The 72,089-nt window shown below is 31.0% G+C and overlaps 1 protein-coding gene across 1 annotated transcript; it reads left to right on the plus strand.

Moving 5' to 3' along the window:
* The first annotated feature begins 11,074 nt into the window (after window positions 1-11,074).
* LOC113519351 (collagen alpha-1(I) chain-like) lies at window positions 11,075-56,593 on the plus strand. Its single transcript, XM_052898995.1, is given in 23 exon segments — window positions 11,075-11,372; window positions 23,946-23,994; window positions 25,153-25,187; window positions 27,478-27,612; window positions 28,832-29,026; window positions 29,598-29,756; window positions 31,146-31,263; window positions 32,677-32,760; window positions 34,556-34,620; window positions 35,158-35,364; window positions 36,398-36,541; window positions 36,836-36,925; window positions 38,518-38,554; window positions 38,557-38,673; window positions 39,622-39,693; window positions 41,104-41,216; window positions 42,254-42,346; window positions 43,392-43,514; window positions 44,659-44,789; window positions 45,647-45,826; window positions 47,745-47,888; window positions 48,953-49,033; window positions 49,978-56,593. Coding segments are annotated over 23 exon segments (2,634 nt in total). The 5' UTR covers window positions 11,075-11,183; the 3' UTR covers window positions 50,051-56,593.
* The last annotated feature ends 15,496 nt before the right edge of the window (window positions 56,594-72,089 follow it).

Raw genomic sequence — 72,089 nt, forward strand, 5'->3', positions numbered from 1 at the left:
CTAACCTAACGGTAAGTGACCATCGCCCATGAGTCCCCACTACACCAGAGGAATTGCAGGTGCGCTGCTGACACTTTAAAAAGGAATATGTTCTTATCTTGAAGGTTACAATGTCGTATTGCTTCGGAAATACTGTAGCTGCTTTCAGCTATCATCTTTATGACTCCGAAGCGTGATTGTGTGTGGAAATTGCCTCGACAAACGCACAGCGGAGGATTATAAAAAATTTATTTCCAGCTTACAAATTTTGTATTAATTTATATTTTTTACCTTTTTATAATTATTGGTATATAGCGATGTTTATTATTTTTCAACGTACAAACCATCAATTTGTTTCTCATTCCAAACAGTAAAATTTATAGATAAAATGTACGGGATTTTGAAATAAATGACAAAATAATATGGAATTTAATATCAATTGGCTCTATCCGTAGGTAGACTATAATCTTTCTGGTTAACACGTTATTATTGCGGCTCTAATGTCGCTTATCGCTCAAATCGATATTAATAAGTTTAGTTTGCGTGATATCTGAGGGTCGTTCTGTACGGCCACTTCCTACACTCGTGACCCGTAGTACGATTACACATGTCATTAAGGCCGCTTTCCGTCCCTACATTGGTGACAGTTCCGAATGTACTAAATTAGACTTTATGGTAATCAAATAATCACACATAGTTACGATTGGAGGTACAATCACACTAATATAATGAAATTGTGACTGGACTATATACACATATATGTGTGTATAGTCCAGCACATGGAAGATATTTAAGAAGAATTTAATCATCATCATATCATGTTATGTCATCATGTATATGGCCGTTTGGTCCCGGCATAGAATAGGCTACCTTTTCCTTTCCCGTGGGTGTCGTAAGAGCCGACTAAGGCAGGACGAGGAATGGGCAACAGTGGCCCTATTAAAACATCTCTAAAGTCTAATTGCGGTTGCCAATCCACCTGGCCAAATTAGGCATTGGTGGTGTTTTAAGAGGGACGCTTTTGCTCATTCCTCGACAATTAAGTTCCCTTAGTTACCTCTTACGATACCCACGGGAAAAGAAGGGATGGCCCATACTAAGCTAGTTAGAGTAGAAAATTAATATAAATGTCTTAATAATATATGTCTAAATAATAAATTAATCTTATATATATAAAAATAAATTAATTAAATAATAAATTAATTAGTCTTAATAATAATAATAAATCTTTGTTTTCAGATATATATAGTTTACAGTTACATTATTAATTACAAAAACTATTATTATTATTTTTAAAATACACATTAATTACAAAATACTAATTTCAATTATTTCATTATAAAATTGTCTGTCTGTCCATCCATCTGTATCTGTATGTTGTTCCAGTATCATGCAAAAATTACTGCACCAAATTGGACATAGTTCTCACAGTTTTATTCCTATCTTAAAATATGGTACATGTTTTATCTTGCATCGTCTAATTAGTTTTGAAATCCACACGATTTCAGAAGTAGGAAAACTACGAAGTAGAGGGCATAGAACTTGTCGGAGAATAAAAAACTGCACTGAAAATAGAGCGCATTCCACTAAATTGCGCACTCAATTCTATTAGGCCAATGACGTTACTAATTAACCATACTAAAATAAAACATAGCGTCTTTTTTTATAATACTCTAATTTTTAACTTTTGCCTCTTTGTTTCTAATGCTAAATGGTTAAAAAATGAAATGCTTGCTTCTGTTTGTTCCTGAAGTAGTCTATCAATGACAAATAAGTGTCTTTTGGGTAAGTACACTACATCCTAGATCTTGCCATCACTTTCCATCAGGTGAAGTAAGATTAAACACAAACCCATCTTGTAAAAAACATTATTTGACTTTATTCATAGTTTATATAAAACTTTATCAAGCTTCATTATTTTACTATTTTTATATTTTTTATGCAACTTAGAGTGACAAACAAGCTCTGGACCCACCTGATGGAAAGTGATACCCGTCGCCTATAGACATGAACAGTACCATGGACATAACATATTTTATATCGAGGTAAATTTTAAGCACAATTTTTATATAGAAATATGTATACAACGATTCCCTATTGATTCATGAATTAATATGAGACCAAAAAGATGTTAAACTCCATGTGTTGCAACACGAATTATTATAATCAGTTCTGAATTAACAAAGTTATTACAGAATACAAGAAAAAAAGCGAGTTGAGGTCCTCATTGAAGTAACTTAAAAATTCGTATCGCAAACAATATGTTATTTCAGTGGAAACGATGAATTAATCATTAAATGGAAATACAGTGACGCACGAAGTTCTGTGTTACTGGTGTAGTTAAAATAAGTAGAGGATATAACTTCTATAATATAGATAAAGTATCTTTTTTATTATTATTTAAGCCGTTAACTGCCCATTGATGAAAATAAGCTTTCTCTATAAAGGAAGTTTTGCCAGTAGTTGGCATGCTTGGCAGGCAGATTGGCAACCACGTTTAGGCTTTTAGAGATGTTTTAAGAGGGACGCTTCTGCCTAGCTCTCGCTCTCCCTTAATCGCTTCTTACGACATCCACGCGAGAGAAAGGTGTGGCCTATTCTATGCCGGAACCATACGGCGAAAGTATTTATTAGTTACATTATATTAAGTCAGTATAAAATATTTACATCTATATTCTTTTTATACCACTGAGGTGGCAAACAAGCAAACGGGCCACCTGATAGTAAGCGGTTACCATAGCTTACGAATATCTGCAATACAAGGGCTTTTCCATGCGCGTTGCCGACCCTGAAGAAACCTCATTAGCCATTATACATTTTGAAAAACCCCATGTTGTAGTCTCTATAATATTTTTTTATGTCCATTAACATATCTTTTACACGTATAAATTACTAAAAACGATACAAACAAAATTGTCACATAAATTGAATCTCGAAGTATTGAGAGCTCAAATTCTTTACCTGCCATTCGACACAAGATATTATTACCCATATCCATTCCGCAGTGGACATTTCCTACCATTTACACGTACTATTCAGCACACCTACATAACGCGACGTTAGATTTACTGTCCCCTGCATTGATAACGACGGTACATAGAATGTTACGGCAATTCTTGTTTCACTGCCCAGTATCGTCCCTAAGCTATTCGCCTGGTACCTTTTTAGTGTAACCATGCATACGTAACGTGAAAAGAAATTGATGAGAACAATTTCCTTACCGTTGTTACTTTTATGTGGCTCTAGATAACGCGTTTTACGTTTCTTATTCTATAGCTGTGGCTGTATAGCTATTGTGTAGCTTAAAGTTGCAATGTTGTTATGTATGATATAATATAATGGATAATAGCACTTTTGTAAGCTGAATTTGTAGTTTACTATAGATATTATTGTAAGAAAACTCAGTATCTAAATTGCTCAAAACAATAAAACAAGCACCAGTATTTCTTTCACTTTTTAAATAATAATTTAATTTGAAGAAGATTATTAATTTCTTCTGTGTCCCATTTACAATATTTTTGATTCGCCATTTCTTCGATTCTTCTATTCGTCGCTTAAAAAGTATCCTATGTCGTTTAAAATCTACTAAAGTGCATATATATAAAATTACATAATGACTTATTAAGCCATAAGAAACAAACACACTTAAATATTTTTATATTTACCATTAATACTGCAAGTAATTTATTTTACTGATTTGTTTCCATTATATAGTAAATATTTATAAATTCATAATCTTATACTATTTAATAGTTTATTTTAATAATAGTTTATTTTAAAACAAATTCATTATTTAAATGATTGAACATTTTGAAAAAATAACAGCTGAGTTTCTTACCCGTTCTTCTTGACTGAAATTGCGTTTCGAATGGGCGATAAAGCAAAATAATAAAAAAAATAACTATTCAAAAATGCTTAATATCCAAGTTTACTTAAATAAAAATATTACTTTCCTTGTTTGTTTCTAACTTAGTAATATAATTAGTATTTAATGACACAAGTATCCGATTAAAAATATATGTGCTCCTGATAAATGTGCATGTTGGTTTACAACATTTATATAATTTTTAATGAGATTAAATATTTTATTCGTGGCAATATTCACCCACTAGATGAACTATAAAGAATGAAGATATCAAATTTACCCACTTTATGACTAAAACATTACTTTTCAGCAATCGCGAATGGCAATCTCCGACTTCACGGTGTGGGAGGAACATCAAAAAATCCTTCACGAACGTAAAAGCACCTACAAAATATACTTGTACCTATTTCATTATTTATAACAGGCCGTTTCATTCGTAAATTGCTAAATAAAAATTTAAATTCCGCTCTCTTTCTAATTTCAAAACTTTACCTCTGTTCATTGTACGCAGTTGTAATTTGTACTTCAATATGAAACAGGTATATATTGAGAGTAAATAACTTACTCGTAACTCTGTCGTTTAATTTATAACTACAAATGTAACTGAATTTTATTATAATTTAAATTTATTTAAGGGATATATAGCAACAGAATTACAACTAAATTGTAACTAATTAAAAATAGTTATATACGAATAGGTACTATTTAAATGTAATCGCATCGCGCGCATTACTTCCAAAGTTAAGAATGTGGATAAAGAACTTGATATGTAGTTAAAAATTAATTTAATAATTTTAAATCTTACATGCCTTCCTATAAAAATGGCGTAAATATATACAATAATGATAGTATATGTATGTATATATATAACTGTTTTTATCAATATGGTTTTATTGTTAAAAATATATATCACATAATGTACTTATTACACTTTTGAAGAATATAAATCTGTGAACTACGGTCCTCAAAAGAATAAATCGATTAATATATTTTCGTCAGCATACACATGAGAAAGAACAAGACGCTGAATATCGCTTTCTCCTTCCATTTTATATACGTTGTAACGTATATATACATTATCATTGTATTCGTTTGTCACCTGTCAAGATAAAATCCGTAATAAATGTGCATTATTAGATTTAAATATATTTTATATTGTACTGTTTGCATAATATAAAATACGTATACAAAATTTTCAATAAGAAAAATTAAATTTCACACTTCAATGGATATCCATTGAAACGTATTCTATTCATGTTATTGCTTACTCACCTGAATCATATATTGAAGCAACCCTTGGACGCAATTTCGTCACGAAAAATGTAACAATGACACGTCGCGGATTAATTTTAACTTTTAATATTTTATTCGTTCCATCAATATAATAGTCTGATACGGATATTGTTCCAAAAATACTTGTATTGTTTCGTAAATTGTTACAAAAATTACCTGACCGGTTTCCCTATTCAAGCCCTTTTTAGATGTTCATTTATGTGTACTTTTTTTGTAAACATTTTATTAAATAATTTATGAAAAAATAATGAGTGTTTTTTATAATAATATCAATATGTTTTAATGTAAAAACCGCCGGTTTAATATACGTGTAATTATATCGAAAAAGCTCTACTAGTTTCAAAATCAATTCGTGATTTTTAGTCATGAACGACTGTGACGCGAGTGCGAGTCTTACAGTCAGACTCATCTATTATTAGTTTAAATATGAGTTCAAAATTTCATAAAATACTTACTACGTAATAATCGCCATAATATTCTGATATTGATTATAAGGACTTTTACAATCTTAAACATTTACAATGTTAATTCATGCTAATCTCTAAAACCATAACCGATTTTGATAATTAAAAAAAATTATACCACAATGACAGAGGTGGCAATCAAGCATACGGCCCACCTGATGGTAAGTGGTTATCGTAGCCTATGAACGCCTGCAATATCAGGGGTACTACGCGTGCGTTGCCGACCCTAAAAAAACCTCTTTTCTTCCCTTTTGAAGAAATGTGTATTATTTAATCTAATTTAAGAGATAGGATAGTTTTTATCCCGTTAAGTGGTGATTGCAGAACTTGCAGAACTTGCAAGTGTATAAGTTACTACATGAGCGAAATAGGGCGAGTCGATATTATTATTACACGACAACTATGATGCTTCCTCCTCTTATTGTACGCACACTGCCCGCTGGTAATTAATGCTCCTTTCCACTCAGGATTTGCTGGAAGAGAACTCTTACAGTGTTATGCTCGCCTGTTGTACATGTTTATTTAATATGAATTACAGCTGTGTTTCGGTTTGAAGGGTATCATGAGCGAAACGGTGGATATGGCTCGTCATGAATTTACAGAAAAAAATGTTTATTTAATATGAATTACATATATTAAAGTATAAATAAATTAAATTTGCATCCAAATATCATAACAACCTTCACATCGGATCAAGAATATTATTAATAAGTAAAACACGATAACTTTTATTATCTTTAAATTTAATATCAAGCTCATCAAACATTTTTTTTAATATATGATAATTGTATAGTAACTCTGCCTGCACTTACGGTATATGCTGGCGGGGCACCAGTGAGGGATGATAAGTGAAAACTAAAAGGCAAGTTAGTTAGCCCATCATGATGAATACACCGGAAATTCAGCACGATGGTTTCCAGGGGGGATGTGGAGGTCGACCATTGACAGGGTATACCATATTGCTAGCATTGGGACTGGTAGTTCGCTTTCCCTCCCCCTAATACTTACTGTAGTTTATTAGGAAGTAGAGTTCTAGTTTAGTTTTGATTAGGCATGGCTTATATCGATAATGTCCAGATATGTACCCATGTGTATCATTTCTATATCACCCATACCAGATGAATATCGATTTTTACGTCGATCGATTTCTTCATTTCAACATTACATCAATATAGTAATGTAAAGGTTATCTAATAATAACCGATATATAGATACCAGAACAACAATATATATTGCAATATACTACCCACCAGTCTCGATCACTACTAGTGTCCATATTGAATGCCTGTTTACTGTATCTAGGCTATCGTTCCTGCTGTGTAACAATAGAATGACATCCGGGCGTCCTTCCAGTTCATACCTTTGTATTGATACAGACAGCCTGTACATTGAATATTGTATTAGATACGTCATTTGCATAAAACAATTTAGAATGGCGATGTATTTTATGCGATTAATTTAAGACGTGACGCGAGCGACGCTAATTCGTATTAAACTGTAGACGTACCATTTCAGTATGTATTAAATATTATTACGCTGTCACTTCTTTTGACACACTTAATTTAGGGAATTATAACTAAAACTGTTGGCAAAAACCGAAACGGTGAATCGAGATTATTATTTTGAACTTAAAACCAGTGTAAAGTCTTTTCGAAAATATCCAATTTTTTCCTATCATTTTTATTTAAAGTTGTGTAATCTATGATATTACATCATAATATGAAGGAATAATAATATTTTATAGTGAAATACTATGAAGTACCAAAAACAGCAATGTAATACCACTGTAATAACACTATATTAACATCAGCAATGTTAAGTCAACGCCATAAGCGTACGAAAACTACCTATGAAGAAGCGCGCTAATGAGCGCACGTTGTAGGTATCACGCGTCGTGTGAATCAACAAATTTCAAATACATTGCGCGGCGTCAAAACTAAGAATCGTTAATTATATAGCTATGGGGCATTTCCGGTGGGAAAATAATCTGTCATCTGATTTAGACCATTCATTTGAGTTAGCTGTTTTCGTTTTAGCCAACCTGTCTCTTCCACCATATATATAGAAAATTAACACATAATTCGTTCGTCATTTATTCCATATTCGATTCTTCAAACTAAAACATGACGGTGGAAGTAGATTGTTACTAATAATACGAGATTATTTCAACTTGCCAGCAATATACTATTTCAAATTGACCTCCACGTAGTTCCTCCTGGAAACGGTATTACCTATATAAAATCCACTTTAGATTAGATAACATTAATAGGGCGTATAATCATATAGCGTGAGTAAAGCCGGAAATTTACTAGTGGTTAAATAAATCGATATTATTAAACGAAAGGCTTAATAAGCGTTTACCCTGACAGGTTAATGTTAGTTTGGAAGGAGACCAATTTTAAAGCTGATTAATAACTTGGAACATACAAGTACTAATAGAAAATTAAACAACCAATCTCTTAATAGCACTGTTTTTAGAAATAACTATTATTATGTATTATTATATTTATTACGCATTAATGTAATTATTAAGTATAATAAATTTATTATATTAAATGAATAATATTAATAATCCGATATAATTAATATTTTTCAGTAGCAATACTATCCAATCTGATAAATGTTTTACATCTATTTTACTTTTAAAAAATCAATTTGCAAATATATATGTTTATATTTTCCCAGTACAGAAGAAAGCTAAAGAAACCTTTAATTTTTTTATAAAAATACAGTAAAAATATAACAATGCCCATATTGTATAAATATATTTTTACTGGAAATCCTTTAACATTATAATTAATTAGGAACTGTTTCTATATTCTTGCCAAAATGTCCTGAAATCAATCCATTATCTACAATTACTCATATTAAAATTTATGTTCATGATATTACAATAACAAAAACATATATTCAAAATTTAGTAATCGTTAGTAATTTACATAGATTTTAGGTTTTCCTTCTAGTAAGTTACAAATAAGGAATATTTTTTAAAAGTCTTCGTATTATTTTGATTAAAAATCTGTTAATAATATTAATATTTAGAGTTAGTTATTATTTTCAATTATTGCTTTAGAGAAGTCTTGACAAATAGACGGACAGCGGTAAAAGTTTATATTATGCTGATGAAACCCTGAAAAGGAAAATCCATTCCGTAACATAATATTATTATTATTTTTATCCAACATACAACGTAGTAAACTATGATGACATTACCTACTGAGTAACGTACGATACACACAAACAACAAAAGAAGGAAGCTAATTTCCGCAATAGGAAAAAATTCCATCCATTATTGGATTAGCTTTGGTCTGCAGCTTCTACGTTTATTTAGTGTATATTTTCTTGATATATATGACATTGCTAGTTTTGTCTGACAATCAGAAGTAGATTATGTTATTCCCCAAAAAAAAACCCTTTCTATAAAGTTCTAATTTTTTTTTCAATATTATGTATAATATCCATATTTTACAATAACTAGTTCAAAGTTTGTAAAAATCTTTAAAGAACAAAACGACGTATCCAGCTATCAAGTTAGAATGGGAGTTCAAAACTTTTTATCATCTTTCGACCTATGTTTCTTTGAGAAAAATATTTACTCACACATGTAGAATATTTCCGTAAAATATGCTAATAATTCTGTATGTGGTATTTTACTAATAAGACATTTGAAATTTACCTATTTATATCATAAAATCCATCTCTAAATCATATATGAAAATTTATTGACAAGCAAAGAAATTCTAACTAGACCGTGATTATGCATATACTTATCATGAAAATAACTATTAAAGAGTTGTGAAAAAAAAAATATGCTGTAAAAGGGTTTTACAGCTATTTAATGAGATACAAAGAGCACATCCTAAAGAGCGACTGGTAGAGAATGCTTATAGTATTAAGTCTGCTTATTGTACCACATTTTATGGGTCAATAAACTTTAAATATATAATTAAATGTCTCATTTCCATGGAAAAATACAAATAATCGTTCACAAAAGACATGCTCGCATAGCTAGTATTGAGTGGGGCAGAAATAAGTCTTCGATGTACAAAGAATATCAATAACCGTAATTTCTGACGAAATATCGAGAAATTATTTTTTAACGGATGCTTACGAACCAGCTCTGTATTGTCAGAACGTTTTACTATATCAATAGGCGTATCTGTGGACAATAGATATCAATAATATGTACAACTTTATTTGACATTTTCTTTTAATACGAATATAGATTATATGAGTCCAGAGAAACCGAAAGATATTTTGGTTCTACCTTTTAATAAATTTAAAATTGTTATTAAGAAACACTTATTCAATAATAACCTATTACATCTTAAACAATTATTTAAATGACAAATATACATAGTTGATAATGATGGACTTTTTAATAGTTATGTATTTTATATACAGTACAATTAAATAAATACACATAATATTAACAGAGATTTAAAAAAGTAACTGTTGATGTTTTGCGGATTCTTTTCAGAAGATGACTACATCTCGAACCCCGCAATAGATTAATAAAATGTTCGAAGATTTAAAAATGTCTGTCTATTTGAATAAAGATGTTTTGAGTTTAAGTTTAATATATTTACTTGTAATTGTGAGGGTTTTCAAAGAAACGTTATAAAAACATTAAGGTAATTTCACAACATTCATTTCCACTCGACATCTAATTGACGTAGGTCGAATTTGACGTTATCTAAAATTAGGGAGAATTTTAAGTTACTCTTGGTATTTTGTTATTTTGTTTTATAAATAGGTGCATATTAATTTATATTGTCTTAAAAAGAAATTATTACGTTATTTTAAAATTGATTAAATTATAAAATTACATAACAAAAGATCCTGAGTCACGAACACCCACTGATTGCCTGTAACATGTTTGAAGTCGACATTATCGAGTTGGTAAGGATTGAGAGAATTTTATTAATAAGGTAGAAATTTATGTGAAGAGGTACTAATATATAACAATATATCTTTATTTCACGTCAAAATATGTTATGCTTTTTTAAACAGTGAAAGTTGTCACATCAGCATTATTGTAGTATACATAAAATCTATTTCAAGGAAAGGTTTAAATCTTACTTTTTGACTAATAATACACAATAATAATACTAAATACTATATTATTATTTCTTATTATATATTTATTTACATACATTTTGTGTCAGTTTATTTTATTTGTATTCTATTTACTTTGTATTTACGTTTTTTTTTCTTGTACCTTTCCTGCGCAGATTACCCGCTAATCATTTTCTCTATTACTGCTGGCTGGCTGCGGCTGGAAGACATTTTTTTCTGAGATAAGCCGACCCTTATTAACAAATTGTTAAATTAATCGCGGTATCTTTTATTCACAAGTGATATAAAACATATATGTATAAAAATATTTATGTAAATATTAATATAATACTATTTTTGACTTATAGTAGCAACACCTAAAATTGTCGCCTTTTGAACAAATTTATCCATAATGTATGTGATAAAATACAAGAAAAATCCAAGTTTATGGACATAAAATAAATCAGTGAGACTTAAGTGTTCTAATAATGACGCAAAGGTGATCAGTGCAAAGTGACCGCAAGATGGCGATGGTGATATCACAAACGACTAAAGCAGCGATTGGAGGGTTCTTGGCGCTTATGATTCTTGGTGCTGTTTTGGTAGTGGGCGCAGCCTTCGGGTGGTTCGACCCGAGAAGAGAAGATGAGGATACACCAGCCAAAATCAGTGCCAGGCTGCAGGGAAGGACCTCTTTTGTCACACACCGAGCTGTAAGTATGACTTGATTATTTTTTTAATATTTTGTTTTGCAGAACTAGTAAATTTTTAATATGCAACTTAGAATGGCAAATAAGCTGACGGCTCATTCGAAGAAAAGTTACTACTTTTCCGTCTTCCTTACTTTCTTTTTACGGTTATCACCATCGTCCATAGACACGAGTACCACCATGGATATCATATCGCGATTATTCATAGTACCTATCCCTTCGTTACCATCAACATATATGCAGGGCACATTTGTAATTTTATTGTCGTATCTCATACTTAAAACAGCCATTGCCATGCAAACACAGCTGAATAAAGGTATCCAAGAAGCCTACAATTTGTGTTCCTTCTAAAATATTGTATGTGATTTTTTTTTATTTACAAATGTTTGCTTTGTGTCTGAACATTGTTTTGTTTATTCATAATAGATAAATTCAAAAACTACTAAACGGATTTTATAAATATTGCACCTATAGAATTGTCAGCGAGTTACACTGGCTATAATTAATATTCTTTTAAATAAATATTCCCACGTAAATTACAATAATATAATCAAAGGTATCATAATTTGTCTATCAAGGTCATAATTAATTTGTTATAAAAGTTATTATACTATTATACTCATAAGTCATATATAAAATAATGTACTATATGTTTATAGTAAATATCGTTGGCCACAAAAAATTTACAAAACTATATACATGTTCAGCTGTTATGTCACAATAATCATTGTACCAAAAAACACGAGTGGGATCTAAAAATGATGGCATTCATTATTGTATTAATGTTAGTAATCTTTATCCAACTATAAAAGTTTTAAAACAAAATTTAATTATATAGATATACATACTTCTTTAAATTATTTGAATTGGGCATTTTTTCAAAATTTATGACGGATCAAAAAGCACTATAATTTAAGATTATATTTCATAAAAAAAGATCGACTTGAATTGTAGCAAAACTAATTCAATGAATAACTATTTATATTAATAAATTAAATAAATAATTGATTTTGATAAAATTCCTATAGGATCAACCTGTATATAATATTTTATATAAAAAATAATTTTCCAAGTTGCTTTATAACTGGAGGAAATATAAGGTAATAAACATAATAAATCTATTTTGAGTAGTAGAAAAATGCCATGGTGAGAACGAAAAGCGCTTAGTATTATTGTTATCTTTAATTTGTCCAAGAACTAATTTAAAATACAAATCTTTCTATTTATCTACCCTCGTGAAGCCAGGGCGGGTAGCTAGTAGTTAAATAAATTATCTTCCTTAATCTTAACTAAGGTACTTTTGACTGTTTGTTGAAGAAGTTAAAAATATATCCACCTACACCTTATTTCAAAGTGGACTAAATTCAAAGTGGGAATAAATTTAACAAAACTACTTTTTGTTTATAAATAGTTTGTAGATTATTTAGTATTTCTTTAAGAGCAAGCATAGCTTAATGTAAATAAAATTTCTATTACAAAAACCGAAATTTTAACTTTATATAATAAATATACTTATAATCAATAACCAAAATAGAAAATGAATAAATGATAACTTTGCTTTGCTTGCTTGCTTTAAAAAAATAATCACTAAAGTAAATAAACTAATAAAGAATGTAGAATAAAGATTTTATAATACAATACAGGAGAAGTCTCCGGATTTGGCGTGTATGGATGAGACGAGTTATGAAAATTTGAGAAACAAGAGATATATTTATAGGTCTTTAGCACTCGGTTCTCTTCGCCTACCCCACAAGAGAATTAGCATGAAGATAGAGAGATAGATAAACAATACAATGATAACATCGTTCTAAAATTAACCGAGACATTATGCACTTAATACACAAACGAAAAAATAACGCTCGAATTGAGAACCTGCTTGCTTTTGTTGCCAGTTGAAAAATAGATACCAGGTGAATGAATTCGCAGAAATTTCGAATTGGTGTAATTTTTCGTGCCATTTTTTCGTAACGTTAATTAAAATGCACGCAAAACGGTCGACGAGGGCTGTTGCAATTAATTGGCATACGATAAAACTGTGTATTTTAGACGTTAATTAAATAATATTCGGTACATTTTACGAGTCACAAGCATAGCATAAAAAAATATTCCCATATTTCAATCCAAAATCAGTGTTTCTAAATGGATAAGTCGTATTTAATGTTGTTTGATACATCTGAACTCAATACTGCTTATGTCAGTAGGACTTATGAGTGTTCTCTCGGGAAACTTAAAAATGATGTGTTGTTAAGACATTTGACATAGTTTTCTATTTGTTGAATTATAACTAACTTGAGTCATACCTAACTATATTACAATTTTATTATTAATATCAGATTTACTCGCTTATTAAATTCGAGGTTGGCCGACTAGTTTCAGACTCACTATTAACTCGCGGTTAACGAAAATAAATACGCGAGTAAAGTACCAGCTTTACTTATTATTTATACCAATAAATAATTACAATACTTAATTAAATGCTGAAATTACAAGTATCTTTTAATTATAAAAAAAAAGTACTTAAATAGCATACAACATTCCATGAATGATAATACACTTCGTAATTCGAAGGTATATTCAACTGTAAATATTTGCATTCATAACGGAATCATGTCTCTGCAAGTAAATTTTACATTACAATAAGTTTTTTTTTTTATTCTACAAGGGAAATAGGTATTTTAATCGTTACAATTTTAGTATAGTAAACTCAAATGATTACAAAAAGAATTATAGTAAAAATATTCTGACGAATTAAGAATCTCTTTCTTTTGAAAATAGCTTAAAAATGAAAAATAAACATTCTTCGACTTACCGCAAAAATATTAGACGTGTAATAGACAGATGTTCGATACGTGTCCAATGTATGTTTATGTTTAGACAAAATAAAGTATACGTTATTAAAAAAATAATGTTTAAGTGAATAATATTTTTTTTTTATAATAATCTATAAATTTTGGCATATACAATTAGAAATAAACATACTAAACAAAATTTAATTACTTACACTGAGTTTTGTTAAACATTGTTTAAATAAGTATTTTATTGTCATTACAATCCAGTATAACTCACAATAGTTAGTCTTCAATAGTAAGCGTTTTAATTTTTTTTTGTAGTATCATTACTTGCCATTTCAATATAAGAGTAACTAAGACAACGATTCAGTATTTGTACCATGTTTCTTATAATATAAATCATATATGAAATATTTTTATATTACCAATATCATAAATTGAATAAAGACTGAACGATGTATAGTAATATGAATAGATACGAAATATAATATTCCGTTAACAAGGCACTCATATCCTTGAAATAGTATTATCTTGTGTTTGATAGGATATTGAATATTGAGTGAAAGTTACATTGTAATTTTATTAAATAGGTTTGGCCTTTTGTATTATTAATTCAACGTCAATTTTTTTATTCTTTGATATCTGCCATAATATGTTTGATAACCCGATAAATGGCTGCTCTAACCTATAATATATACACACACACGCGTACACTCACACACGCCCGCACTCACGCACGCACGCACACGCACGCACACACACACACATATATACACACACACACGTCACGCTCTCACGATATATTATATGTATATATATATATATATATATATATATATATATATATATATATATATATATATATATATATATATATAACCTTTAATAAAAGAGCATATTCCTTTTTAAAAGGCCGGCAACACACCTTCAATGCCTTTGGTGTTCATGTTCACTTACCATTAGGTGAGCGCGATACATTGAATAGGCCTATTAAAAGTTTTTGTATTACATTAATAACAATAATATTGTCATATCTCTATTCATCAAATACTGACAAATCGTACAAATCCACGTGTTATCTATAATACAAATTCACTCACTCGACAATAAATTGACTGTTCATTTTAACTGATTGAATACGATAGGTTAAATTAATAAAAATATATATATAAAGAACAATTTCAGTTCATTTATCTATTTTTGTTTTGTTTTTTTTTTACTAAAATGCGACAATTCTGCCTGTTTTTTGTATAGCCCGGACTTACGGCGGTTTACCACATTTGACAGTGACCGATGATGGCCACGCAATACGAATGGAAAAAATATACCTGTTTTCCGATCCACTTTTTATATACAAGTAGACACATTTAGGGTTGATACTCCGTGTTGATACTGATGCACGTACTCTACTTGATCGTCTAAATTATTTAAAACAATATTATAAAGAAGAATTTTTGTTTGTTTGTAATGGATAAACTGTAGAATGAATGAATGAATGAGTATACTTTATTTGCATTATACAATATAAGAGAAAAATAACACAATTAATAAATATAACGATACAATTGTATAAGTTCAGTAAGGCGGTCTTATTGCTGAGAGCAATCTTTTCAAGACAACCTTAGGGTAATGGACTAATTGTTATACAAGTAGGTATTGTATAATTAAGAAAATTAATAGAATAAAACATTAAGGAAAATAATTAAATTAAATAGAAATACTTAAATAATTTTTAAAAATCTTTAAAATGAATAATTACTTAAGATTTTAATGTAATAACTACCCGGTTAATTTGCGTGTAATAAGATCTAAGAAACTCGACTAGTTTCGGGATCAATTCGTAATTCTTAGTCATAAGCGACTGTAACGCAAAACGCTTGCGTTTAACATGTAAGTTAAACCGGTAGTTATTAAATTAAAATATAATGTGTGCTTACGAAACTTTTATCCAAAAAATACTCAAAATATTTTTAAAATTCTTTCATCTACAGAAAGGTACATTATCAGTGAGTAACATATATTCCTTTAAAAAAATTGAAGATCCCTACAATAATTGTAATTTTCTTAAAAATTGTAATACACTACCTAGTGAAGCCAGATGGATTGCTAATTTAAAAATAAAAACAAATTTTTTACACTGATGTAAATAGAAAAATAAAAATATATCTTTGACAATACTACAAATGATTCGTGTTATTTATTATTCAAGACTAATTTATTAGTATGTATTGTAGCTAAATAGAAATAACAATGTTGACTAAAATAAGGTTATGACTCCCAAAGTATTTTAAAAAGAAACATTAGGATCTTTCAGAATTGGCGACTTTTTTATAAACATTTATTATACATGTACCGAATGAATGAATTGAACTTCAATATTTTTAAAAATTTAAAAATAATATTTGCTTTTAAAATTAGTTCAATGCCATTGAAAGTAGAAATAATTAACAGTGATTCTTTCCTTTTTGTTTGGGACTAGCCGCTATCTGAAGAAACAAGTCAAGAAGATAATATAATTTGGTGCGATGTTGATAAAACTGGATGTGAATATGTTGGCGAAATCCAAGTTGAATACCCCATAGACACTGTTAAAGCGAAGCACTATCTGTCGATAAATATTTAATACGAATGAAATGTTCCCTGTGAGATTTGAAGATGTACCTTTTGACAAAAAGTATTGTACGTATGTATGATGTATGCATTCGACTAATTTTATATGTCCAAAATTTTGTAAAAACTTTAGACGTTTGTTACTCAGTCACTTATAAAAGATTAAATCAATGTAGAACCAAATATTTTTAGAGAGTTATTTTTTTTTATACAACAGTACCATGGACATAAGAGAGTATACTGTTTCGCCTATGATACCCCCCATGTGTTGCCATTCCTGAGGACTCAGGTGTTATTCCTCTGTACTCAGTAAATTCACGCCATGTCCCACCCTTCAAACCGAAACACAGCCATGCAAACACAGCTGCTTCACGGTTAAAACACGAATGGGACAGAGGTACCCAAACAATCAACTTTTGTACAAAGTCTCCCTCTGGTAAACTATACGATTCCCGCAAAATACAAACATTTGCATTCATGAGTATCATCATCGTACTAGCGTTAACTAATGAACATTGGCTTCCTCTATAAAGGGTTGTTTGCCAGTAGTTACCACGCTTGGCAAATAGGCTGGCAACCGCAGTTATATTTTCGTAATGTACTAAGAAGGGTGCTGCTACCCATTTTTCAACCATAAAGTTCTCTTAGCCGCCTTTTACTATATTTATTTATTATTATCTACAAGTATTTATTTATTTTATACGTAAGATGAACATACACATTTCAGGTATTTTTTATTCTAATATATACAGGCGAAGTAGTGAGTAAGAGCTAGTTTCTCCATTAATGTAATTGGAGGGCCGGGGTGTGTATAAACCATTATTCGTTCCTAAGAAATACACATACCTTCCAACATTGATCATTTTCGCGAATCGTCTGACTTACTTTATGTTATTTACTTTTGGGAATTCTAAGAAAGCCATTAGGTAACCTGATAGAAAGTGGTAACCTTCGCCTTTAGATATAAACGGCATGGACATGAAAGATATATCGTCTAGAAGTGGCGACTTAGTCGATTTAACTGCCGACTTATAATCTTACATTTAGTGGAATTCCTTCTATTATTACAAATGTGAATAGGTATATTTTTTTTATTATAATTTTTTAGACAGTGAATGTAGGTAATTCATTTATTCATTCATTCGACCATTCATAGAAGCCTATTTTCAATAATTGTAACTAATAGCTAAAGTAATGCAATGAAGCCATTTAAAAATGTGTCTAGATTTTTTTTCTTAGTTTAGTAATATTTTTAAAAGTTTTCGAACGAAACATTTTAAAAAGAAATACATAAGTTGAACAGGAATTTAGGCAATATGCCAGCCTATCAAACGTAGCTCTGGCGCCTCTAGCTTGTGAAAAATATGAACTTTACGCTTCAAAGAAAATTATTATAATATTTTTGGGTAACTAAAACAGACTGTAAAAAAATCAGGTGTTTTAAATTTTATCAATAGCTTATTTTTATCGTGAATATTATAGAATATACTGTACTATCCATAACACCTGCTATATTCTGTCACTTGTAAGGTCTAGTGTGTAGAGAAGGTATATATGTATTATTTGCAATAGCTACATATATATTGGATCAATAACGATTATAACCAAATATCGGTTCTCAAATATATAATATAAAAATCAAAAACCCGATCAAAAATAAAATAGATATTTGACTGCTATGGGCGATATCGAAATACTTGGTAGGCCGTCATCAATAGTGACTTGAAGAAGACCCATGCAAACAACTCGACAACCCAGGACAGAAGTGCCTAGCGAAAGATAACGAGGAGAATCTACCTTTGAAATTATGTTCAAATGAAAAGGGAATAATATGGGTAGGCAGAGAGAGAGAGAGAGATGGGCGATATCAAAGAGGATGATAGCGCTGGTCATACGAGAATAGTAGACAAGGCGCGAAGGTGAGAGGCGCAGGAGGAACTATATAAACGCGCGCACATCAATTTGCTAAATAGGCTATTTATTTTAAAATTATTAGTACAGTACTTTCACACGCGCCAAAATACGTCTTACTAAAATGTGTTGAACACGTCCCGTGCGAAGCCGGAACGGGTGTTAATTTAAAAATAATAATGGGATATTTAATTATTATTATAAAAAAAAAACAAACAAATGTACATGTATTAATTACATAAACACTAGAAAGATTTATCGCGTAGCACATCTAATTATCAATAGCCCTTACCTTTTACACAAATCAAAGTAACGCCACATTAATGTATCGTCATAATCACGATATTGCGTGTTAGTTAAATGAAATTATTACGGATTAATTTATATATTCCACATAGGTCCCATATTAACAATTAAAATAACAAAATTAACTTCTGTTTGTATTGTAAACAAATGAAAGTAACTACTGAACTTTGTTTTTGTAGCTTTTTTCTATACCAAAATAAAGATACTGGGACAGCCCAGAACTAATGTATATTTGTTAAATCATTTTTATATTGGACAAACAATCTATCTTGATTCTGTGCTATCTCAAGGTGGAGTTAAGATGTCTCTGGAATAGTCACGCATACGTGACGCGAGCGAAAATGGACGAAGCAAGAGATGTCAGGGAGAAAGAGTCAAGTCTTCTGAACCGGTGTGTAGAATTAAGACGATTAAAATAAATAGATGAAGGTATTGAAGACTTTGGAACTCGGCTCTTACTTCAAAGGTTCAAGTTGTTGAAGATATATAAATATAATGTAATATAAAATATAACTAATTTCAAAGTCGTTCGTTCGTTCCTTACTCAACAATAGCGCGTATTCTCATAGATTATCCATATAACACTGAATTATCTATATTACACCACTGCGTACTTCACACAACTTTATACGGTGATGAAATTTTAATGTAGGATTTTAAAGTATTTGTACGTGAAAGCAACGACGTGTTCCGTTTTCAGCCACCGAAAGGAATCGCTTCTACTTAAGCCGAAAACACCCGAAAAAGGCGCGTGAAAGCGGATTGTTTCAATATCGTATCCATATGAATTATTTATATGTATCGCTGAGTCTGTAAGACTGGTTTGCTCGAAGTACCTTTGGCGTGACTTGACTGTCGTAAGGTAAGCGTGTTTTTACCTCTGGCGCTATGGATTAAGTGTGTAATTTTCATGTGCTACTGAATAATATTTTCTGGTTAATAATAATACAATATTTTATTACACATGGGTAAAAAGAGTTAGCATATTACTGTACTTAATAATTTACAAATTTATTGTCTATTAAATAATAAATAATAGTCACCTCATGGGGGCCTAGGTTCCACTCGTATTTAATTTATCAAACAACTGTATTTATAAATAGATAGATACTTTTTTTTTATTTTTTATTTATTCTTTATTGTACACAGAAAAAATTATAACATATAATATATATATATAAAATAAAGATGTACAACAGGCGAGCTTAACTCTGTAAGAGTTCTCTTCCAGCAAACCCTGAGTGGAAAGGAGCATTAATTATTAGCGGGCAGTATGCGTACAATAATAGACGGAAACATTATAGATGTTTCATGATACTCTTTATTGTTTCCTCCAAAAGATTACAATAGTAAACTTATTATAAATATAAATACTTACAAGAAATAATCACAATGAGAAAATAATGGGCGACCTTATCGCTAAGAGCGATCTCTTCCAGGCAACCTTTGGATGGAGAGGAGTAATTATATACAGTCGTGTTTTAATTTAAAGGATCATCATTATCATTATATCAGCCATCAACCATCCACTGCTGAACGCAGACCTCCTCCTTTGAGAGGATTTTTCCAGTAGTTGCCACACTTGCCAGGTGGGTTGGCAACCGTAGTTAGACTTTGGTGATGTTTTGATGTTTTTTATTTTTTTATACCACTTAGGTGGCAAACAAGCATACGGCCCACCTAATGGCGCGCGGTTACCGTAGCCTATGAACGCCTGCAATACCAGAGGTATTACGCACGTGTTGCCGACCTTGAAGAAACCTCTTTAACCCCCTTTTTGATAGGGATGCTGCTGTCCATCCTATTAACTTAAAATGTATAATAGTGAAATTACAGTATACCGAGGCTTAAAATGTAAGATGTTAGGAATTTTTACACATGCTTAATACCATACACATTGCGATATTCACGATGTTCATTTCTATAAGCGACGGTTACTACTTGCCATCATTTGAATTAGTACATCAAATGTCTTTACCAATTACATAAAAAATATACTAAACCTCCCAACAGGGATCTCATTTACGCAAATAATATATAACGCTAATTATTTAGATAAATTAGATCCCCACTTAATTTACGCGAATAAGCGTAAATAACGAATTTGTCTCGCAAGATTAAGTAACATGCCAGCTAGTATCGAGCGTACTAACAGTAACAAATTATAAAGCAACTGGAATCAAAACAATCTCTTCCTATTTCCATTCGGTGTGAAATATCGGAGCATGTACCTTGGCTTACACTCAATAAAGCTGGTAATCCATGGTATAAGGATTGAATGGATTGCTTTACCGAATTTTCTCGATTTGCTTCTAACGAAAGGGGTTTTATTTTGTTATTCACTATAAGATGCGGATATATCTATTAAGTACCTATTATAGAATAAATCGTAGCCCTTTTGAAATGGATAAGTGTATCCACTTATGATATTAATATTATGTTACAAATTAAATAGGTACCTTTCTTTCTTTCTTTCTTCTTTTATTCTTTATTGTATACAAAAAATAATGTTAAGCACAATTCATTTTAAACATAATGTATAAAGACGAGTTTATCTCTAATAAGAGATTTTTTTCCATCAAACCTATATGGTATTCTCTTGCAGCTTTCAAAGGAAGTTTGATTTTTTTATATCTACGTCCATAACGCATCGCCAACTCGAACTGATTTTAACAATATATATATATATATATTTTTTTTTTTTCACTATATAGTATTTACTCCTTAGTTTACTCTACGTACCTATAATATAATATATATATATATATATATATATATATATAATTTATATAAATATTGAAATTATATATATAAAGTTGATCCACTAGAAGAGAAGCATTTATATGGAGATACTTCATCTATATAATATAAGCTCTATATTCACTGACATTATATATATATATATATATATATATATATATATATATATATATATATATATATATATATATATCAGCCACGGATAACATTGTTTATGGTGTCCAGGGTGTGGTAAGGTATAAACTATTATTCAAATACAATGCTTTGGATCAAGATCTTTTCCTGCATTGGATCCGTAGAGCCAGAGATGAGCCTGAGGATTTTGTAGGTTTGGTGAAAATCTTTTCAAACCATAGAAGATACCTACGAGTAGTTATGGCATGCATAATACTGTAAATAAAAAATGAGCTTAGATATTTATTTCAGATGAGACAGTCGAAAGAACTCAGTCAACTGCTTCTCTTTGTCTTAAGACCTTCAATTTATTTAGCGTGACATATTGTATAAAAAAAATAGTTCTTAGGCATTGTGCATGAAATTTCATGCATATAAATATTTATTTTGCCGCGTGGTCCTGACATTGAATGGAACACCTTTTTCTTTCCTGTAGATGTCGTAAGAGGCGACTAAGGAAACTTAATGCTTACACTGCACAGGACAATTAACGGTTAACATGATTAAAAAATAAATTATTTACTGTTGATGAAGGTAAAATGAATTAATTTATTATTGTTAATTAATTTACCTCATCAACCCATTAAAGGGTTGTTGAAGTAATAATTCAATTTCAATTACTGGCCACGGATCTCTCCCTAATAAAAGCAATTCAAATGGCCAGTTGCACTCGCCCTACCAACGTTTCGCCTCTGGGAGATATGCCTCTAACTACGTTGTAAGAAATTATAGTTGGAAGCATATAATCTTTTATTTACAATACAAATAGAACTCGAAGCTAATTATAGTCGCAGCACCCGTACAAATATAAAAGGCGGCTAGCCTTCTGGGTACAATACTAGTCGGCGGTGACCTTAAAGGAAATTTTATACTATAGAAAGAAAATTAAATTAAATTCCATTATTTGTATTTGTCAGAAGCGCTAAAATAGTAAAAAAAAAATTATGTACAGGATAATTTTAAAATATTGAACAATTAAACAAAATTAACTTTTCGGCAATAAATGTGGCCCAAAACAAATTAACTGAAAAAAAAAAACATCAGATAACATAAAAAAAAAAAAACGATTTATCGTATCTTATCTGGATACATAAAACCAAATAACATGGCGATCACCAAAACTGACTGCGTTCGGACACGGAAGAATCTCATTAGCTGCGTGTCCACGTCTTCATCGATTATTGTAGCACCATTTTTAGGGTTCTGTAATAAATATAGTTATTTCTTTACTGGTGTCAGAATTTTCTAAAAAATTATAATTAAGATTCTACAAAAAAAAAAACGATTTCAACTGTGGAAAAACCTGTTATTTTCATTTAAACACTAAACTACCGAATTGATTTTGGTAATATTTCTACGAGATCAGTCTTTAGGTATATTCTTTCAGATATAAGAATTTTCAGGTTGTCTGTAAGAGATTGCTTTTAGTGATAAGGCCGCCTTTTGTATATGCACATTCTGTATAAATACTCCTTGTATACATCTCTATTGTGCGCAATAAAGAGTTTATTATTATTATTATTTTTCTAATGGGTTTACAATTGACAGAGTTAAAAGATAATAAAAAAAGTAAAAATAAAAAAAAAGTACGACCGACTTGAAAATCTTCTTCTATTTCATTACAGAATCATCGTCATACAGATTACTAATAATTGAATAAGATGCGTAATACTTGATGTCTAGTACCAGCCGCAGTGTGGCGTAAAAGTTACAGGTTTAATTCCTGCCCACTTCGAATTTATCAATCACTAAATAATTATTGAAATATAATTTTCATATTTAAATAATGCCTATTTATATGTATTTATTCTTGACGCTTTTATTGTACGCAATCATTTAAAGTACACGTGTCTTAAGGAACTCCTTATAGACATCACTCCACACCCCTTCCAAATCCACCCACATACACACATAAATATACATTTTAAATTGTTTACGTAATATAAGTGTTTTCTTTATTATACCTCATTATCCAATATTTGCATGTCTACATGAGACAAGATGTTTATAAGTATTTCTTTTACAGGTAAATCCCGACGAAAATCGACTGCCTCTCGTGTCGCACTCGTCCCCGTGTAAGTAGATTTTTTCATTATTTTTTCCTACGATACATCAATCTCACTTGACACGTTTTCGTAAGTCGCGTTCGCTCTCAGGCTGGATGGGTTCATTTTAGTGGAGTAATGTTACGTGATAAATAAGTGAGCCTCCAAGCAAAAAGGGTCCGAATGTCGGCTTTTGTGACTTACGACTTTTTACTTTAACATAATGGAGTAGGGTTGATATAAATTTATCATTTACACAACCCTTGACTCTATAATACAATTCGATTAAGTGGTTATTTGAGGAAATAAATTTCGCATGGTTGTAATATTTTTTCAAATAGTCCTGTAGTTATTCAGGTGTTCAAAATTTATTAGTAACCGAATGTTCTTACAGTAATCAAGTATAGATTCTTAATTTTACCAGAGGAAGACTTTGTACAAAAGTCGTTTGCTTGGGTACCTCTGTCCCATTCGTGTTTCAACCATGAAGCAGTTGTGTTTGTATGACTTTGTTTGGATTTACAGGGTGGAATATGGTGTGAATTTATAGGGTACAGAGGAATAACACCTGAGTCCTTAGAAATGACAACGCATGGGAGGTATCATGGGCGAAACAGTATACTCTGTTATGTCCATGGTACTGCTCATGTCTATAGGCGACGGTTACCACTTTCCATCAGGTGGTCTGTCAGTTTATTTGCCATTCTAAGTTGTATAAAATAAATTCTAAATAACCTTACAGTATTATGTCCAGTTTATTAATAACAAGTCTTGAGCATATAAGATATTAAAAAGTAATTTTGTTTCTTTAAATATATATCTAATTTTTCGAAATAAGAGTGCAGAAATAAATTAAAAAGAACTTAATTTAAATTTGTCTATAATTATTTTTTAATTATCTTTAAATTTAGTATTAATTTATTTTTATTAATTATCAATATTTTATCTTAAATTTAAATTAATCATAATTTTAACATATCTTAAATATGCTAAAATTGTGTCAAATATAGAAGACCAGATTCTACGTATATAATTATAAGTATTGTTATTAAAATATTCATTTAAATAATAAATTGTACAATTTCCGTTACTAAAAACAGAATAACGACATCCATTGTTTTCGTAATTGAAATAATTTGTACACGAATAAATCCAAGTGTTCTGTTCTAATAAATATTCAATTTTCAGTCTTCAACGGTGACAAGGGGGAGAACGGGGACGCTGTAAGTATTTTGTTAATTGCCTGTAACGTAATTAAATATATATAGAATGGAATTGAAATCGTTAGCATAATTTTAAGAGAGTATTCTTCCAGTGAAATTGAACATTTTTTCTCATAAAAATATGTGTCGAAAAACGACAAAAAATGTTGACTCCCCCATACTAATTTAACAGCTCGTAACGTGTCGTGTTAGTGTGGGTAGCCTATAATTTTGTTTGTTGTTTATCGACCGTGTTCCTTTGGGAAAAATGTTTATGTTCTATTGAAGCCATGTCCGTTTGACTGATAGAATAGTCCTTTTCTTAAAAGGATGTTAATTCTTTCTTTTCCGCTCTATAAATACGTATTTTATTATTTATTTTTTATTAAAAACACTACATATTACGATCATACAAATATATTTACATCAAAATATTATACAATTATTACTTACATATACAAATATAAACATATATACTTTTTTTTTAAATGAGATATAAAAAAGACAAATAATTGTGATGATGAGGTTATAAAAATAATTATTATTCCACGTTGAATTCTAATATGCTCGGCGAATATTAAGTATTACATTTACAATAACGGCGACAGTTGATAAATACTATCCCATTACCCATTATAATTGTTAACATTTTTTTTATAATTATTCCAAATGAATAGTTAGTAGAATAAACATTTACTACAATACCTTCATAAGAGGCGACTGAGGGACAGCGAGAGATGAGCAGCAGCGTCCCTCTTAAAATATCTTTGAAAGCCTAACTGCGGTTGCTAACCCGCCTGCCAAGCATGGCAACTGCTGGCAAAACTTCTCTTATTGGGAAGGCTTAGACCAGCAGTGGATAGTTAACGGTTGAAATAATAATTAAATAAATTGTTCTAAAAAAGTCAAAACTTTGAGAACAACACACAAACACTACAATTTTGTTCTATTATATTGAAGTTCTACATGCGCTAACAACAAAAACAAGGAAATAAAGTTACAATGAGTGGTTAGAACTCAAGACAAACAAAATTAATATTAAAAGGTAGAAGTACGAATAGGAAATTAGAAACGCCTTAATAATTCTAACCCCTACTGTTTATCGTTTATTAAATAAATTGATATAAATTGTATCCAGAATACAAGTATATGTAATAAAAGCAGTTATGGATATTGTATATAATATAAAGAACAGAATAAAAATTATATTTTAATTAAATACAATATCTGGATAAACCACATTATGTTTATATTTTATTCAATATCGACGAACTTATGAACATTATAATAGAAGGTAAGATAGAAAGAAGGAGGGGAAGAGAGGGACCGAGACACAGTTACATCAGGCAGATCAAGGAAGGAGTTGGTGTCGTGTCGATCAAGAGGTGAAGAGACTCGCTAAAAATCGTAGAGAGTGGCAAGAGCTCCACCGACAAGAGCGCAGCTCTTAAATAGGATAGATAGATAGACAATATCTGAACTTACAAATACCTCAATATCTTTACAAATACGTATCATATTTAGAATATTAGTGGAATTTCAAATTAGCATATACTAAAATACGATAAAAAAGTAAATAAGATGTTAGGTGCAAGGTTAAAGTGGTCAATTACTGACTCCAAATTTAAGACAGGTCAGTGGTGACTCAGTACTATCGTCAAAATTCATTTCATGTTATTGCAATACTGTAATCGACATTAAAATCCAGCAGCAGTATTTCCGAACCGATACGATAACATAACCTTCAAGAAAAGAGTATAGATAGATAGATAGGTAGATACTCTTTATTGTTTCCTCCAAAAGTTTACAATAGTAAACATATTATAAATATAAATAATTACAAGAAATAATCACAATGAGAAAACAATGGGCGACCTTATCGCTAAGAGCGATCTCTTGGCAACCTTTGGATGGAGAGGGTAATTATAAACAATTTGGTAGGAGGCACGATGAAAAATTTTGTTAGTTCTAGATATGGGAGATTTAATACATATAATAATATAAAAATTATCCCTACTCATTATTATATATATATATATATATATATATGTATATATATATATATATACATACTAACACATATATAAATAGATATACATACATACATACACATATACATGCATGCATATAAACGCCTAAAATCCTTTTTACCCACCAGGTGAGCCGCATGCTCGTTTGCCCCCTGTGTTGTAAAAAAAAACGATAATTCGCATTTTTTGGAGTCAGTACGAGTAGGTACGCTAATTCCGCCATCATTGACCTTTGTAAATCGTAATGTAAAATTTACCTTCACAAATTTTCTCTCTAACAGATACCAACCGGCCAGTGCAAATGCAGTATGAGTGATATCTCACAGATCATAGAAACGTTGCCAGATCTCAGAGGTCCACCCGGACCTCAAGGACCAACAGGTGCTGATGGAACAACTGGCGCTCCAGGAAAGACGGTATATAATTATGATATTCTTTATTATTATTGATATTTATTATGTGGAATCACACGAATGGCTTAGAATGGGCCATTCCTTTCTTTCCCATGGGTATCGTAAGAGGCAACTAAGGGTACTTAAAGGGTCAAAAGATGGGCAATAGCATCTCTCTTTAAACATCACCAAAGCCAAACTACCAACCCGCTGCCAAGCGTGGCAACTACTGCCAAAACTTCTTCTAATTTCTTTCTAATTTTCTTCTAATGAGAAAGGCCTATGTTCAGCAGTGTACAGTTAACGGCACTTGTAAATTACATTGATAAGACAGTTATAAATATTACGAGCAAGGGTGGGCTTATCTCGGAAAGAAATCTCTTCCAAATAACCTTATACAGAGTCAAAGGATGCAGTATGAACATAATGTTATGTTAATCTTTCCTATCTAAAGTTTAGTTGCAAAGTGTATACCAACCCAAAACTTATTAATCCATAACACTGGACTAATTTTCCCCAAGGAATGCAGTCGGAATATGAAAACATATTTTTCAACTTTTCATTCAAATTTCGACGTTACGTCTTAGATTTAGTATGAAATATTACATATGTATTAATTACATATAAATTAATAATGATAATTAATTTATATATATTTTTATGTATATCTTATTTTTGCCAATTATAATTATTTGTGAGTTAAAAAAATAAAAAAAATAATGCGATTTTGATCCATTCTAAATTTTGAAATATAAAATGTACTTATCACACCTGTCTACTTAAGACCCCTAGTATTGCAGGCGTCCTTAGGCTATAGTGACCGTTTATCATCAGACAGACCGTATGCTTATTTGCCACCTTCGTATCATAAAAAAATCCACTTCGAACTCAATACAATGTATACTCATGTTAAATATATGCGTAAATATATAGAGTCACCTTAGTTACGTGTACTACCTTTGTGTATTCAAAGTATATGTTAGCATTTATTCGCACTAACATTGAGTCAGACAATCCTCTGGGAAATCTAACGTGTCCTACCAAAACAACAAATTTTTCACGACAAAAATTATGTCGACAATAGCGAACACTAGTTTACCAAGTAGTACTATAAAGGAATTGGTTATGGCACACGACTGTAACTTGTCAACAATAACAGTATTATCACTACCTTTTACTATTTAATTCACTTGTAAATATACAAATAATAATGCAAATTGTATTTTTTTTTTATAAAATGTAGGGGCAAATTGGAGACCCAGGCCCACCAGGTCCAATTGGACCAAAAGGCGACAGGGGTGAAAGAGGCGAAACTGGTGCATCAGGACCAGAAGGCCAGCCTGGCCCTAAAGGAGAACCGGGACTAGATGGCATCCAGGGGCTGCAAGGTCCACCTGGTCCACCCGGCCCACCAGGACCAATGTCTTCTGCTCTTATGGTGTGTAAATAATATCTTTTTTTAATATAGAATTTCAAATTTAAAAATAGAACAATAACGAGTAAAAGAGTTCTTTTCTGATTTTTTCTATTTTATTCGTTTATATTTTACAATGACAGATATTACAGCATAACATTCGACTATTTATTTATTTATTTCTATTTAATCAATTAATAAAGCTTTATTCTCAATTAATTAAAAGTACAAAAAAGACATTGTACATCAATAATGTTTTTTTTTCCATTTTTTTATTTCTTTCTTTTTTTTTTTATTTCATATTCGCATCCAAAATTATTGATGCAATGCGACTTTTATTCCTTACAATGATATACTTATATTATTATACTCGTAAATATGAAAGCAAAATATCACAGTCTATAAAGTTATATTTTACGAGTCGTCTGACGTCTAAATAGAGCAATGCGTCTTATTATGTAATCGTTATACTCATGTTAAGGACATTAGTTCATTACATGTGTCTTACACTGTAATTATAGTGTTACTTAACAGCATAATGCTATTATAAGTTTCACAAGCAAACACAAATTTCTCATCGTCATATCTAACACAGGAATCAACAGGATTATACGGGTCCAGTAATCCTGGAATTGCCGGTCCTCAAGGCGAAAGGGGTCCAATGGGGTTACCCGGTCCTCAAGGAGAGAGGGGATACCCTGGAAATAAGGGGGAAAGGGGATTACATGGGCCAAAAGGAGACAAAGGCGAACGGGTAAGTTTATCCTGAATATGATTATATCTTGTAATTGTTTCGTTGCATTTAGATGAGTATTTGTGTGGATACGGACTTATTTAGTTCGAGTGTATTATAATTCATTCATATTGGTGCAAAGGAAGAAATTTACATCTTAGATTTCGTAACAGTAGATTCAGGACTTAAACCAAGGCGCCTGACCTGGTAATGATAGGTTGAACTTTCCTTTCCCTATAAGTGGAGAAAGACCCCAGAAAAGAAGAAAAATACTTGTATATTTATATTTACTATACGTATAAAACAGACTTTTATGTAGGGACTTAAATTACATTTTGTATATATATTCTTTATTGCACTAAAACATACAGTTACTACAAGAACTTATCTCTAAAAGAGATTTTATGTGATATGTATTTGAAAATAAAAATTAATAATATTAATATTATTCCGTATTTGCATAAATAAGCAAAAATTATGTAAATAATATAGTAATAACTTTTGCCCACGGCTTTGGTCGCATGTGGTATTCGATTTTTAATGGGAATAACTTCTCTATCTCTGTCTTATAAGTTATAGCCATTGCCGACTTCGTGCCCTTCCTATCTTAAAATTAACAAATTTTCATCTAAAGTAAATTAGTCTCTATGGTTGAAAGTAAAGCACTGAAAAGTATATTATCTGTTTATAATCAGAAGTCTGCTAAATTCTTTAAATGCCAGTAAACATATTAATTTTTGTTTGGAATCAAAAGTATAAATAAAAAATTTCACGTATCTTATTTCTAAACTAATGAAATTCCATACAAACTGTCAACGCCCATTTTATCCTCCTAGGGATTAAATTTTCAAAATTCCTTTTTTATTTTTCACCTAAACAACATAAAGAACGTATGTGCAAAATTTTAAGATTTCAGTGGGATATAAGTATATATGGGATAACTATGTAGTTAATCGACATCCCTTTTTTTATCTAGAAAATTAGTATATAATTTCTTTGTATTTTTTTTTTCTATTATTTACAATTTGTAATACCTACTATTTCTTAAATTATTCTTTCCTGAACACGTACTCTGTCTCAGCCACGCAAACTAAGTCAGACTGTATTACATACAGACATAACACATAACAGACAGATTTATCCATTCAACATTTCTCGCGTACACTTATACACGAGTAGCGAATATAAAATTCAATGTCAATCTGCCTCGATAGAAAAATATTTACAATAGAAATAAACCTATAAAAGAATTTAGCAAAACTAACAGAACAGAAAGGGAATCTGGTGAACGGCAGTAATTCTAAAGGTATGCGGATAATAAACCTGGGCCTAATGTAATAAGTACCGGTCTGACCCTTATAACACGGCGTTATGTTACATTCGACCCGTAAGATTATAACTGTGTTACAGGGTTACGTGGGTCCAAGAGGGCCACATGGCGCCAAAGGGGAGAGAGGGCAACCGGGCCGCGACGGCACACCCGGTTTGCCCGGCTCTCACGGACGTCCAGCGGAAAAGGGCGAAAAAGGTAACAAACTAACTCAACCATCAAATTTTATGTTTCACTATGACCCTTATTTATTCGCGGGAAACGCGTTCGCAAGATTTTAGGGCTTCATAGTAACGATTTGGAAAATCTTTATTTCTTCGCGCTGGACCCTTGCGGATCCTTCCAATGCTGTTCTCGCATATTTATTTATTATTGCTTTTCAATTTTACGGTCAGTAATAAGTAGCTCTTGTTTTATTATCTCTCTATTGAACAACTGACTTTATATATTTTGTCAGATGCTCTCTTTAAATGCTGCTATCTTAAAGATAGGTAACTAATTTCAAAAACTTTGAAAATATATTACTCTTAAGACATAGTAGTAAGTAGTAGTATGTACTTGTATAAAAATAAAAGATACTCTTATACGTAGCCTCATAAACTCAAAGGTTCTAATAGTTCCATAAAAATGGATAATTTGGATGAAATAGCATATAAAAACAACGAATTGTTTTCTAAAGTTCGTATTTATTGAAAATTAGTACAAATTTTTATTGATAATTATGATAATTATGAATTTTTGTCTAACTAAAATTTATGATTAAAATCTAATAAAAACCTACGTATGATTAAAAGAATGAAAATTTAATAAATAAATATAAGGAAGCAACACGATATATGTTATTGGCGATATATAATTCGGAAACGATGCATTGATAAATTGCCGTGGGCATCATGTTCAACAATTCCCCGGAATAGTCTGTTACACAAGCGGTAGAACACGCTGGGAAAAGCAAATTTTCTCTTCTGATACACAGACTTAATACCGGCTTTACCAATTCGTAATGGTATTTGCTAGTTATCCAAATTGAATAAAGTATAGCGTAGATAGAAAGAGGCTTCTCTCTAAAAATATACATATATTTTTAGAGCAAACCCTCTTTCTGTGTACGCTGGAATTAGGCCAAGTTTTTGGAAATAAAAGAAACATTTATTATAAATACATTCACAAATGTATAGGATAAACTATAAATAAATATTGTAATATTTTACTTTTAGATAATATCATTCAACTGGCATCACTAGCTGGACATATTTAAAATTCATCTGTATTCCACGACTTTGCCGGCGTGAATCAGGATAAAAACAATGCAATCGAGACTATAGCCTATGTACAAAATTTTATTCATATTCTTTCAACCATTTTTTTCATGTGATTGAGTAACAAACATCCAAACATTTAAGCAGATTTTCACTACTATTAGTAGAATTGATTTATAAATCCTATAATACCAATATAGTTAATATATTTCCAATACAATTATATTATTTTAACTATTATATATTATAATAACGTCCTTATGTACGTTTTATTGATTTAAGTGTGTTTTTTATTTCCTACGTTATGCAATACAAGTACAGTCATTCAATAATTTATTTTTAATTTTATCAGGTTCTCGAGGACTTCCTGGACCACCAGGTCCTGCTATACCAGTCATGTCTGATAATTCGATATTAAGTGATTTATCACGTGCAGGTAATTATTTTATCTCTTTATGTTATAACTACCGGTTTAACTAAGCTGTAATATGTTTACATTAAAATATAATGTGTACCTATGAAACTTTTAACAATAAAGTTATTTTCTTTAATTTTATTTTTAGGTATTTATATCTTACAAACACGACTATCTCTAAATAATTTCTAAAATCCATATAAATGTAATAAATAAATCTCTAAATATCCAATAAATATAACTTAGAAACCGAAAAGTGTCTCTTAAGGCAACGACATGGAAATCAAAATCAAAGTGACTTCAGAAGTTGAAGTATGATGGAGGAGATGTTCAGATGTTCTGAATTTTTTAAATAATTATTTTGTATTTATATAGTACTAGTTGTACCACATATGTAGTTATGCTCATGTGAATGGTGATAAAAACTGTATATTTGTATTATTCTATGATATTATATATTTATTTATATTAAATATGTTCAGTGGTTTGAGTTTAAACTTGAGCAACAAATATTTAGACTATCTGTATACGAGTATGTATAAGATTTCTCTTTTCTAATCGATAGGATTACTGAAAATTAAAAAAAAAATATCTTATAAAATGTACCTAAGGAAAAATATAATACCAGATATATTATACGTATCTAACTTATATAATTTATCAAATTCAAGGTTATGAAACAATGAATGTTACGTATAACATTATAATAAATTAAGGAATATATTTTCTTTAGGCAGAAAATTCACGCATTTTTATGATATACCACATGCTTTGTAATATTAACATTTACCTAGCTGTGCTATCATAAATTTTAGTCATAAAACCATATAAAGTTACCAACAGATTGGTCCTTGTAATGGAATACGTGTACTGAAAACTACACAAAGCAACATCTGGCGGCACAAATCTGAATAAACGTATCTGATGTCATTTAGGAAAGTTTATTTGAGTATCTCTATGAGTATTAATAGCAGCTTAAATATGCAATGTTACGTACTTTATTTAATAACTATTTAATATCCCACTGTTGGGCATGAAAATCTTCTAATAAAATAAAGTGGTAATATTATATAATAGGATAGGTATTATTTATCATACTTAGTTGTGATAAAGTGGGGTGGAATTGACCCAAATAAACATAATGTAAAAAAAAACTAATACACATATTATATATCGATTACTTTTAGAATATTATTTAAAATATATAATAAATTTTTATAAATACCATCGGTAAACATTTGGTAGTTTTTACTTTTCATTTCATTTCGTAACAGTGAAAAAGATGTAATACAATAAACTTCTAATAAATTAAAAAGACTTAATAAACATTTAAATTAATCTGAGCTCTCGGAGGTCATTATGAATTAATATATTATGATAAATTCAGATTAAGTTCTGAATACTACTGTGAAGCCAACATTTCACTCAAGGGAACACCACAAAATAGCATTTATTATTTAAATACATATCTTTAAAATAGTCTTAAAGTCTAGACATTACGCAAATACTAACTACTACCAGACGTCAAAACAATGGCCAGCAGTAATAACTCTAACATTTACTTTTGAAGATAAATAACCTAATTCGTCGGCGAGGTCAAAAATAATTAGTGTATACATACACTTACTTATAAAGAACAACTTCCATTTCCCACTAATTGCGATACCATTACCCTCGTTAAACCAACAAAGGGTCTACATAAGTTACGCATACAACTTTGCTTAACCCAAAACCGCGCCGTATAATAACTTTTCTGATATTTTATGATTTTTCTATAACGATACTTGAATACAAATATCGCTTATAATATTCTCAGGCCCTCGAGACATATCGCCCACCACAAGGGGAGTGAAGGGAGAGCGGGGCGAAAGAGGTGAAAAGGTAATTACCTGCCAAGACTACTTGATGTAAATAAAAAAGCCTTAGACTTTTAAACTAATAACAAAGTACATTTTCAATCATATTCGTAAAAGCAAAAAACATTTGTGTAAAAATGAATTATCAAAAGTGAATAGGTAGGTAAATAAACATTTTATTCACCTACTTGAAAATAATCGCCTCGAATGATATAGAACGGTTCATGACATTCAAAGCCCGAATTGGTCGGAACTGTTTCACTCGAGAATCGTATTCTAAACTTTTATTATGTTATATTGTATACAAAGTAATGAGATATATGATTAATATATATAATTTTGCAGTTTGGAATATATTTATCCAATTTTAATATTCAAATTCAAAATTGGATGCGTTTTAATTTTGTCTTTTAGATGATGATGAACAATCCTTGCTAAAATAATATTCTAGTTATGTTCTTGATTGATAATTTTTCTTTTAAGTATTGAAAAATTATTCAATTTAATTTCTGTTAATTACAATATCGAATGATTTACAAGTGTTATAATGGATATTCATTAGGGTGAAAAAGGTTCAAGGGGAATGGAAGGTCCACAAGGATTTCCAGGGAATGATGGAAAGATGGGTGAACGTGGCGACATTGGGCCATCAGGTCTACCTGGAACTCAAGGCCCACCCGGGAGTAATGGCCCGAAAGGGGACAAGGGCGATCCCGGACCCCCGGGACCTGTTGCAATATCTCGAGACGAAGCTTTGGTAATGACGAAGGTATGTAATAATTGTCATATAAACTGATAATTTATCATCACTAATTTTAAAATGAAATTCCTTTAAGAAATAATCTTCTTACAAATAATTATTACCTATACATACATATCAGTCACCCCTGTCTCCCATTAGGGTAGACAGAAACAATAGAATGCTAAATGCTTTGATTTAAACAGACCTCTTTCGCTTCCTCCACATTCATCAATCTTTTCATACACGCTACCCAGTTACGGGTACTTTTAGTCTGGCCCTTCTTTAGCACGTCGCCTATTTGGTCGACATACTGTATGTCAATCTTTCGTTGCAATCGGTCCCTAACCAAATTAGAATTTAATTATTACTTTTCTTGTATTAATGAACGATAAAATCATAAAAAATACTATTAAAAATATATACATAAATTTATATTTACTTTAATAAAAATTATTTGCTTCTTCTTTCTTAATTTTATTATATTGTCTATTGTATTGTATTTGGTTACTTAATATTATCTCTTCGTTTATTCAAATGCAAATACTGAAGAATTTTTCGAGTATATTTATGATACCGTTTGATGTTGTACTAGAGATGGGTAAGATTCGATATCTATATATTAGATTCTTCTGGACATTGATGACCACCCATTGCGATATCGCCAATACAAGTCAGATATCTATATTCATTACGAGAGGATTCTTCTTTTCTAATAATTATCTGTTAATATATCTGTTATTGTGTCAATATACGAGTATCTATAGATATATTAACTACAATGGTATATAGATATTGCAATATATTACCCACTCTTACATTGTACACGCGTATTGTATTTATTTAGGTCTGCTTTATTCACATTTTAAATAATTATCAGTATAACTAACGATAATTATTTTTTAATAATCACACCCATACTTGACTTTCAAACTATATTTCTGCCAAATAATTAAATGTCATTCAAATTACTGTAACAAATAGATATTTCTATTAATAATTATTTCAATAAGAATTTCGTAATAATTCTAAATTTAATTTACTACAAGTACTAATTAATCAGGGTGAAAAAGGCGAATCTGGTCCCCGAGGGAAGAGAGGTCACCCTGGACCACCTGGACCAAGAGGTCCTCCAGGACTACCAGGGCCCCCAGGAACACCTGGCACCAATGGTCCTTCGGGTGATATTGGATTACCGGGATGGACGGTAAGATTATTTAAATACTTATACATAAGTGTATTATTAATTACAGCTCGAATCTTATATTGTATTCTGAGGTCTTTGTTAACCGTTGTATTTACAAAATTCCTCACGTAGCATTCTTGGTATATAATCATACTGTATTTAAGAATAACTACACTGAAAAAGCTGCGAGCATTGCTAATGTAATTACATTAATTTAGGTAAAATTGAAAATGTTCTAGTAGATTTAAGGACGTGAAGAATTCGTGTTTTATAAACTGAAATAAAACGGCTACCATCTAGCATGTTATTTTAAAGGGACCGCCCGGAGTCGCGGGACAACCTGGCCCTCCGGGTCAAAAAGGTGAAAAAGGCGATCCTGGCTTAAGTCAAAACGACTTAGACAAGGTATTTTTCTAGTTTAATTATATTAGTATAGGTACACAGATATTGTATTATCTAATAAATAAATCAAGGTGAACAAGTGCACATAAATCTCAAACTATGAAATTTTAGAAACAGTAACAGTTTTACTACAAAAATAATTTAAAACACCGCCTATCTATCTAATAGTGTTTAAGAAAATTCTGACTTACTAATTAAACATTGTTTAATTTTTTTTTTTTTTGGCGTATTTTGACTACCGCCGCCCATAAAAACAGATTGCAAGCCTTTTAAAAAAAATGCTCTTTTCTTGAAATGTTTGTCGGCGGAAATTTTCTTTTTCCAAAGAGTGGTTGTTAGATTAAATATCTATTTTTTAACGATGGTGAAAATCTCTATGATTTTGGCATGATAAATTCGGTAGAAGATGCACAGAGAGTTTTATACCAACAGTAAGACGCCGATCGTAATAATATATTTCTAAACAGATAGTAATAAAAATTATAATGATTACAGTTTCAGGCGGTTTTCTGGCGTGAAATACCGTCTCACCCTATTGAGCACCCCCAACTTTTTGGAAGCTATCTTAGCTTTTTCCTCCAGATAAAACTGGACGTCCTAGATATATTTTACTTATTATACTGAAGATACGACAAACGGTGTCTTTTTTGCGGTGAACGCGCAGAAAAAGTGAACAAGATCGTTCACCCCAGATCGAAACTTTATCGAGTGAAGTTTCGATTTCAGACACAAGTCTGTTTCGGAGCTCATCGGTATGTGCCCGCGAGATCTTTGCATGACCGGTGTATAATGCATCTCCTGTACTGTCGTCCGCATAACAATGAATATCACTGATCTGTAACATATCATTGATATGCAGAAGAAACAGTGTCGGAGATAGTACACAGCCTTGCGGGACACCAGCATTCACAGGTTTTAAGTCAGAGCATGCTCCGTCGAACGACCTTAATGCTACGTTCCCTGGCGACCCAACTGCACAATCTCGGCAACCCAAACGAAGGTAGTTTTGAGATTAGTGCCCTATGCCACCGATCAAAGGCTTTCGCAATATCCAGACTAACAGCTAAGGCCTCCCTTATTCTCGATTGCCACTGCCCATCGGTGTGTTAAATAAACTAAAAGATCACCAGCCGAGCGTCCCCGTCGAAAGCCGTACTGGCGTGGCGATCCTCTAGGTACCGGAGCAGTTGATGGTTAATAACTGATTCCATGACCGTGATAGCTATGGGCCTATAGTTAGCTGGATCTGAGCGGTCTCCTTTTTTAGGGATCGGATGGACCAAAGCAGTCTTCCAAAACTTTGGGACTATACCTGATGAGTAACAGAGCCGAAAAAGACGCGTAAGAACCGGAGCCAACTCTGGTAATTGGCGTATTTTCTGATAAAAACAGATTAAGTTAAAAATAATTTGTCGGCATTTTCTTTATTAAATTAGATTAAATATCTATTTTTTAACTTCTATGATTTTGGCTAGTTTTATACCAACGGTAATGGTAATAATATATTTCTAAACAGATAGTAATAAAAATTATAATGATTGATTACTCTCTAGAGTAAGTATGAATAACACTGCCTTATTTTTATTTTACTGAAGATAAAAGGTGAAAAAGGTGATCGAGGATTTATCATTAGTAACACGGACCGCCAGGACCACCGGGTCCCCCGGGGCCACCTGGCCCTTATGCAAACGACGTTCCGCCCGATACATTGACCGATAGCCCGGGGATTAATCGTCGAGAGCCCGGTACTGGTAAGTATTAAAATGTTAGGTATATTTTTATATTGTTTGTGTATTCAAAAATAAAAGAACGTTTGCAACTACATATAATCCCTAATAGCAATATGATGTTACATTACAAAGACGAACAAGATAGTAATTTATCACTATAACACAAATTTTTGATATGGAAAAATGTAGAGAAAATAATACAAATATTTTTTATTTGGTACTTTATATATTTAACGTCTATAATCTTTAATGGATGAGTGAGAGAAAATTGTTATCTATTGACGTTATGTAGTTTTTGTGGCGATTAGATTTGAACTCCCGATCACAAAGATTAATAAATCAGAAATAGAAAATTATATTTTTACTATAACTAAATAATGTTTTTAGTAATAGTAAAATTAATATTGTGTTTTACCATCAGAAAGTTAGGTATTAATTGTGATTAGTGTTTGGTATGGTCTGCCGCAACAGAACATAATGAAAATATAAAAAAAGCGAATAATTGACCTGAAAATAACACAGTCTGATGATATCTAATAGCAGTACAAATGAAAAATCAATTAATTGATAGAACATTTCTATTTGTTACTATTTCATTTGGAAAGTAACTCTATGATAATTAAAATAACATCTAATTACCTTTTTACTACATTTTATTAAAAAAGATTAAAAATTCGCGCTTATGATTTTTCTATAAATCGGATTTTTATCACATAATAGTAAACCGCTGAAGCACGACTTTCGTTCCCTAATTATATTTCAGAAATCTTTTTATCTTTAAATAGGTATACAAATTCAATTACATTTTTGTTTGAATTTAAAATTACTTTATAAAAACAAATTGTTTCAAGAGAAATAAAATAGCCTTAGCCCTAAGGATAGACAGTGGTAAAAAGGCGAAAGTGATGTGTTTTATTATTCCGCACGGGTTGGCCTTTAGAGATTTAAATAAACTTATTTGTTGGACAGGTAAACAACGAGATGCTTTACACATCTTGAGAAGTTTGAACCATTTGGTACAATATCGTCAAGAGCCTTACGGTAAGTGTATTATAAACGTATTTTCTTTTTAATTTTTAGGAAAAACCCAGATACTGACAGAAAATATAATAACAAAAACAAGACAAAAAAAAAATAGTTACATTAATGCTCGTGTAAATGTGTGCATGAGCTAGGTAAATTTAAACATATCACAGGTCTGAATTGAAGTTAAAAATGAAATGAAAAATGAAGCAAAAAATTATGTATTTGTAAAATTTAAATTACAATTCGTGACCGTTTATAACTCTGTGTTTGGATTATATTATGGTAGTAGTAGTAATAAACATATTTTTCTACTAATTGTTGTATAAAACATTTCTTATAACTCTACAATATTGCATTTAAAGAGCTAAATTGAAAAATGAATTAAATCATCATTACAAGTCGATTTGTTTCTAATTTGACTTATATTCAGAGACATTACATTTAACTTTAATCAACTCAACAACTTAAATCATACATTTAAATGTAATTGTAGTTACAAATGTAAAAATAATCAGTTCATTTTCATACACCCACTAAATCCGTTTCGAGCTTATATTATGTACGTAACTTTCCTGTTTGTCTATCTCGCTCCAACATTCATCTATATATTTTTTAACCTAAGACGTAGTCATAGAATGAGTTTGTCACAAACATCTATGTCTATATAGATGACGTACCTGCATGCAATTTGCATGTAAATTTTTAGTCATATGTAACATTCAAGCTCTTTGAACGTCGGCTGAATATTGCTGGAAAGTTTTGTATGAACAAGTGTTTCTAATAAATAACTCTTTTAATATTACAATAAATTACTTAGTAGGTATATTTTTTAGGTTTCATACAGATTAAAATACATACGTTCTTTATTTTTATCTATACCTGTGACTATGAACGTTATCATAGAAAAACTGAATTAAAAATATTAAATATATATTAATATTCTTAAGCAAGTAAAGTTGGGTAATATTTAGCAATATATGTATATTACAGTAACAATATCTATATATTTGTCTAAATAAACGGATATATTTAATATATAATATTGAAAAGTAGCACCCGATCCAAATTAATCCAAAATAATTCGAGTATTCTGACACTTCCCTATGGTTGACTGGGAGAGAATACTTTTATCAAGTCCGCCATGTACACATATTTGTACTAATGAATAAATAAATAAATAATACAGATCAGACCGATATGGGCTATATCAAATATTGTACCATCAATGTCTACAGTAATCCAATATATATATATATCGGAGTTATACTCATATTACCTATCCCTATAAACAAGGTACTATCTATTATATTATTATGTACTTAGTATTCTTCAATATCACATTCTAAAGAATTCTTTCCTATGTATTATTAAGTAAACAATTCTGACACGTTTTAATTGTTTGTTTTTTTTTTTTTTAATAAATAGATTTCCGAGACCCGCTGGATCCGGTAGGTGAAAATTCAGATTTTGACGAGGATGATGATGGAAGAACTATAGTTGGAACTATAATTTTCAAGACTACGGACTCATTAATTCGTGTAAGTCTCATATAATATAATGTAACTATATCCTATTAAAATTATAAATTTTAAAAATTACTGAACAAAATTTGGTACACGGGTATATTATATCCTAACTTACCACATGGGATACATTATGTACTGACTCAAGCGTGGGATACAGCTAGTCATATATATTTAAAAACTTAGATTCACTCTCCCATAGTTATATTCGATAGTAACCTGTCATGATTGAAGCTTGTACCTTTATAAAATGTATATGAATATTTCGGGTCGTTTGACTACAAACGTCGCAGAATTAATAAAAAAAAAAAGGGTAACACTAAAATATTATTTTAATGGAATTGTTGTATTAGAAAATTTAATATTAAAAAAAAATATATAATGTTTAATGTTCCTGCGCGTTAGGAAGATTAAAAATCCAGCTGTCAAGTTAATATAAGAGGTTAAATTTTTTTGGATCTACATTTTATTGGGAAATATTTTCACGTTCAGTTGTTAAGTATTATTATTTCTCTCTTTATATCGTATATTCTATTGTAAAATTGTAAGTAGATATTGTTGAACAATGTAATTGATCAATGTATAATAATGAAATTTTATCAAAAAGTCGACATAGAATATTAATTATTAAAAAAAATCTAGTTTACCATCTTTACTACCATTATAAATGTGAAAGTGAGTTTGTTGGTTTGTTACGGTTACGCATACATTTTGTCAAGATTGAAGTATCTTTTCTGGAACATAATTTTTAAGTATCTCTATCTTCTAGACATGTAAAGTTTTAATGTTAATATAGGACCGGCTAACTTACTTATAATGTTAACATGGGAAAATAGGTTAAACTCGAAATCCTAATATTATGAGGTGAGTTTGTTTATTTGTTATCTTATAGCGCCTTAACGGCTTAACCAATCATTATGAAATTTACTACTATCAGGGACTATCAGGGATGAAGAAAGATATAGGCCGTTCATCCCGGTCAGGAAATATATCCTGGTCATGCGGAGGCGGTTTAGTGGCTGATAAAAGTTAATAAATAATATTTTCCACAGTTGGGGACAACGAGCCCACTCGGCACATTGGCATATGTAATACAGGAACAAGCACTACTCGTTCGTGTCAACAACGGCTGGCAGTATGTTGCGGTGAGCTAACTATATTTTAATTCTAGTAATTAACGGGTAATATACTGAAGTGCTAACTGTAGTTCGAGTAAGGTTAATTTACAGTTACAGTGATACCCTATGTTATTAGTTAGTTCACATGCTGACTTTTGTATTTGATTTTTTTTTCAGTAAAAATGTATTGTTTGTGTAAAAAAATGTTCTTTTTATGGTATTTAGAATAGCGAATGTGTTGACCGGCCATCGGATGAAAAGTAATAGCAGTGGACTATAGGCGTAAAGATCTATTATTTTGATTAATAAGCTTAGTTAGACTTCATGATTGAACAGAAATTTAAAACAGTAACTCTCGAGTTTTTTGCGGACATTTCTCAACTGATAATAACTTTCTGAGCCCTTCAATAGATTTAAAAAAAAATGACGGTTTAAAGGTGCTTATAAACAAGTTTATTTGAATAAAGATTTGTAAATTTGATGGCAAATGGTAATTGTTGTATAATATAAATGGTACCATGAACATTATAGAATGTTTTTTTTATGCAACTTAGAATGGTAAATAAGCTGACGGCCCACCTCATGGGAAGTGGTAACCGTCGCCTATAGACATGAGCAGTATTATGGACATAACAGAGTATACTGTTTCGTCCATGCGTTGCCATTCCTGAAGGCTAAGGTGTTATTCTTCTGTATCCTGTAAATTCTTGTACCGTGACTCCCAAATTTATTATACATGTATTTATACGTACCTACCGCATATGGACTACCAATGATATTCCGCAGTATCATTGGCTCATACATAGGCCTTATTACTCCTATTATCTAGATTTTATGCCTCTTATGCTAAAGATTGTACTTCATATCTAATTAATTACCTTCAAACAGAAAACTGATTGATACAAAAATATATGTTTGTTGTATTATAGGTACAATGTTATAAAATTTGTACATTATTTTAAAGCGAATTAGTTACGAAACAATACATTACGGGTATAAATAAACAAAATATAGCTGTTGTAAATTATTCCAATGGTTAATTGAGAATAAATAAATGTTTTGTTTTGTTTAGATGGGTTCGTTATTAGCTATACACACTCCACCGTCCAATACTCCGACACGGACACCTTTACAGAATATTCTGGAAACCTCCAGTTTGGTCCATCATAAAAATCCAGCTGTGGAGGGGCCAGTGGTAAGTATTATTTTTATGAGTAAAGTCGACATAAATAATTATATATTTTAAAATACTTTGATTGATAGATACCATACTTTACTATCATCAGCATAAGGCTCAAAAAGAATAATCAGATTATGTTAGAGATAGACCAATGTAATAATTTGGTTTTATTTGTATCAGTCGTTAAGTGTCTACTGCTAAACATAGCCTCCCCTATATGAGGATTTTGCTTGTAGTTGCCACGTTTGACAGGCGTGTTGGCAACAGCTGTTAGGCTTTGGAGATATTTTAAGAGAGATACTGCTACCCATCCATCGACCAATAAGTTCCCTTAGCTGCCTCTTACGACATCCGAGGGAAAGGAAAGAGTGACCCATTCAATGCCGTGACTACATCGCAAATTATTTTTATTACATTTATTTAAATTTTCTTGGAAATTTTTCGGTGTTTAATAGTGACCAAAGGTAAAACGATTTACCTTTACCTTAAGTTCTTGTACTTTCGTAGCAACTAAACTACAAGTACTATTTTTGGCAAATTATGTGTCAATACTATTCGTTACACAATTGCAAGCACAGGTAAATTGAAAATGTCTATGTCTCTCAGAATGTGCTATAAAAGTGATTTGAATTTAAACACGTCCTAGTCAAAATAGTTTTAGTTACTAAAAGACATAGGTACGAGCTTGTTAAATATAAAAACTTTTTAAATCATTTAATTTTTTTTAAACAACGCAATGTTTTCAAGTGTAAATATTTATTGTCTATTGTACTATTCTGTAATATACAGCGCGTGTTTTAATATAAATAAAATAAATATCTCTCACTACTCACTCGCTTCAAAACCTCTATTAAGTCCTACTATATCACTCTTTATAATCATATATATATATATATATAATGTCTTTTTCTCGATGTCCTCTACCCAAAGATTGTCTGGAAGATATTGCTTAGCAAAAAGGCTGCATTTGTATCACTTTTTTTCATAAATAGTGCTATAAAGTGTAGAATAAATAAAAATATATTTTATTTGCATCTTAAGGATTTAATAAATTAATAATCTCTCCTATTGAAGAATTGTTATTTTCAAATATTACTGTTACAAAATTATAATAAATATATTACCAACACGTTATTACATGTTCTGCTTTTTTCTTTAGCTTCGACTGGCAGCTCTCAATGAACCTCATACGGGAGATATGCATGGAGTAAGTAGCACAAACTACGAATGCCGGAGACAGGCTCAAAGAGCCAATCTAGACGGCACTTTTCGAGCTTTTATATCATCCAGGTAAGTATTTTGTGAGTTTTAGATATCTACTTAACCATCTATTCACAACTAATCCATTATATAATAAACATATAAAATCAATTATAATAATTAGTTTAAAATTATAAAGAGAAAATATTTGTTTTTTTTTTATCAACCGATTTAAAAAAGGAGGTTCTCAATTCGGTTCTTTTTTATTTTTGTTACCTCATAACTCTGTTGGATCTAAACCGATTATTTATTTTTTTTATCTAAGAGGATATACTTACAGATTGATCGCACAGAAATTGTACCAAAATTAAAATTTTGCCACAACTGAAGTCGATTCTTTTTGTAGGATACAGTCTTTAATTATAATTGTATATATTGAAAATACCCAAAAAAATATATAATTTTTTAAACTCTTTTACTCACAGAAAACTACTTTATCATCGAGTATCTTGGGCTTTATTTTATTTTAAAAATTTTTAAAAACGTGGTGTATCGGTAGCTTATAAGTATCGATGTCACTCTTAGATTATATAGATAGAGCATCGAGCCTCAAAACCGGGTAAATTTTTTGTCAGCTAATTATCAAATTAGCTGACTCGTTATTTTATCAGTGTTCTATATACTTACGCATAAAATGTATCTTGACGTATTATATAATAAACAAAACGAGTGTTTACACATTAAAAAGATCCAGAAATTAAAAGACAAAATAAATATATAAGTTATAAAGGAATCATCCGTAATTATTTATCACGCAAAATTGTAAGAAATAGTTGATCCGTTTTTCACGAAACATTTGTATGGAGACACTCTATCTATATAATCTAAGATATTACTATTGAGCATGAATTCGATTTGATACTTTACGCATATTTTTTTTTCTCTAGAGTCCAAACAATAGATTCCATCGTCAGTTGGGTGGACAGAGAGATACCAGTAGTGAACACACGAGGTGACGTCCTTTTCAACTCCTGGGGGGAGATGTTCGATGGATCGGGGGCATTATTCGCTCATGCCCCGAGAATTTATAGTTTCAGTGGACAAAACGTGCTAATGGATCCTGGATGGTGAGAATATTTGCTTGTACCTTAGTCATATGTATCATAAGTATTAGTGTTTTATAAAAATAATACGAATAGTATTAAAACAGCCACGTGTATGAAATTGAATTGTACGAAAGATTCGGTTTATTTACTGCTTCCATGAGGAAGTTCATCATCATCATTATCATTTCAGCCATTATCCGTTCATTGCTGGACATAGTCCTTCCCCATAAACTGCCATAAGGAACGGTCCTAAGCCTACTGACTACCTGCAATGCATTTGAGGTCGTCATTTCATCTTGTGGGAGGTTGTCCTACACTACATTTGCCCATATGGGGTTGCCACTCAAGAACTTTTCTTTCTTATCAGTTCTTCGAGCTACTTATATGTGACCAGCCCAATGCCACTTCAGCTTGCTTATCTGTGGGCGATATTTTGGACTGTATATTGATGTATATGATGTAATCAAACAATGGGTTTAAAAGGAAAATAACTATAATAAAGAAAACTACGAAAGATAGACTAGGACAGCAAAGAGCAAAAGCGACAATTGTAAAAACAAAAGTATAAAAATACAATAAAAATAAAATCTTTAAAAATAACTAAGGAGTTCGCAACACTTATCCTTTGGGCTATGTCGTTTACTTTTGTAACTTGAGGAAGTTGTTCACGAATATAACTGGATTTTGGGTTGATACCCTTTACGACAAACGTTATAGATATACTATAGAAGTTTACTATGTAAACCAAATAGCTATAATTATTTATTGGAGTATACTGTTTTAAAGTCGGAAGTGTCGAGTTGAATAAGATAATATAACAAGAGCAAATGTTTATTTTATTTTTCTTTAAACAGTTTTTTTTTTATCCTTTTTTAATCATGCTTACAATGACAAACAAACGGCTACCAGATAAAAAGTAGTAACCGTCGCCTATAGACTTAAACAGTATACACAGTTTAGTCTATGATATACTGCTACATGTGTTTACAAAGAACTATACTCAATTAAATTATAATCCCATATAGAGTATATGTAAGTACGTATCATTTATTATGAGTAGAAAATTTTCAAAATGATAAGTGTTTACCTATTGAAAATAATTTATGGCTCAAAATTTTTTTCATCTTTATTATTTTCTATACGATAAAATATCCGATAGAAGCATTTTCATAAATAATTAATGTACTATCATTTTTCATAATATCACTAAGTGATATTGATTTTACTCTACCAACGTTTCAATATAATTTATATCTAGACCATTATAAAAATATCTAATACACTCTTTGATGTTCTCGTTATATTGATATATGTGTATTAGACTATAAAAGACATTTTAGTAATATCCAATATAAAGCATGTTATTAATGTATAATTACGGTGTCATATTACAAACCAAAATAACATAGTAATTACTATGAGCTCATCATACAAAATGTAGAGAAAACAATGAAAATATTTACCTAGTATATTGTTCTTTATATTTGTAAATATTTAATATAATTAATTTGCTTATAACCGATTTTATTCCTTTTTGTGTAATCTGACACAGAAATAAAAACAGTTTTATATTATTTTTAATAATTATAAAATGTTTAATTTATTATCTACTACCTTTATGTCTGTGAATTCATCGGCGTTATTTGAAAAGCAATCCTTCTCCGTACCAAATATATACGTATGAATCCACTTGATTACTAAAAATTAAAATTTCTTGCTTTATCCACAATAAAGTTAGAGAAAAATCAAAAGTACCGTGAATCGCTTTAAGAAAAGGATGGAACGGCTGTGCTCGATTCAGCTGAGACACTGCCGTGCTCTCTAATTTCATAAGAAACAGTTGAGCTGTTAACTTGACAAGCCTTAACAAAAAAAACTTACTGTCACCTTTATTTTTAAATAAGCGAAGGGTTTTAAAATCATTGTGTTTTTTTCCTAGGCCTACAAAAGCTGTCTGGCATGGAACTAGTCCAAACGGTGAGCCAGCAATGGACGCATATTGTGACGCGTGGCACAGTAGTGCTCCAGACAAGTTTGGATTGGCATCATCACTACGTTCCAACAAACTATTAGATCAAGAAACGTGAGTAATATTTTAATATTTATGAGTACTAACCCTTCTTAACAGATTCATAATTATGTACGTCGTGAGTGGAAAATGAAACAGTTTTTTTTAATTTTCTTAATTGCTCCAAATACATTTGGCAAAACAAAACATTAACTTTCACATGTATGTCCATTTTATGGACTCTAATTTTCTTGATAATATTACGAATAGTTGACAATTTTATATTGCAAATATTTTCAGTTTTTTTTATTTACAATAAAGTGTCTTTCTGTGATCTACTTACTTATATCATTACGCTGTCTCTACCAATTTATAGCATATAAAAATATCTAAATATCTAAACTGTCATGGTACTCGTAATATTCGATTGCCGATATCCACTTATTTTTCGATGAAAACTCGTATATATGTACATAGGTACGTCGAAAATTGCGCCATTTCTTTATCTCTACAAGAACATGTATGTGACATATTTATATATCGCACCTCGAATATAGAATTACATGGCGTGAGACATGTAGATCTGACGTTTACAATTTCGAGGAATTTTATTGTATGTGGACAAAAATCTGTCTGTTCTAATAGAACTTAATGAAAATATAACCAAGGTTTGTCGAAATTATCACACGAATATTGGCTAAACGAAGTTAGTAAAAAATCGAAATGTTCAATGAATTAATCGATTTTCAATTCGATATCAAGTTGCTGATATACAATAGTTTTATTATTATGATTTATGATCGGGTTATTTGTTCGTTTGTTTAGATTTTTATTGAGTTCTAGTAAAACAATATTATGCTTTTATGGATGCTAAAAACGCCTTTACACTAATGAGTTAATAATAGGTTATATAAAAAAGAAATATTTAAAATAAATTTATGAATGTAAAACACCCTTGTAATTTGTCGTTAATCGATCGACGATTTAATTAATTTCCGATACTTATCTGAAGTATCATTAATCGATCGGTTAATTGACTTATGATATCTACGTAATGTATGCGAGTAAAAATTACAACGTAAATGTGTCCTTCGATTTATTTTTGTTGATAGATTTTTTAAAATGCTTTTAATTTTTAGATATTCCTGCAGCAGTAGACTGATAGTACTATGCATCGAAGCTACACCAGTGGATACAGTTAGAAGAAAAAAACGATCAAAGTAAGTATCCTCTGTTTATATCTTCAAGTTAGGTCCCTTAGGGGTAAGTGAAAAGCCCTAGTCCAAAATATATTTAAATATGTTAGCTACATTTTTTTTAAATATTTGGAATTGACGAAATCTTAAGCAAAGAGGAAAAGTTCTATAATAAAAAAGTAACAATAGAAATTAAATTATATGGTATTAATACTCTTTATTATCGTATAAATTAATTATATTTTTTTTCCAAAAAAAATGTATGTTTTTTTTAAAAAAACATGTAATTATTTCTGTTTCATTATAAATTCATTCCGTAAATGCTCCTGTTTTATTAGAGAAAACAATTTAACGGATGTAGTGACCCAAATAAATGTTCTGGGCCAAAACTAATCTAAACTGCAATTAGTGAGAGCTGTTGAAAAACGGACGGGGCTGGTCAAACTCTATACTATCGCTATAATGTGCTTTTGAATTGAATACTTGAATTTAAAATCCGCGTATAAAATTTACATCTCAAAATATATATATATTGATATATGTATATATAGATGTAAATTTTATACGATATTCAATAATTGTTGCTATTTGTTAATTTATTATTGATTTTTTAGTACAATATTTTTTTTAATATAATATAAAATATATGATTGATCCTATTTATTAAGAAAGATTTTAATTAATGACGTTGATATTCAATTTTAAAATTTAAATCTTTACCTATTTTATTTTATGATAATTGCATGTTGATTTGATCTATTTTACAACAACGCTGTAACGTTTTTACATGTCTTTGTGTTTAGCAATAAACACAATTAGTTCTTTATTATGTTGTTAAAGAATAGTGTGAAGTGTTTTTGTAATAATATCAATAATTATTGTTATTATTTTAAATACTATAATTAAATTGTAAAATAGACCTAATCGACATTATGAATTTAGGTTTATAATCGTATTACTTTTAACAGATTTCGACAAGAGAGGCTACATTTCCTAAAAGATATGGAGGACCGACAAAACGACACGAGACTAAAGTTATAGACATTGAATGCCTAGTATTTTTTAGAATAAGGAAAAAAAATGTGAAGACTGTAAATAGTATAGATTGTACCGATGTTTCTTGAAGCAATGATTCCGGTGGAACATATTGACAATATATTTCTTACCAATTAATAGAGCCACTAAGTTTTCAGAGCTTTTTCCTACTACATAATGGTAATGTTCGTTGACGACGACTCTATTTAGTTAGTGTATCAAGCTATAATTATTGCCACAAAAACATGTTTGTACATAGATATGGTAAGGAAATGTTTACAATACTTATACATTTACAAGCCCAGTGCTATGTAAACTATATATTAATTTTGTCAATACATTTTTTGAGGTTGTATGTAAATATTAGATAAATTGTTTGCAATGAAAGTTTAAGGACGATTCCTGTAAGAATAGGAATATCGGCTTTACTAGATAACATTTTAATTAATTTATTTATAATGTTTAAAACAATTTAATACGTTTTCCAAATAAGTGATACAATCTTTGCTGCCTCTTATATATTAGTTTTAAAATATAATTTTAAAAAATTCTGTAATAACATGGTGATAACAGTTTTTCAAATTTTGTGATTCTTTGAAAATTACAATTTTAATTGTTTAAATCAGTTTTAAAACTTGTTGAAAAACTGTGTTTCACTATATATTAAAACCAGAAATACTTAAAAATTGTTATAGTACATGATTTAAGAAATCAAATATAATTCGAAATGAAAGTAGCTGAACACATTTTACTAATTACGGCTTTTATTCTAACGAGTGCGTGAGTATTCGTTAACTTTTATTGCTGACCGTACTCCGTTTTGGATTAATGAAATTGAATGTAAGTCTGCGAAAATATTACAGAAAAAGAAAACAAGAAAATTCTCAATGTTAATGGTTACTGATTTTAATTATTAAAAAAAATATATATAAAAAAGTTAGTTACAAGAAGTATTCATATCGCTTTAGTTTTGTTAAGTACCTATATGCATAGTTAAACCTGATAAGGAGGATGAAGCAAGTCAGTTAGCCCATCGTGACGTATTCAACTAAAAATCAATTACAATAGTTTTCAGGGGAGGTGGACCTGATAGGGTATATTATTAACAATGGGGTTGCTAATCCCCATTACTAACAATCTCTTCTCCCCCCAATTGCCTCGGGTTGGGTGTTCTGAATTGTGCCTCTAGATATTTATATTTGTCGCATGATCTAAACATTAGAGTGTCTTAGCTAAAAGTTCAGAGAAGTTAGTGTTATTGTGTTACTTCACACTTATTATTTATTATTATCGTGTAATAAACACACAAAAATACAAAGGATTTGACTCTTTTTTTTTCTGAAATCTCTCAAAAAACCGGTATAAAGAATACCATGGTGATTGACAATGAATACTATGCAAACGTTCTAAGAGAGGACGTGTTATTTCGTTTTATGTACAATTCTATTCAGCTGGAGTTCCACAAAATGTCCTCAGACGATCTTTTTTATGGCTCGAACATTTTAACATCGTATATCTAAGGAAAAGTAGCTATAACACTTTATATATTGGCCTTTGTTCTCGAAAAAGAAATAAAAAAATAAAATATATTTACAACAGTAATCCTTCCCGAATTAGGTAGTTCGGAGCATTTTAATATAATAAAAATGAAATAGTGATCTCGCCTGCTCTATTGGTATATACTGACGGGGTGCATGTAATAGGTGAGGATAAAGTCAGGTCAGATGGTCTATCAGGACTGGTTTATCAGAAATAAACCACGATAGTTTCCAATTTACTCCAGTCGAATCCAAGTTTTTAATGGTGGCTGGATTAGAACATAGGACCTTGAGGTAAGTTCGGATAATATTTCTAAGCAACGATGATCTCAAATCTTAAATTAAAGAACTGAATAATTTACTTTTAATAAACTCATTAATTAACAAAATTTGTGCTTCGTCTGCAATGCAGTATTAAATAGCTTAAATAAGTTCGACCTCTGCTTAATCTATTTTAAATGAGGCATTGAATTCGACACGTAGATAGAAGAGTGTGTCATTAGTATTGACATTATTTGAAGGTCAAGTTGAATATTATATGATATAACGGATTTTTTATTATAGAAAAATGGTGCCAATCAAGCATACGGTTAACCTGATTCGAACGTCGCCATAGTCAAATATCGCAGACAATATTAAGTTATTAAGAGGAGAAGGGAAGGGAGGTTATTAATGATGAGGGTCTAATGACGTCTATCTAGTAACCTTCACATGTTCATTCCTGGTTCAACATGATTATTTTCTTGTGAATTTGCCACAGTAAGCCAACCTCACTTATTATCTCAGACTAATATCTCCCTAGAGTAAACTTGTGTAAACTTATTACACACAGAGACGGGATTGCTATTCCCCTTTCATTAATTAAAGAAAAATAACAGCGCATAATAAAAAAAACCTTAAGTTATGCACCTCCGAATGAAATATAAAAAATTAAACTCGCTAAATTTTACTTACTTTCCTTCTTTTATCTTTCAACTTTTTTCATTTTTAAAACATTTTCAACGTAAATTTTATTTAATTATAGTAACTTGACACTGATTTAGTGTTGATGATTTAATGCTATATAATTATATAGTTTTATAGAACATGTAGTTCATAAATAATTACCTATCTCACGCTAAGTCCCTGACCGGTTAGAACAGAAGGAAGGTTTTTATCTTGTATAAGTATTAATATCTACTACACTTCTTGTGAGTAGGTACTATGGACGTTTTTTATCCCTCTTTGAGCTGATAGTATTCTTTTCTATCACAGATATGACTCAAATAAGACTGTTCATAAATTAAAGATTGTATCCTACAAAAAATCGACTTTAATTGTGACAAAACAAGTTATTTTGTTCTAAAAATTAAACTACCAAATCGATTTTGGGAAAATTTCTATGAAACCAATCTATAAGTCTATCCTTTCAGATAAATAATTCTCCAAAAGAATCGTCCAAATTGATTTTGAACTGACGGAGTTAAAAGGTAACAAACATAAAAAAAAAATACAACCGAATTGAGAACCTCATTCTTTTTGATGTTTTTGAAAAAGGAATGTACAATCTTAAGTAAATGAATTTTTAGTTATTATTAAAAGTTTACAATTTTATCTACTCGCTTACAATCAAATAAAATACGTTCAATTGTCAAAACTGGTTAGAATACGAATATTAAAAGGTACTAATTTGTGGAAAAAACATAGTATATTTATACATATAATGCAAATGTATTCGTTTTATAAATTTAATGCTTTTGTAGTCGGGAACAGCTCTATTATTACTTTTGTTGTTTTGTAAATACAGGCTTTTAATTAATATGTCTATTTAAGGTAACATTTACCTTTATAATGATAAAAGGATTAACGAAAAAACTCAATTGATATAAAGTGTTATTAATGTAAATATTACTGTATTTTCCTGTAGTATATTGCAAGCACGTACAAAAACTATGAGATTTATTCGAATATTTAAAATAATATAGTGATAATAATATTGCTCATTTTAATAAATATTACATTACTATTAAAAACAAGAACATATGTTTTAACATCATTTCAATTAAATATATGTGTGGCAAAAACATATTTTAGTTTTGCAAAAAATTATAAACGTCATAATGTAGTATTATAATATATAACTTAAAAATAATATAAATTTTTCCAAGAAATCTAATAGTTTATGTATGTGCTCTAGTGCTACTGCCATTTTCGGTAGCTAATTTATTAATATATGTAAAAATTGTAAGTTAATTCTGTTATTATATTTCTGTAATATATTAAAAATAACGCATCATGTAGATATCAAACTATTTTGTGTTCTATATAATTGAAACAAAGATGAAAGTTGTAATTACATCGTAAGTATTATGATAAAATTTTTAAATGCCTAATTTTTGATACTGTTTTTAATTGCTGTATGCTTGATGATTTTAAAGAAAAGGCCACTGTCACCCCACAACTTAAATATGTTATATATACCCAGTAATATATATTTAGTTATGATAAATAACAGAATGACGGCTCAGTTATATGTTTTTCTGCAACATATCAATAAAAAATATCATTGTGTAGAAAATTATTTTATATATGTTACAAAAACTACTTTTTAAATTAAGATCTTAAGATTTCATCTTAGAGCATATCAAATAAGGGGTATATACTTATGTTAGAAAATTAATTATATATTTAAATTATAAAAAAAAAAGAAAAATAATCGCAGTCAGTTTCGAAATTATACGGAACAGCCTTTTACTCGCAACGTCATCCATGTGATTGGAGTATGTACAATAACAGGATAAAAAGTAGCCTATTTCTTTCTCTTTTCTTATAGTATATGCATACTAAATTTTATAGTGATATATATTAGTTCGTCTGCTACGTCGCTAAGAGGTAACTTCAAAAAGTTAGGAGTGCTCAATAGGGTGAGACGGTATTTCATGCCGGAACACCGCCTGAAATTATATAAAGCTCAGGCCGCATATGGAATTCCGTCCTCATCTGTAGGCAGGAGCGCCACAGTACCAACTCCTTCCGTTAGACCGCATTCAAAGTCGGGCAGCTCGAATTATTGATAGTCAACGCCTTACTGTCCGACTTGACCCATTGAAGCTGCGCAGAGATGTTGCATCTCTGTGCATCTTCTACCGAATTTATCATGGGGAGTGTCCTGAGGAATTGTTCGGATTGATACCTGCTGCTGATTTTGACTACCGTACAACCCGCCACAAACTAAAGTTTCATCCCAATCATCTGGACGAGTGGTGGTCTTCCACCGTGCGTTTTTAAGGCACTTTCTTCCACGCACAACCATTCTTTGGAATCAACTTCCAGCAGCAGTATTTCCGAACGGATACGACAACATAACCTTCAAGAAAAGAGTGTATTCCTTTTTAAAAGGCCGGCAGCACACCTGCAATGCCGTTGGTGTTGTGGGTGATCATGGGCGGCGGTAGTTACTTACCATCAGGTGAGCCGCATGCTCGTTTGCCCCCTGTGTTGTAAAAAAAAAACTTAATTTCACAAAGATATGCAGCGACACATATTAAAAGAACACTAGCATAATAAATAGACAGATTTATGTATAAATGATTCTATTATCCTCTTATAAAATCTCGATTATTTTTTTAGACATACCATACATTTAAGCCAATATATTTAATATATACTTCCTTACCTTATACATATAACCAACGAACTAAAACCAAAGATTTGAAATTGATTTTAGTATTTTTTTTTTTATTATAGATAATTTTCAATCTTAAATTGAGCAAAATTTTCCGCTATTCGATTTTCAAAAGTTACATCTTCCCATAGTAAAACATGTAATTAACTTTTTTTTTATGAATAAGGAATTAATTAAGGTATTTAGGTAAAGAGATTAATTAATTATACCGTATTATTCTTGGAAAAATTGTAACTATTTTATGTAATTCAAAGTATTTCACCTTGAGTAGGATCCAGTTACCTATTATGTATTCGGTAAAGGAGAACTTCTATTAATAACAGCCCTTATTATATGCTCTAAGGCTTTCATTAATTAATGACGTGATGAAAGTAAAATATTCAAATGGTTATTACTCGCATAAAAGTAATTAAGTTTTATATAATTATTACACGGTTGCCTCATAAATACGAAGATTATCCTAACTTACTATGATAATGTGTCATTATTTAAAAAAAAAATCAATACTTTTTTTATTTTCTTATACATATTAGCCGTAAACTGTCCACTGCTGGACATATGCCTCCTCCATAAGGGGGGGTTTTGCCAGTAGTCGTCACACTTAGCAGGCAGATTGGCAACCGTACTTAGGCTTTGGCGATGTTTTAATAGTCGCACTGCTGCCCATCCATTAAATTCTCTTAGCCGCCTCTTAAGACACCCACGCGACAGGAAGGAGTGGACTTTTCTATGCCGGGACCGCACGGCAAAAATATTTTATACAGCTCGTTAAAATCATTCATAGTCTTGTGTATAAGAATGAAACCTTTGTTATACAAACATTATACTCTGTTAGAATATTTGTTTTAATCGAAAATAGGTTGCGACTTTTATATTTAATTAGTTTGGCTTTAGAGTTTAATTTTCCATAACCACCACATTATATATTAAAATTATAATGAGAGACCAAACATCTAAAGTGAAAGTAATAAATCCTATACTGTCCGTAATAAACTCTTTTAAAACTATAATCATTATGTATTATATATATTATATATGTGTAAAAAAATGTTTATAATTTTATTTATTAAAAATATCAAACAGATGTCACAATAAATCTTATATATCAAATATATATCAGATGCAGTATTAAGAATTATTATTGTGCTTCTTGATTGTTCTTCATCCACAGATAATTTACAGCTTATTACAGCATTAGTAATGTACCATCTAATGTTTTCAGTGGACTTTTTAAGTAGATAATAGATAACTAATTACATTCAATCATCTGTGTCAAGTTTTACATAATATAAAAGAGCATTGTAATTTTTCATTGTTGAAGAAAACGACGCTAGGTAAATTTTATTGTACTCGTAAGTACAGATTGTTTTAAAAATAAAAAAGTTTTTTTTTTAAATTAATCACTTGTTTTATTTATTGTTAACAGTCGATATTTGTAAGTATATAAAAATGTAATAAAGGAAAAACGGCATACACTATCCTAAGATAGGTTAACCTGTGAGAGAGAAGTGTGGCAGATATGCATGTATGTAAATTATTACTGTTTAAGGTAAAACACGCAGTGGAAGCGTGTTTTAGAATCCTGTCTGTTGAGGAGGACTAACCTGAAATCAGCTTCGTAAATTGTTCTGCTGTAGCTGATCGGCAGTTCTTCCTCAACTCCTATATGCACGTACACACAAATTCTTACAGGTCCTTCAGGGCACATACAGTTTGAAACACACAAATTACATTTATTTTACAGGAGCAAGCGTCCGCGCACACGTCTCCATTCAGTCGGTACCTTTTTTTTTCGTTAAACTAAGGTAGGAGAAAAATAATAATGACGGACTCCATTATTGTAAACAATCTGTGTTTTATTACAAAGGGATTAAGGCTTTATTTTGAACAATTACATAGATTTAAAACAGTTTAGAATAACTTAAGATTTAGTCTCAAATTTTAAATTTGGCAAACATTTTTATCTTAACTCAGTCGAATTGAGAAATTTTACCTTATTAAAGTTAATTATGTTAAAATAAATATAATAAAGATTATACCTGTAATAGAGCAACTTAATGTGGGTAAAAATTTAAAAAAAATACCAAATATTTTTTGTGTATTTACAAGTTCGTCCATAATTATTGCATATTTGTTCAACAAAGACAAAACCAACTTCGACAAAATTAGCATGAGTTCTTATTTCATACGACGATTATTTTTAAAGCCTTCTTGTATGAAAAAAAATCATTGTTTGCAAAATTAATGTAAATAATTTTACAGATAAAAAATATAGTTTAATTTAAAGTTTACTTACCTTTTGTACTTGGTTGGAAAACTATTTTATTTCAATTAACGCTAGGCAAATCAAATTAATTTCTTGTATATTTGATTTTAAGATCAAGTCGTAAATTTTCACAATTCGTTTTACTTTTGTTACCAATCGCTTTTAATAATATTCTATTAAGTCATCGTCTCTTCAATTAAAAAAAATGTTCTCGTCGTTTCTGAATATTTATCAAGAACTATATTGAAGAGCCCATTGTCTGCTATTTAATACAATTTTATTAGAATTTCGCCCATCAATCGTCGTCAAAAGCTCCAAATTGCGTCATCGCTCATTACAAAGCCTCCGTGTAATAAATTCGGAAAAATTTGATGGAGGTGCCGAGTCACTGCTGAACCATTTGTTAAAATAAGGCCACCAGAAATAGGTTGTCGTACTTGTCGCCGTAAAATGTTTTATGTACCTTTATAAAAGACTAAGCACAAAAACTCAGCTTTAATAAACATTATGGTATAATCAGCCCTGTATTATATATGGCATACCAGTTTAATGACAGTGACATGACACAGTAAGTGGCATTATAACAGTCGCAAATGAGAACAAATGGCTACGAAAAAGATAAATAACGCGTACAATAACACAACAATACAAAAAAAAATTGAAATCGTTACAAATGCGGGCGTAACATCTGCTCTACAAATATATTTTTGTAACTATACGCTCGCAAATTTTATTGCATTTGAACTGTAACATTAAAGTCGTAAGACTGACAATTGTACGTTCGCGGAACTCTTTAGACGTAGCATGAATTGTACGTGACAGATACAATGACACAGCTGTTCCAAAGTGAGGTAACTCTGCTCATTATTTCGTTGTGAATAAAGGTGACAGTTTCTGGGTTCGCCATGTGTTAAAATATTAATCTAACTAATAAAACCGGAGCGTGGCGCTGCATAAAGGGGACGTGCCGTTTGAAATTAAAAGAGATTTGGGGTAAATTAAAGGTGTTAGGTTTTCGTTCGGGCGGTCGAAGGGCGAACGTACTATGTTGAGGTATTTTAATAGAAATTGAAATGTATTAAATTATACTTGCTAATTATTTGTGTGGGCAGCTTTACATTAAGCACAGATTGGATCAAATCGACCTATTAAAATTTAATTGTGTAATGTTAAATATAGATGTGAACGCTGAAGTGGCAATGGAGTGGTCTTATAGTTCAAAGAACCGATAACCAATGGGGAATAACGATTCTTGAGTGGCGACCCTGTATGGGCAAATACAGTGTACGACGACCCCCCTACTAGATAGAATGACGACCTCATTGCATTGCAGGAAATCAGTGATTGCAGGTGGCTCAGGACCGTTCCTTATGGCAGTTTGTGGAGAGGCCTATGTTCAGCAGTTGACAGATAACAGCTGATGTGATGGTAATAATGATGATGAAATATATTATTAATTAAGATGAAAGAAAGTAAATTTGTTAAACTGAAATTAATGTACTCGTCATACAAGATCATTATAAATGAAAGTCTTTTCCATACAGAAAAGGCTCATAGTTCCATGTCTTTGATGGGAAATAAAAGAAGAATAAAAGGAAAATATCGTTATAATTACATAAATTATCAGGTTGTGTGTACTAGCAATTCAACTTTCGGCATCGGACGACCGTGAGACTGTGCGACGATGTAAGCCTTCACCCTTATGTTGTAAACATACCATTTATATGCACGAAGCGCTTTGCGTCTTCCTTCATTATGCGTATGGCCAAAGAATGGAACAATTATATTTATGAAAATATAATACCGTAAGAATAAATAATTAGTCATTATGTTATATTTTTATGTTATAAATTTTACATATAACTGAATGGATTTGCATGAAATATAATGAACAAGTCAGCCAGATTAACATACAGAATTCTTTTATCCTAATCCATAAGGGAGAAAGCCGCGTGTATTATTAAAGAATAATATAAAGTTTCCCAGAAAATAAAAACGGACTTACCTTTGTTAACACTGTGGCAGAAAAAGACTGGACAGACAAAAAATAGAAGGAAAATCACTAATGAGCCTTCCTCCGACTCGGATCTGTAGATACTATCAATATTGTACGCCTAATGAAAGTAACAAATGAAGATCGAATATATTTTGTATATACCGCGGCTTTACCCGTAAAAATTACATTTATGTTTTGCAAACGTTAATTGGGAGAGTATATAATGCTATAATATAACGCATTAAGTCCGCCTTTTGTACCAAACATTTTTAAAGGGAATAAGGGAAAATAATGTCTCGTGTTATAAATTATGACGTAGTCTATGTAGCAATTTTTTTTACAACACGGGGACAAACGAGCATGCGACTCACCTGATGGTAAGTGACTACCACCGCCCATGATCACCCACAAGACCAACGGCATTGAGGTGTGCTGCCGGTATTTTAAAAAATTACATTCAAAAGGACGCATGTGAGGTACCATATGCATATCAGTGTGTTCTGTGATGTTCGTGGTGCTGTTCGTGTCTATAGGCAACGGTTACCACTTTCCATTAGGTGGGACATTAGCTTGTTCACCATTCTAGATTGTATAAAAAATTCTTCCATTAATCATTTAAGATTTACACAGACGATCGCTATATTAGGCCCGATTCTGAGGCGATATTCCTTTAAATTTATCTCTTAAAATATTTTTTTTATTTAATAGTTACGCGAAATTACTATTTTATGGACCATCATAAACTAAACTAATCTATTACCATGTTTCTTGTACATAAATAAGTTAGATTTTCTTTTATATTGGTCCTTACAATAAGTATTTCGTTGGGATATGAAACTGAAATGTTATTTATTTATTTACTTACACTTTATTGCACCAGTTAAAAATAATAAATATAGTAAATTTTAATGAAAAGTGATATGAAATGTGGCCTTATCGCTAAGCAATCTCTTTCAGATAACCTTTGGATAGAGGACATTGAGACAAAAGACAAAGTGTAGGCGGCATACTATTATATACATACTAATATATACAAACTTATATACACATAAACATACATATACTTAATAATATACATAAAATAAAAGAGAATGGAGGAGGATAACTAAGAAGGAACTCAGGAAAACAGTACTAAAGAGAGAGAAAGTAGGATTTAACGGAGGTTTGAACTTTAAATAAAAGTTTAAAGAAATGGAGAGCCGGCGGACCAACTATTTACTTTAAGCATAATCATTTATAAGTGAATATGGAATAGTAACCTCGCGGAAAACAGCTAATTTCTTATAATGGAATAAGAATGGAATTTTCTATCATAATTTTTCCAATCGATTTTGCAATTTATTTTATAGATACTATGAGTGAAAACAAACTGATGACTCAACTGCCTAGAAAGTGGCAATTGTTACTTACGTATATAGGATAAAATGGGCTCAAAAGACTCCACCTAAATTCCGATATCCTCCTATATGGGATTTTATCCGAAATGGTTAAAAGGATAATATGATTGATAGAATTTTAAAAATATTATCGAAGTGGTTATAGTGAAAGAAAATAAATTGGTACCCCACCTGTGTTATTTACGCTGTCATAGCACCAAGATGGATGATAAATGAGGATGAAGTGAGATTAGTTGGTTTAGAAATAAGACCACTATGATTTCTAGAAAGGTCTGCGTGCTGGTCAACAAAATAGACCCAATTTGGTATTAATAGGAACTAAAAGTTGTAACCAATAAACAGCGTTTTGTAATCATGACTAGTTTATTAGAAATAGGCTTCGTTTCTATATAAACAAGATACTTACGTTATTTTCTCTTTCTTATGGTAGTCATATATATGGTAGTTATATTACTATTCCTGAGGTTTAAGACACTTTATCTCCGTACCTTATATTTTCTGTACTATATTTCATCCTTCAACTGAAATACGGCCATGCAAGCATAAGGGAGGGAGACTTTGTACAAAAGTTGATTGCTTAGGTACCTCTGTCCCATTCGTGTTTCAACCGTGACACGATTACTTCTAAGAACTCCACCACATCATACTCAGGCTTTTGGGAATTCCTTTACAGTTATATCCATTCGACTATGGAATAGTCTGCCATCCGAAATGAATCGGCAAGTATAGGCATGTTTAAGCGTGTCTAAGAGAGCATTACTTATCACTATGCTGACGTATTATGTATATGTGTATGTATATTTATATATGTTTATATGTGTATATATATGTATGAGTATATATGTGTATATGTATGTTTGTGTAAATATATGTGTATGTTTACAGGGTATTTTATGTAATTTATAATGTGTAGTTTGTATTATTCTTTGTGTATACATAACTTATGCGTTTATGCAATATATGCAGATCGTATGACTGCCTATTTTTATTTATAAAATAACACATTAACATGGAAAGGTTTTGCTGGAAGAAATCTCTTATTAGAGATAAGCTCGCCTTTGTACATTATGTTTATAATAAATTGTAATTACCAGTATGTTTTGTGTACAATAAAGAATAAAGAATAAAGAACCGTGAAGCAGTTGTGTCTGTATGGCTGTGTTTCGATTTGAAGGGTGAGATATGGCGTGAATTTACTAGGTACAGAGGAATAACACCCGAATCCCCAGGAATGGCAACGCATGGGGGGTATCATGGGCGAAACAATATACTCTGTTATGTCCATGGTACTGCTCATGTCTATAGGCGACAGTTACTACTTTCCATCAGGTGGACCGTCAGCTTGTTTGCCATTCTAAGTTATATATAAAAAAAGTTATATTAATATTCCTGAGGTCTAAGACGCTATATCTCCGTACCTTATAATTTCCTTTCTAAATTCCATCCTTACACTAAAATACGGCCATGCAAGCATAACTACTGCTTAACAGCAGAAATACGGGTAGGACGAATACTCGTATTTAGTGAAAAAAGGATTGTTAGTAATGAGGTTTATCTTTTCTTTTTTTATTATATCAGCCGTTAACTGTCCACTGCTGAACATAAGCCTCTTTCTATAGAGGGATTTGCCAGAAGTTACCACGCTTGGCCGACGGATTAGCAACCGTAATTAGACTTTAGTCAAATTGTAAGAGGGAGCTTTCGCCCATTCCTCGACCGTTAAATTCCCTTGCTCACCTCCTAGGACACACAGTGATCCATTCTATACCAGGACCACACGGCAATGGAGTCTAACAGTTCAATTATTAATAATAAACCCTGTCATGTCTTGTAAATTTCGTTACGATGGACTCACTGACCTTCTTTTATCCTTATCTATCATGGCTCGTTAACGCCGCGCCAACGTACACCGATAGCGGAAGCGGTGTTAGGTACCATTCCATTTTCAACTAATAAAAAAAATACTCGTGTTTCTATTACTAAGCCAAGAACTTTTGTACAAAATTGTCCTTTGGTAAAAGTAAAATATCGAAATATTTTAGCAGATATTATTTTATAAGATTAAAAGTTACGTTCGGAATTTCCGAACATACATTTTCGTTTCATTTTATCCTTCTAAAAAACGTAAAGAAGATTTAGAAATAAGTGACTTGTTGTACAAATATTTACGCCCGATATTAAGAAGCAAATACAGGATATTACGAGAATATTACATGTTATATATTTCTAATATAATTTTTTACATACCTTTTAATATTTTGATAAAATCCCATTGAGAAAATTGATTCGTATTGGTATTCGTATTTGTTTTGATTGAAAAGCTCCCATTACATCGTCAATCTCATTTATCGGAATATATTATATAAAAGTAGATTTATTTTTATAAACGGAAACGCTTATGTAATGTACTTTCATTGTATCAACAGTTAGTAATAAATTTAATTTATAAAATTATAAATAGGTTGCAATTTATTGTAATTATTTATGTTGCTAGTGTCATTTCTTAGAATAGTGTTGAATATTTAGGTAACTAAAATAGACAAATTTTAATAAAAATAGCTGAAAACCATTCTCCTAATATAACAGACGAATAAATCAGCCTTTCAATGAGAATTTGCATCTATTTGTAATACTACGTAAATAATTCTACCTATGTACATGGTATTTTTTTTTAATTGATGATAATGGAATGGTTACCCCGCCTGCACTAACACGTGACTACAATCACAATTTACAGCTAGTAAATAATGGAAGGAGGGATTGTTAATAATAGAGACTAAGGACACCATTGCTAGCAATATATCCAACCAGGTCGACCCCCACGTGTTCCACCTGGCGTTGGCGTGAATTTCTGGGTACAGAGGAATAACACCTGAGTCCTCAGGAATGGCACATGGGGGGTATCATGGGCGAAACAAACTGTTATGTCCATCATGTCTATAGGCGACTACTTTCCAATTCCTTGTTTGGTGTGGAAACCACGATCCAGGTGTTCCAGGTGGAATAACGGTGGTCAGGATGTGGAATCACGATGGACTAACTGATCTGTCTTTTCATTTTCACTTGTCATCCCTCACTGGTGCTCCGTCAGTGTATACCGTAAGCGCAGACGGGGTTACCATTCCATCATCACCCATTAAAAAAAACTACTTACTAAATTTGTAACAACTCTAATATATTTTTATTTTATCGGTTATTAATTAGTTATTACAATATTACGATAAAATTCTCATAATGGTGAAACTTGAGCGTACTTTGAAGCTTTGCATGCAGCCTTCTGTGAGAGTTTTAGCGAATACATTATTATTAGGTAATAAAGAGATTAAAGTGTGAAAATTTGCTGAAATAATGTCTTTCATGAATATGCATAGTAAGCGAGCAGCAGTGTCATGAATCGCTGTGCTGTTCTACTTTTAAAATATGATTATGATTACCACAAGAAGACTTTATACTACATGTTTGTGTATTTGTATAAAGGATAGGATTTGCTAGTGAAATTACAGAGTACAGCGATACAATATATTAGTTCTCTGAAATAAAAACGAGTGGGGGATGACATTGGGCATTACACTTAATATATTTTGCGAAGTCTGTGCTGCTGTTTATGTCTATAGGCTGGCGGTAAACATTTTCTAATAGATGGGCTGTCAACGCGTTTACCATTTTTAGTATCATAAAAAAAATTTTAATTGTAATTATATCGAATACAATTTAAGAGACTACAGTAGGGGCTTCTTAAAAAAATCAAACATATTATATATATATTATATATTTGATATATATATAATGTAAAATCTTTAAAACACTAATCATTTACTGTATATAATATCTTTCATTATGGCTGTAACATTAGAGACTCATTGCTTATATGGGAATTATATTAAAATTAATGAGATTGAGAACAATTTTCAGCACACTCAATTAATACATTTACCTTAAAATCAAACTCTTAGGGAATAAGTAGAGGAAACAGAGTGTCTGAGAACTTGATACATATATCTCTTACTTTATCCGCATCCATAACGCATTCTATGCTTGTACTTTAATTCCGGAGACTTTTAATCACCATATAGAATACGGATTATCTGATCATAATAAGTTAATTTAGGTCCAAATCCTATTTCTTTTACACTACAAAAGTGCCAACAAGCATACAGACTATCTGATTGTAAACAATTACTATAGACTATGAATTTCAAGCGTTATCACGTGGGCGTTGTGAATCCTAAAGAGGTTTCTTCAGGGTCGGCAACGCACGCGTAATACCTCTAGTATTGCAGGTGTTCATAGGCTACGGTAACCACTTACCATCAGGTAGGCCGTATGCTTATTTGCCATCACAGTGGTATAAAAAAAAACATATATATATTCTTTATTGCACTTGTAAATTACAATGTTAATGCATTTATAAATATTGTGAGCAAGGGTGGACTTATCTCTGACAGAGATCTCTTCCAGTCAACCCAATGCAGTTAGAAAACATACTCTTTTTTAAGAAGTGCATACTGCATTTTCTAAAAAAAAACCTCATTCCACAAGCTGAGCATTCGTGGGAGAAAACTCTTCTGAAAGCGCATTATACGCTTTCATATAGATTCTAGCATATGAGAATAAAAACTTTGTCAGTGAAGAGCATTGCTATGATAAAAGATAGCTGTGGGCATCTACTATTATGTGTTTATTATTATCTTCATTAAAATAATAAGTATTATTATTGTTCGATTTTTATTAAAGGTAAATCATAAAACTTGTAAGTACGAGTATAAATACCACGATATTTCTAAAGGAGTTTTATCCGTCTATCAGAAACCATGGCACTTGTGAAGACGATTTTAGTTCGCATTCGCTAGAGGTCAGTAAACATCCATTGTCAATATTTGATGCGGCCGCTGGCGAGGTGACTCGATAAAGTAGACGGTATGGTAGATACTCAGAACACACACCTACTTCTAAATAATGTGTAGAAAGATTTGCCAGAAACAGGCCAATTATTTTTTATTCTTCTACGCCAGAATGTATAGTTCGTAACATCGAGTATAATATGTATAATCCATAGTTGGTCGACTTGACGACCCTGTCAGGTCGACCTCTACGCGATAAAATAATACCAATACTTGAATAATGCTAAAAAATCCTCAATTTGACTTTTTTTTAATATAAATAAAATGTAAAATCATGTTTACGGCTACGGCAAAAAAATCAATTGAATTTTAAAACTCCATTGCTTGGAAGTCATTTAAAAATCATTGAAAAACATTATAAAACGCATAACTTGCGCTAGATTTAGTTCAGCGCGTTCATCGCAGCTCATGGAAATAACCAATTTCTGATAATACCTTTTCCAGACTAAAGTTATTTGCAATCAATTTGCCTGTCGATTAGACTAACGTCTAAAATAAACGAAAGATCGTCCGTAAAAACAATGTTGTTGGCTTATTTTACATTAAAATGTTATTATAGAAACCGTCCGAATTAGGTACGTCGTATTCACGGGAAATTTGATTTAATTCAAGTATTGATTTGAAATAACATTATCATAGTGTATTAAAATGATTTACAAAAAAAAACTGTTCAATTCTCTTATCTTGTAATAACCGTAAATACTATTTTTTGGATGACAATCATCAAGTTTAGAGAACTAAATATGATATATATAGAACATATATTTTTATTATATTTGATGATTTTAATTGGTTATAAATTTGGTTAGTGACCATTAAAGAGTTTTTTTTTTAAATTCACCTGGTGAGACAGCAATAAAGATAGTAATTTAGGTATTCGAATTTATTGACACTCTTCAATACATAATTAAAATTGTATACCATATTCTTGATGCGAGACATGAGTTCAAAATTTTGGAGGTAGAAAAACATATTAACAAAAACAACTGAATGTAATCAAGGTGAGTAAAGGAAGTGCTAACTTCATTTCATAACGTGGAACGTAATTTGCTATCTTATGCATAGTTTATACAAGTAGCTACTTGTTTAAACGATTTAGACTGAAGCTTCGTGGCAAATAGCTCTCTCGTAAACTGCTAGGTAATGAGTGTGCAGAGAAAACATCGAGCATGATATGGCAGGGAACGGGGTTAATCTAAAACTAATATGGCAAGTTTAAAATTTGTTCTGACTAAAATTAATACACGGGGTGAATACAAAATCATTAGCGGCCGCTTAATTAAAAGTTAGTGAAAGTTAATACAAGTATTCTTCTGAAAGAAAAATAAGTGGTAAAAGGTAATAAAAAAAAATTTGTAACTTAAAGATAAAATTTATACAAAACACATCTACTCTGATGATTATGTCTTACTCATGTTTCTATTGTGAATCAACTATATTTACATGGCTATGTTTCGGTTTAAAGAATAGGATTTGGCAATAAAATTACAGGGTGTGGAAATATAATATCTTAATTCTCAGAAATAGTAATACATGAACCATTACAACATAACAATATTCAAAACACTGTTCGTATCTATAGAAAAGATAAACATTTATCATTAATTTAGCATAATTGGCATTTAAAGTTACATAAAATAATAATCATCAGAAATCTCAGTTTCGTAGTACACTTAGGTACCTATCAGCGTGTATCTCTATTAGATATTTACCTACAATTATATTCCAAAGAAATATGTTGAATTTCTACACGCGAATAAAGCCCGTTCCAAACTCCTATGTTCATACTGAAAATATATTTTATCTGGGCTCTAACATGCATATTATGTACAGTTACAAATACCCGCAGCTGTGACAAAGCGGTATAATTTCGTGTAGTGCCGTATGACCGTCCTCAAATCCTTAGCCGTCCACTGTCGACGTTGCGGCTTCCTTCCTCTTGTTTTGTAGTTTCCCGTTTGTAAGAGCATTATTCAACTCTGCCGCAGCAAGCAACTTGTTTTTGGGATATTCTGATTGTGGGACATCTGCATTACACCGTTAATGTATCTATTTACTTAATCTGTGAAGTTAAGAAATCAGAATCAATTGTTCATATAAAACATAATTTATGTACAACTATTATTTAGTTTTCATCATCATATCAGCCGTTAACTAAACTTGCTGAACATAAATATAATGGAGGTTTGGCCAGAAATTGCCGCGCTCAGCAGCCAGGCTGGCAACCGCAGTTAGGTTTTTGGTGATCTTTTAAGAGGGTCGCCGCTGCTCAACTCTCGACCGTTAAGTCTAAAGTCGTATAATAAACGTATTCAATGAAGAATTGTAATTTCATAATATAAGCTGAAATTAAAATCATTATAATTTTCGAAAGACTAAGCATTGAAACGAAATACTTTTCCCATAGAAACGTTGTTCGAAATCAACAAAAAAAAACTGTACTAACACGAGGGGTATACACCATATTTTTCCATCCAATATACCTCAGAGTTTGAAAACAAAGATCTTTAACAAGTGCATAATAACGTTTCCAGTGATGACTCATGGAACTTCAACATGATCCTGCATGGTTGGTCGTATGCAGAGACGTATGAGAGAGACAGAGAGAGACAAGTTGCTCAACAATTTCTGGAGAGAGCTATGCTCGGAATGTCTTTACGTGATAGAATTTGAAATGAGTATATCCGCAGAAGAACTAAAGCTACTACTAAACACTAGAAACTATATCGGTATATAGCTTAAAGGATAAGTAAACTGACTCTATGGCTTAGAGCCTACGATATAACGATGGCCGGCTAGACTGATCGCAAAGATATGAAGAAATTATAATAGTTAACGGAACTAAAAATAAAAATGGATATAGGTGACTCGAGACTGTTTCTCGTGGCAGTCTACAGGAGAGGCCTATGTTAATATCTGATGGGATGATATCATGATATCAATATTCAAAATTCTAAATTACTTGCACAGATTTTTTTTTATACCACTGATATGGCAAACAAGCATAGGGCCCACCTGATGGTAAGTGGTTACCGTAGCCTATGAACACTTGCAATACCAGAGGTATTACACGTGCGTTGCCGACCCTGAAGAAACCTCTTTACCATCATTTTGAAGAACCCCATGCTGTAGGCTCTTGGGAAAACCTCGGCAGGGAGCTCATTCTATAACCTGAGTGTTTGTGGGAGGAAACATCTCTAAAACCGTGTAGTACACGACTATTGAGACTATAAAACATGAGGATGAACTCCCTGTCGATAGTGAGCCGTACGATGGTAGAAAGTGAGTGTGGGTGATGCCCACATTGAACAATACCTCTGAGCACAATCCGTTGTACAAGCGGTAGAACATGCAGAGTGAGGCAAAATCTCTCCTAAGACTTAAGGGTTTGATACCACTCGTGAGCCTGGGATCATCGACAATTCTCATAGCTCGTCGTTGTAACGGCTCGAAGGGTTCAAGCTGGTATTTAGGGCGGGAGCCCATAAGTGACAGCAATACTCCATGTGGGGCCGGATTTGCGATTTGTAAAGCATTAATCGCTAATCCAGCGTGGAATGCCTACAGACTGTAAGATCAATGACCTCACGAATTCAGCAGGGGTATCAGACGCTTGGTTTTCAATCATAATCTCTTTACTAACACTTTTAGGTAAACTAAAATGGCTGAAATATAATAACTAATTAATAAAGTTATCTGTTATCCCCAAACACATGAAGGGTTAATAAACGATAAAAAATTTTGATCCTGCGATACTAACATGATATGATTATTAAGTTTGTATGGAAAGTAAAATTTTTTGTCATTTTTATATACATATCGTTGAGAAAAGTGAGAAGAATACTTCCATACAAGGACACTGACAATTTTTACTTTTACCTCTAAAATATGAAGTTACTATTATTATTTACGGAGTTATTATTATTATTATATTGTAAAATACCTAATTATATTCTCTTCTAGAAGATTAGGACTGGTTTAACAAAAAATTTGTCTAAATAGACACGAACGTACAATTTTGTTGCAAGTAAAATCTTGTGAATTAAAAAGCTTACCGCATTGTGGCCATTAAGATACAAAGTAAATCTTAGATACACAATCAGCGATTTAAAAACCAAAATAGAGCACAATACACACTTATTGTTATCTTAATTAAGTTTTGTTTCACTAAAAATTAAAATTAAAATTAAAAATATCTTTATTCATGTAGGTCTATTACAGACTTTTATGATATGTCAAATCTACCGTCAGTTCGGAATGATTTCGAGATAAGAAGAACTAACAAGAAACTCAGCTCGTATTCTTTTCAAATAAATGTTATACATGTTAACGATAATACAGATTCATTTTTAAATTTAAATTTGGGAGAATAGAGTGACCTATTGCTATTGCAAAAGCAAATAGTCTTATCAGTGTTTGTAACCCAAATAGACAAGTTCTCACAAGCAGCACTCGTTCACGAGTATGACGGATGAGCCAGGCATCATTGCACTCAACCATATTAGAGGGAGTACAACGACCCGCCCTACCACGCCGCCACAAGTTTGAACTTTATAGCGAGCATGACTGTTTCAAGGTACTCCACTACGTCATTTATAGTATTTACAACATAGGCTGTAACAATCACAGTTTTCCCCTATTACAATATTGATTTACACTATTTAAATAACAACATGTCATTAATAAAAAAAAAAAACGATTTAATTATGGCAAAAATAGTTATTTTGATTTTAAAAGTACCTAAACTACTGAACTGTTTCTAATAACATGTCTATGGGACTAATCTGGAATCATATCCAAGAAGAATTTTCCAAATCGGTTTACATCTGACAACGCCATCAGTTGTAAGGTAACGATTTGAGGTAACAGATCATTAATGATGTGTTGAAGACCAAATGTCTTTACAAATTTTGTAAAATATGCCGTACTCGTATAGAAATAGTTTTTTTTTGTTTGTGATAAATTAATAGAATAAGTACTTATTTCTACTAATTTTAAATTGTGGACAATTTTAGACGTAACTTATATATGGTATATAAATTGACGATTTTTTATATAAAACGATGATATTATCCATGAAGCCGACTGTACCTAGTATTAAGTAGTAATAATATAATCCCGTCCTTAATTTATAATTTTACCTAGACAATGAATGTGGATCGTATGTGGTTGAGGAAATTTCGTACCATTTATTACAAAATAGGTACGCTACATTAGTTTTCATTGATCTGAAAATTTAGATTAATATATTATTAAAACAAGTCACTGAACTTTCGTTTTATGATATTGTGACTTTACTTTTAGAATTAGATATTTGAGGTTTATAATTTATTCCCTTATATGTTATTTACCTATATTTTATATATTCTATTTATGGTAAGTCTGTAAGTTACACTTTAAGAAAATTTTGTGTGTAATTCTTTCATGTTTTACTCACTTTCTGTTTAAAAAAAGAGGTTTCTCCAGGGTTGACAACGGGCGCATACTGCTCCTGGTATTACAGGCGTTATTAAGCTGCAGTAACCCGTTATCTAAAAAATACGCCACCCCAGTAATATAAAAAATATCGATATACGCTGGCGAGGTACCAGAAGAAAGGGGATGGGTGTCCATAAAACTAAGTCATTAGGCCAATCGTGGCGAATTGTTCAACAAATAACCAAGATGGTTTCTAGAGGGAACTGCGTGGAAGTCTTTATGAAATCCCTTTAAGGCATAATTCTATATTAAAAGTATATGTACAAAAGCATATAAATAAATAAATATCGCAAATGAAGATTGCTAGCAATAATATTTCCCCTTACGAACAATCCCTACCTCCTTATTCAATACATATTATGACGAGGGCATAAATGACATTTTATAACTACACTTTTTTTATTATATTATCACAGGGATATATTCTATTGTGTTTTATAGGTCAAAAGTCCTCGTCTATTATGTTGGAATCATTCTTGCACGCGACGTAAAGTGGGCGTTTGGTAGCGAACCGTTAAAGATTGGAAATTAAATAGGCGTGCAGACGTGGACTTGAAAATAATTGCCTAGTTTGGTGGTTTCTTTTGTATTAGTTTACTAAGGATTTGAATAATAAAATAAAAGTTTCTATCAATTTTAGATTACTTTTACTTTGTCCCACATGTTTTTAAGATAGAATACGACAAAGTACTAGCATTAATCAGTTCAGGGTATAATAGGGTTGATATACTTGAAGTTAAAAGCCCTTAAATATAAGATAATAATAATACAATTATCGATATAATAAAATTTCATCATGAAATAA

This window comes from Galleria mellonella, unplaced genomic scaffold (genome assembly GCF_026898425.1).
Source record: "Galleria mellonella isolate WM207_F2 unplaced genomic scaffold, CSIRO_AGI_GalMel_v1 utg55, whole genome shotgun sequence".
Taxonomy (NCBI): domain Eukaryota; kingdom Metazoa; phylum Arthropoda; class Insecta; order Lepidoptera; family Pyralidae; genus Galleria; species Galleria mellonella.